Raw genomic sequence first — 72,089 nt, 5'->3', positions numbered from 1 at the left:
AAAATTTAGTTTCAATTACTTATTTTTTAAATCAGTGCTATATATATAGAAGGTTTAAAAAACCAAAAATTTTATTAGACATAAAACAAAAAACTCACAGCAATTACCTGTATCTACCTTTCTATACCTCAGATCCCTACTCCTTATAGAGGCTTTTGCTACTTTTCCTGATATTTAATTTTTATTTTGAAATAACATCCCTATGTTGTTTATTTACACCTTCACCCGTCCCTCCTTTCACCATCTTTTTTTTTTTAACTTAAGAAGATACCAGTTTTTTATTGGTCTTTTGTATTTACATTTGTTTTTGTCTATTTTCTGTTGCTATAACAGAATAGCAAGACTGGGTTATTTGAAAACAACAACAACACCCAACAACAATAAAGATGTTTATTTGCCTTATTAGTCTTGAGGGCTGGGAAGTCCAGGGGCATGACAATGACATCTGGTGAGAGCTTTCCTGTTGTGTTATCTCAGGGTGGGAAGTGGAAGGGCAAGAGTGCTTGCAGAAGAGACAAAGCTCCAGGGGCACTCCATAGCAAACTGCTCTCATTGTAGCTAATACACTGCTGCTTTAAAGAGGTTAATCCATTCACAAGGGCTTTGCCCCATGATTTGAACACCTTCTAATAGGCCCTACCATCGGACACCTGTGCAAGAGGAATGGGAGTTCCAATACATACACTGTTGAGCAACACATTCAAACCACAGCAACATTCTAATGACTATGTAAAGGTTATTAACTGTTGAACCATGAAGTACCTAAGGATCATATTTCCTTTCCCATACAAAAGTTTTCCCCTGAGGCAATAATTACCTTACATATTCTTTTGCTTACTTTTCTATGTAGGTCTGCTAATTTATCCACTAATTCTCTGCCAGAGGTATTAAGCTCCCTCATAATACTGAAACATATGAGATGATTTTTAAATTTCTTTTTCTATTTCTTCTTTGGAGATGTCCTTTCTGGATCCCAAAGTCTAGTCTATACTTACTGTTCAGCTGCCAGCCATGGTTCTGCTGTGGGATCTCCTTTTTCTTGAATTTCAGGTATTTGGATGTTATGGTTTATCACTTTATTTTGGTAGTATTTCTAATAGTAGTTTTCTGAGATACAGTTGTTTATCTCTTCTATACTTCTTTTGAATGATAATTTAGCTGGGTGTTGAATTCTGTTTTCACATTGATTAATGAATTTTCACTTTATCCCTTATATTCGGTGTAATATTCCAGCCCTGAGACGTGCCTTGGGTTGTCTGAACTAAAATATTTTAATCTGTACTTCTAGAGAGTGAATATTCTAGTTCTTTCCTGGGGTCAGGAAGGGCAGTTCTGTAGAGGTCTGAAATTGGAGAGAAGCTATGCTTTGTACATGTTATGTTCTCTCTTCAGCCCCACCTGCACCCTGTGTCAGAGATAACAGATATCTTCAGATTCTGAGTTCTTATGGGTCCTGCAGTATGTATTGCTAGATATTTCTAGTCTGCTAAGTCAGTAACCACTTGTTCTGTTTTTTGGCTTTTATAATTCTGTTGCCATTCTGAACTCTCTGTTCTTATATGCTTATGTCCTTTTAATGTTTTCATTATTTATAGGGGTTGGGGAGTGGAAAGAAGAGGTAGGTAGATACATGCATGCACCTTGTCAGGTTTACTTGGAAGTTCCTTGATCATGATTTTCATATCAACTTTTATAGGCAAGGTGGATTGTAAATAATTGATTTTTTCATGCTTAAAAATTTTGACTTTTCAGGGCTGGGGTTGTGGCTCAGTGGGGTAGAGCGCTCCCCTAACGCGTGTAAGGCCCTGGGTTTGATCCTCAGAACCACATAAACATAAATAAATAAAGGTATTGGGTCCAAGTACAACTAAAAAATAAATATTTTTAAAAAATCTTTGAGTTTTCTAACAGATTCAGGAATTTAATAATATAACCCTGGTAGATGTAAAAACAGATGCTTCACAAAATTTAATAACTTTAAGAGGTGTTTTGAGATTCCTAGAATATCCTATAATTGTTATTTTGAATTTTAATTCAGCTAACTAGTAAGATTGGCTTTTTTCATAATGTGCTTATTTGCCCTCTACTTTCTTTAATGTGTCACATGCACGGCCTTTGGATGACAACTTGTGTTTTCTTAGTCTCCTGATATTTGTGCTTTAGATACTTATCAATTCACAAAGGGATTGCTGGATATTTCTATACTAAAATAGCAAAACTTTAGTTAAATTCTCATCTAGGAAATAATCTGAATTTAGAAGATGATTTTATTTTTGGTCCACTACTTTCAGGGATGCTGGTTGAGTCTAAGAGGGAAAATATAAGTACACATAATATAATATTGTGAGTTGCCAGATAATGCAAGGCTGGGGTGAGTGGGAGTACTTAACTGACATCTCTGAACAAGAGGTCAGCATTTATGTTTTCGGTGCCTGCTTACAGAAGTAACTTATGATATTTTTATGAAGTTAAATTGAAGAAAAGTATTAAAACAAAACCAAAAAAGCAAAATTCTTTCAGTAAGGATTGTCTATTATTAGTCACTTAATATTTTTAGATTTATTTTACCCAGTGTCATTTCATATATAAATGAACAGTTAAACAACCTTTTTATTATAGAAATGTGCAAGAGTAGATAGTAGTGTTTTAGTCAGCTTTTTCAGAGCTGCTAACAAAAGACATGCCAAGAACACTTTTAGAGGAAGAAAGTTTAGTTGTTGCTTATAGCTTCAAAAGACTCAGTTCATAGATGGCCAACTCCATTGCTCTGGGCCAAAGGTAAGGCAGAACATCATGGTATAAAGATTTAGAGTAGGAAAGCAGCTCAGGACTTGGAACCAGAAAGCAGAGAAAGCTGGCTCCCCTCAACATGGACAAAATATAAACCCAAAGGCATGCCACCACTGACCTACCTCCTCCAGTCACACCCTACTGCCTATATTTACCACCCAGTTCATCCCTGTCAGGGTTAATGTATTGATTAGATGTAGGCTCTCATAACTCAATCATTTCACCCATGTATTTTCTTGCATTGTCTCACATGAGCTTTGGGGAGACACCTAATATTTAAACCATACCACAGAATATAATGAATCTCTATAGGCAATACCTACCTTCCACAATTATTAACATTTGGCACACACATTTTATTTAGTCCTCACTCTATTATCTATTCATCCCCACCTCGACTTTTCTTATAATGTATTTTGAAACATCTCAAACATCACATAATTTCACCCATAAATACCTCTAGATAGAAAGTTTTTTCTTTTGTTTTTAACATTACCACAATGCTATTATCAATTTCACTGTCATTAAAATAGCAATTCTTTAGTATCTAGTATCAATTTGTATTTAAGTTTTTCTTATTATCTCAAAGATTACATTTTATGTAGTAAGGTTTATTAATAAGGATCCAATGTCCACAAATTGCATTTAGTTATGTCATTTAGGTTTCTGTTAGTCTGTTAGGGTTTCTGTTAGTCTGTTAGGGTTTCTGCCTTCTCATGATGTCTTTTAACCTATTTCTTTATTTCCCATATTACTGGTAATTGGTAGATGGATCCAGAAACTTAGTTTATTCTGGTCCAGTTTTACTTATTATTATTTCCTTTTTACCAGAAGTACTTCATAGGAGGTACCAAGTAATTCTTGTTAAATTTCTTTGATGAAGCACATGTCTCATTGTCCTACCTTTAATAATGTGGAGCTTAATCAATTGGCTTTTGAAGTATCAACCTGACTTACCATTGCAAAGTTTCCTAAATAGTTTCATCATTGGTTACAAATTGTTTATTTACTTATTTATTTTAGCATTTGCAAAATGGTAACTTTCTATCATTCTTTTTGAATTTGTTGTCTAGAATTCTCCATGGAAGAACTTTTATTCACCTATTATTTGGTACCCAGAAATACAACTGGTATAGAAAATTCAGGATAATGCATTTTCTTTTACTAATTCTCAGAACCACGAATTGGTTAACCAACAACCTCCGTATATACTTTTTTTTTTTTAACCCATTTGGTGAGAAAGTTTTCATCCCATGTAAAATTCTCAGACTTCTGTCAATTGTAACTAATGTGCCACTCTGGTGGGGGATGATAATAATAGGTAAGGCTATGCATATTTGGGGGCAGGAGGGATATAGAAAAGCTTTGTACTTTCTGCTCAGTGTTAGAAATAATTTCAAAGACATAGGAGTGAGGGCTTGGCCCACTGTGGCCACTATAAAAGCAAATGAAAAAGAAAAAAAAATTTCTCAGGCAACATTTTAATGGCTATTTAATAGTAGAAATATATTATAATTTAGTTAACCATTCCCTTTTAGTTTGTTGATATTTTTGTTATTGTTGATATAGTTTATGTTATGGTTTGGATATGAGATATCCCCCCAAAAGTTCATGTGGCAATGCAGGAATGGTCAGAGGTGAAATGATTAGATTATGAGATCTGTAACCTAATCAATGAATTAATTCATTTGATAAATTAACAATTTGGATGGATTCCTAGATGGTCACTGTAGTTTAGTAGGGTGTGATGGGAGAAAGTAGGTTACTGGGGGAATGTCTTTGGGAATTATATTTTGTTTCTGGCTCCTTATCTTTCTGATTCCCAGATGCCATGAGTGGAGCAGATTTCCTCCGCAACAACCTCTGCTATGATGTTTTGCCTGGCCTCAGTTTCAGACAATGGAGTTGGCCAACCATGTAGTGAACCTCTGGAACCGTGAGTTTGAAATAAACTTTTCCTTCTCCACATTGTCCTTGTTGGGTATTTTGGTCACAGTGACATAAAACTAACACAATTTATATGTCTTAATTTATGGCCAAATATCTGACAATATCGTTAGGATAACTTCTAAAAAGAAGAATTAGAAAACCATATAATTTAAAGGTCTTTGGTATATCATGACAGGGTCAATATTATAATTTAGTATTAAGCCCTTCTTGAATTATATTTATTTTTGAGATAGAAAACTGAGCTGAAATTATTTTTCTTCCCTTAACATAATTATTATTGAATATCATTTCAACCATAACTGGCATGATACGATCTTGGAACTGAGAAAGCTGAGATAGCAGGAGGGCTCTTGATGAATAACTTGCCATAAAAAGAAGTAATAGGCTTCTCATCGTGACTTTTGGATAGAATATCCTCTGCCAAGAAGTACTATGAAATCATAGCCAGGAATCCCACTATCTCATGGTTTACTGGAACCACTCATAAAATCAGTAGAGACCACTGAGAAGGCAAAATACTATGCAAGAGAGTGCTCTAAGCAAAACTCAGAGTCATCTAGATATTTAAGAACTTTTACTTAAGAATCAAGCAGTTTGTTTTGTTTGCTTAATTCTTTTAGGCCAACTATATATTGAGATATAATTTGCATACCATAAAGATCAGCTATTATAAGTGTAGCATTCAAATGAATTTTAGAAAATTTATGCAGTTGTGAAACCATCACCAAAATTCAGTTTTAGAACACTTTCATTATTTATTTGTTTATTTTAAAACTTATAATAAATCTCAAGAATGGCCTTGGGTATAATGTAGCTATTAATAGATATCAACTTTGGGTTTTTCTGGACCAGATTATTATATAGAAAGGAATTTTGGAGGTACACATATGTTTTGATGATTCCCAGTAATTGTTCATAGACAGATATTGCTGGTGTAAGAGTTATCCTAGTTTCGTAAAGTAAAGTGGGTTCAGAAGTTTCCATCCTTTGAAACTGTGTATTTATAGCATAAGAACATCTTTTTCCTTAACTCTACTCCAAAGCAAAATTCATTGGAAATATCAATGGTATTCAAACACTTTACTTCTTGCTGAGGTTTATATATTAAATTGGGTTGGTCATGTACTTTATGTTTTTCCAGAAAGCAATGGACTTTGTCAAGATTTTATAAGTAATTAGTACCAAGTTATAAATAGTATACCATAATTTAAAAAATTTGTCCACAATTATATCTTCTTTACATTTCTAATTTTTCATTTATGTACCTTTAATTATATTTATAAGAAGTTAGTCTGTTACTATTTAAACAATTTTTAGAATTTATCATTAATTTTCTTTTTTTTCTTTCCATGTCTCTCTAGGGTATTTAATTTGATACTTAATTATTTAAAATTATTTTGTTAAATAAAATACACTGATAAATGACTGTGGCATCTTGGAAAATAGGTTTGATATGGTGGAGTCTCATTTTGTTGGTATTTACAAAGTTTCTATTTACAAAGTTTTGGGTTGTTTTCTGACCTAATTCTATTTTTAAAAAATAGGAGATTTTAAAACTTAAGCCAAAGGCTGTTACAGTATTCAAAAAACTTTGAGAGTTCTCTGGATATTCTCAAGAATTTTGTTTATGTAGCTTTCTTGCACATTAACAAAAATTCTGATAAAGTAGAAAATGACTTAAGAAAATAATGAACATCTATATTCTTCAAAAATACTATTAATAATATATATATATATATATATATATATATATATATATATATATATAAAGATATTTTTCTGTGTTCCCATAATCACATATATTTTGAAATGCATATATAGAATTATATGTATCTAATATTATATATATATTTTTTTCTGTAAGATATATCTATATTTTCTTTTAAAATATTTATGTATTCCAATATGTGGGCATATTATAATTTATTTAACCGTATCTTCCTTGATGAATATTTAGGTTAATTTAAGTATTTTGGTTTTATAAATAATAAAACTGTTAATATTTTTGGATATATATTTGTAATGTATCCATCTTAAGGATAAAAATGTGAGTTACTGTATATTAGTAGAGCTACATTCTGTTAGTAATTGATCTTGATATTTGCTTTCATATTTGTGCCATGATAATTATAAATTATTTAAGTAATTTCATGTTTAACTGCATTTATTGTTTATAACCAGTCTACATCTCCCCCATCCTACCCTCTTTTGTAATGAGGAAGCCATGAAGTTTCTATATTTCCTGATTTCCTTCTGTGTTATCTCCACATGTAAATGAGACCTTGACTGCTACAAGCTTTGCCTCTTAGAACTTTATAAATATCTCACTGTTGTCTTAAGATATTTAGTATTTCAGAGAACTCTGGGGCCAGAATGATTTTACTTTATTGTTATAAATCTGTTTCTTTCTACCATAAATATTTTAGAGGGCTTTATTTATTTTTGTAATAAAAATTGTCTGCAATGTCTTGTTGTTAGCCTTTTTTATCATTTTATAAAACAAGTATATCATTTATTTCTGAAGACTTGGTTCTTCATTTTAGTCAGTAAAGTTCTCTTTTATTATATTTTCAATTTTAATTGCTCTGATGGTTGAGGGTGCTTCATCAATAATACTAATTTATCCATTTATTGAACCACTACTCTCTGAGCTTTATAATTTCATTTTTATTTTCATCTTTACATTTTTTTTCTCTGCATTTTTGGAAAAAGCTTCTAAATTTTTACCTGCAGGTCACTGTTTTGATATCTTTTTTTGAATCAGCTTTACTAAAGATGAAATTCTGTTACAGCCTTCTATTTTAATTCAACCTTTTTCATTTTAATGTCTTAAATGATGATAAAGTGCTGTTTAAATCTAACCTCATTTGAACTCTGTTTTTTCTTTTATTATGTTTCCCCTTTTGAAATCTACTCCCATTTCTAAGGTTTCTTATCTTTTGCTATCCTATTGAAGATACTTAAAGGTTTACTTATTGTTTTTCTTTTCATGGGAAGGAAGAATTTCTCTAGCCAAAGAATGTTAAATAAGCCTCTACCTTTGCTTGTTTGTTTTCTGTTTACTCATTCTATTGATGTTTGCCAGTGAATGGGGCCTAGGACTTATGTCTCATACATTTATGTTTATTGGATTTTGGTAGATAAATAGTGGGGGAGAGATTAATGTTCATTAGTCCTAGATTATTTGATTGGTGCAGTTTTGCTACATTGAGATGGATTCTGTGCTATACACAATATCCATTGTCTGATATTTGGAACCAGGGGAGTAAATGAAAAACTAGGTTCCCCACGACTGCTATGTATCTATCGTCACCATCCCTTCTCTACACACACATACAACACACACACACACACACACACACAAACTTCTTACATTTCGGGAATCTCGTTATCCAAAGAAAAGAAAGTAAAGATGAGGTTGGGAATGGTATTAGATGACTCCCTCTGCCTCCAAGTTGATTTTGTCCTTGTGGTATTAATTACCTGGTCTTTTGATTGGTACTGATCTTGGACATTTGATATGTATAAAGCACAGTAAGGGATGAAAGAAAGCTCTGCCTCTATTCTTTCATGTTGGTAATTTTCTGTATTTCAAGTGACTGCTGATTATGATTTACAATTGATCTCCCTAGCTCTGGAAGGAAATAAAATTTTCTCTCTGTTTCTGGTGGTGGAAAGACTGTCAGTTATAGTTTTTGGTTTCATCCATTTTTGCTTTTCCTCTGTCTTCACAGGTATTTTAGCAAGCCATTGAGACACTGTGCAGCCAAGCGCCAACTTTTGAAGTTCTTCTTTGAATTCCCGTTTTAAGCATTGATATATAGGTCATGTCCTGGAGTCTCTTAATCATCTACCTAAATATCACTCTGATAAACTAAATACATATTTTTCTGGCTTAGCATATGGGGAGATGTCCTTCTCTATTCTGATGGCATAATTTTATTCTTATCCAGGACTAAGAATAAAGACTAAGTAAAATTGGTGGCTAATTATTGTCAGAAAGTGCATTTTTCATATCAACTGTACCAAAATTAGAATCACGATTTTTTGACAGTTATTTCTTATGATTCAGCTTAACCAGACTAAATCTATTCCATAGGTCAGTTCTTACAATCAGAGATATATTTTATAATGGCTTCATTTTTTCCAGACAACAACTTTTTTTTTAAGCTAATCTCACTCAAATTTATATTTGGCAGAAAACATGATATTTAATAAATACTCATTCAGCTATCTGCCTATACCTACCTTCAAATTCTTGTTAGCCTGTATTATCCCTACTGTGATACATGATGAGGAGTTGTGCTTAGTCATTGAGATATTCATTATGTTCAAATATTGATTATTCAAGAAAAGTTTAGTTTTGCAGATGTCCCAGTAGGAAATGGAATGATTGGCACTATCCCCAAGTGATATTACAAATAGTTCTCTCTGTCTTCTTCCCCTCTCCCTCCTTCTACTTTTCTTTTGATATTGTGTGAGAGAGTCGAACACAGGTAGAAGGGATATGATCAATGGGAATGTATTGGTTATCCATTGCTGCATACTATACTACCCCAACATTTATCTTTAAACAGCAACAAATTATTGAGCTTACACTTCTACAGGATGGCAGTTTGGATTAGGCTCAGCTAGGCAGTTTTTTGGGACTCCGTCAAGTGGGGCAATTTGTATGGGGACACCTGAATTGCTCGTTCTTAAAGAACAGCTGGGATGTCAAGCTTTTTCCCATGGGAACTTGGAGAGTTCCACAGGAGAAGAAAGTATCAAGGCCTCCTGAGACCTTGAGTGGAGCCGGCAGAATGTTGCTTCTATAGCATTCTATCGGCCAAAGTAACAGGGTGGTGAAATCAACTCTACCCCTTAATGAATTGCAAAGGGACAGGGACATAGGAATAGAGATTGTGGTTATTTTTGCAAGCTACCATGAAATTATATTTAATACAGAAATAGTTTGATAACTCAGTAAGGGTATTAGTTTCCCATGACAGATATAACATACTATCACAAACTCACTGACTTAAAACAATACACATTTATTCTTTTGTGGTTTTGGAAACTGTAAATCCCCAGTCATGGCCACTGGGCTGAATCAAAGTGTCAGCTGGGTTGCGTTCCTTTCATTGGCTCTAGGGAAGGATCTGTTTCTTTCCTGGCTCCTGGTTAGTTCTGACATTCCTTCATTTGTGTCTGCATCCCTCTAATCTCTGCCACCATCATGACATTACCTTCTCCTTTCATGTGCTCACTTCTCCCTCTTATTAAGATACATGTAATTGTATTTAAGGTCCATGTGGATAATCCAGGATAATTCTCTCATTCCAAAATCCATAATCACATCTGTGAAATACTTTTTTTTTCCATATAAGGTTAAATTTATGGGTACAGAATTCAGGATGTGGATAATTTTTGGAGAACTGTAGTAAGGGATGTACCTCTGATAAAGTGGCCTATGATTTAGCACTATTTATTTGTATACTTGGCTAAAAGGACAAAAATGATAAGTAAATTTGATCTAATTCACCTGCAGTTAAATAACAAATGTCACCTGTGACATCTGTAAATCTGGCATCAGTAGAATATGGGTCTTCTTTCAACCAAAGATAGAGAAAAATTATATTCCATATAAAATATAGCTTCTTCCCTGAACTTATTAAGCACATAAAGTAAAGAACTAAGCATTGTTATGCTAATCTAGGTTCTGGAGATACACCAGTGAATAAGAGTTTACATTTTAAGTTGTACTGTCCAATATGGTAGTTACTAGCTACATGAGACTATTTAGCATTTGAAATGTTGCTATTGAGCACCTGAAATGTGGCCCATTTTAATTGTAATGCATTGCCAGTGAAAATACACATTGGGTTTTGAATACTTAGAATAAAAAAGGCAATATGAAATCACTAAATTTTTATTGGTTTCATATGGAAATGATGTTTTAGATATGATATATTGAGTTAAATATAAAGTATCATTAAAATTAATTTTATTTGTTTCTTTTTACATTTCTTCATAATGCTAACAGAAAGTTAAAAATTACATATGTGGTTTTCATATCTGGTTCATACCATATTTCTGTTAGTACAGTTCTAGAACTTGGGAGGAGAGAATGAATGATATTCTAATAAACATACTGAGAATGAAATCTAGTGATACATTAGAGTATGAGAGCAGGCTTCTCTAGATTGGTTGGCCTTTAAGCGACTCATTTGACTCTGACCTGGAATTATGTACAAGCATCAGACATAACAAAAATTTTGGGGGAAAGTTTCCTAGGTAGAGACAACATGAAGTGTAAGACCCTAATGTGGAGAACAATTTTTGTGGGTTAGAAGCATAAACAGAAGCACAGGAAGCAAGAAAGATATCGGAATGGCTAACATTAGAAATGTTGAAGTGAGCCAACTCATTTTATGGTCAGTAGAGAGCTCAAAGTTGAATTTCCTTCTTTTGAACTTCTGTTAAAACTCTGAATGAGATGATTCATTTGAGAGAAAAAAATATAAAGGGAACTTTAATACTGTAACTATGAGAACTTGAGAAGTTATTTACTGGTTTACCTCAGTTTTCTCATTTGTAAAATGGGAATGTTAATTATTATACTACCCTCAGAGGGTTATCGTGAAGATTAAATGAGATAATGCATGCATACACATTCTAAGTGATAAGTGCTGGCTGATATTAGTCTATTCCATATCAAGGTAGAGCACAGGTACATATTACTCAAATTATATACATAAACACTCAAAGGAATATCATCAAATATGTTCTCAATTTTATCAAAGCTTGAGCTAAGAATGGGTTGTGTGATAATTCTACTTTTTCTACTAAACTATTTCTACTAGGTTAATAAATATTCCTTATAATATTCCATATAAATTTTTTTTCTGCTGTTTTACTACAAAGAAAATGTTATCTCCTGAATTACTTTATATCTTTTTCTTAGAGAGGTAAAAAATAAATTAAAAAGGTTAAAAAGAAAAAGAAGAAAAATGCAAAAAAGAAGAAAAAGACCTTTCATTTATTTTCTCCCTATTATAAAATCACATTGATTAATAGAATTTTCAGGGTTAAAATTTCTTCTTAGTTTTAGGTTAGTGTAGGTTTATGGGATTTATGATATAATTACTTTCCATAGGCCAAATATATTGTTATAGACCTTCCTTTCATTATTTAAAAGCTTATGACATATGTATTTTATTACATACTGCTTTAAATCATTTTTAAAAATAGTTTAAGTCTAAATTAAATAAAAAAATATAAAACATTGTTTCTATGAGAAAATGCATTCCAAGTTTCACAGAGCTAAGTTATAAAAGAGTTTTTGGAATGTAGCCCATTTATAAATTTGGGAATTTCTCATATATTTTGGGGAAGGGAAATTCTTAAATATCTTATTAAATGTTCTCCTTAGAGTATATATTTCCTAAAAAAGGAGCAAAAATTAGAACTCTGTGTTTTAGATGATACATGTTAAGCTTGAGAACAAAAACTGTTATGTATAGAAAGTATTCTTTCTTACAGATAATTTGGGACCATCTAACATTTTTTTTAAAAAACCTAAGGACATTTTTTTCTCAATTCATTCAATGCTTCTTGAAGACCTATTTTGAACTAGAGTTATAAACACAGAGATTAACTGAAGGGTGTATGAGATGAGGCACAAGTGCTCTGGATCCAGATAAAGAAGCCTTGTGGAACAAACATGCTGTGGAGTTAGAATTTCATCCTGAAGGCAATGGGGAGCCATCAAAGCATTTCAGACACAGAACTGACATGATCTGAATTTTCTTTTCAGAATGACCTTTGACAGCTGTTTGGCAGATGAATTTATAAGTGGTGTTGGGGAAAAGACGACAAGTGAGTAGGTGGGACTGTACATAGGGATACCAGATAAGAAACTTTTTGATGACAGGAGAAATATCTTAGCAGTAACAGCAAACATTGGAAAGATTGGAAAAATGCATTAAACATCTAAAATATTGAGAGAATTTGGCAGAATCACCTGGGGTGACATAGGTTTCCAACTTGGGCGATGGAGTAGATAATACTGGCATTCTTGGGGAGGAGTAGTAAATGATTTGAAAGTGTTGGGATTTCATACAATGCAGTTGTTTGGGGGCATGTTGAAATCCAGACACCTGTGGTCGGTTAAATTTTGGATTTATTGGTCTAAAGCTAAACAAAAGAGACAGACAACTGTGAGACACTTAATCACTGGTAATCATCAAAGGCTTAGGCATAGATGAGATTTCCTACAAGAGGGTGTACATAGCAAAGATTGTTGACAGGGGTCCTCGGGGAATAATATTATTCAGGAGAGAGAAGTATATGGAAGGAGATGGCCTGAGTGAGAATGAATAAATAGGAGGAAATCCAGAGACCTGAAAGGAGAGAGTTTTAAGGAGGGAGTAGGCTGTAATGTCAAATGTCACCAGGAGATTCAGTGACATAAGGAATAAAAATGATACTTTGGAATTTTAAGTTGGCATATGGTATCAGAAACTGGCAGGAACAAGTTTCACAGAATAGAGGGTGTGAAAACTGAGTCACAGTAATGAAAATTAGATGAGGGGTGAAGAATTGGAGATAAAGAGTGTAGACTTTGGACTCTGAAGGGAAGAAGAAAGAAGAGTAGTTTCAGGGGGACACAAAGAGGAGACAGAATTGTTTTAACATTAAGTGTGATGACTATAATTTTACTTTGAGTAAACCTGAAAGTGAAGAGTGGATATTGGATGAAACAAGTTTCTGATATGGGAGGGAAGATGGGATCTGGAGCGGTGCGTCTCCTGGGTGTCAGGAGTGGTACCTTTCCATTGTAATTCTGTTGAAACTTTAGACATCGGCACAACAATAGGGTAACTTATATGTGTCCTTCATCAATTAGTAATCTTCATTTATAACCAAGAGGAGTTTTCAGAAATGAATAATTTTCATTACACTCTTAAAAAGAATCTCTATAGTCATGGCCCTTCATAAAGTCTCCAGAGTTCCATTTTTCCTTTACTTGTTCTTCAGAATTTATGACTCATTGAGACTTGTTCTCCATTAATTCAGCCAAAATTAAGCTCCGAGTCAGGGATATGATGATTAACTCAACCAAGTGCTTGCCCTTGAGATCCTGTAGCTGTACACAGGGCCCAACTAGGAGTTAATCTCAAGGTCCTTGTCACTGCTGCTGCTAATAGCAACCATACAGTTGTATACTGGCAATATCGACATGAACTTGGTCCATTGGTCCATTCAGTGTGATGGGTGATAAAAAAAAATCAACTTTTCTTTGCATAGAAGATACTTTATAGAAGTATCATGAAACAGTCCTGTAGAGTTACTGTCATGAAAATAAAATGTATGGGTACTATTGTGACAATCAGCTTTCTGTTGCTGTGACAAAATATGCAAGAAAATCAACTTAAAGGGTGAAAAAGTTTGTTTTGAGGGTTTGCCCCATGGTCACTTGGCCCATGGTTGCTTTGGGCCTGTGGTGGCAAATCATATCATGGCAGAAACACCTGGCAGAAGAATCCTGTTCATTTCTTGATGGCTGAGAAGTAAAGACAGAGACAGAAAGGAACTGGGGTTCAATATCCCTCCCATTCAAGGGAATGCCCCCAATGACCTAAAACTAGGTTCTATATTCAGGGGACACTTCCAAACCATAGCAACTACTAAAACAAACCAGTTCTTCATCAAAACGGTGCTTTTAAGGCTGTTTCTTTTATGCCTTCCGACCTTTATTATTTTTCCACTATTGAGTATCTTGAGGATAAGAAGCTTGTCTAACACTGTTTTTTAAAGATATATTATACTTGGAAAAAGCACAGTGTTTAGAATTTACAACACCTGGGGTCCATCAATGATGAGACGTATAATGTACTAGTGGAAAACATGTCATATATTATCTTCTAGAAGATGAAGATAACAACTGTCCTGGTACACTGTGGATTTTTAAAATTTATATATTATGTTTTTTAAGAAATGAAGTAATGAGAAGATTTTAACTTCAAAGTTCCATGCAGATGGTTTGGGAGGTCCCAGAATTTTATTGTATTTGGTTGTTCTTGCCTGAAGTTTTTCATTTCAGGAAGACAGTAAGTTCTCAATCTTGCTTAAACAAATTTGAGCTGGGTCTCTATCCTTTGCAACAGAAAGAACCTGACATATGCAGTGTTTTTTTTTTTTTTTTTTTTTTTTTAGAATTCAGACACCTGTCTCACTGAAGGCTTGGTCTGAATCAGATGAAATGCCTCGATGCGGCACAATAAAGCTAACTCATAGAATTCCTTCTGGGTTCAGATCCTGGTGCTTGTCCAAGGATTGTCTCTCATAGATACAACTGAACCCTCATAATACTGAACCCTCATAATACCGAGAGTGGAAACTGAAAGCAAAGTTGTAGTCATGTTCCGTGTGCCTGTGTCACACTGAGCCTCAGACTAGAGAAGTGTCAGATCTTCTAACTCCTATAGAACACTGTGGGATCTTTTTATTGGTAGAAAGAGACACCATGTTAATAATTCAAGGTTATTATTTAATGAAATACATGTATACATCAAATAGTAGATGTTAGGAATTCTGGTTAGTTTAGGGGAGCAGAAAAGAAGTCTGTGCAAAATGAAATCAGACTTCCTAGTAGTTGATTAGCAGTTATGACCTTGTTCATGGTCAGCTGAGAAGGAATCATCCACCAGTGATGGATCACTTAAGAAACTAAATACCTTTGCTAGCCAGGTTACTCTTTCAGTGGGCATTAATGATTGACAGTACATGTAGAATGATCCCAGTTATACATTACTCTGTAATTAAAGTTCTCTTTTGAGCTCTCTTGACTCTGTGACTTGACACACATTACTCAACTTTTCCTTGTCTAAATTTTGGTAATAATATCAACAGACTTGATATTTTGAAAGAGCCTAGAGCCTAGATACAAAGTCATTTGGCATTAGCTCTTTTGTTAAATACTTGGAAAAACATACCCACGCAGATACTTAATGAATAACAGCACTTGCCCTGACCTTATTGGTCCCATAGTAAGGCTTTAGGCACTTATATATGTCAAATAACATATACTTTAATCAATCTATTCTTACCAATTTTACTTTCTGTTTTTGGACAGCTTCATCTCTTTCCATGTTACTGAATTAAGAAAACATAAATATTTATAAAGAAAATATAATTTCTTCCACAAAAACTGGTTTCTATGGAGTTAAAGGATAATTATGCATGGATATGTCAGGACTTGCCTACTGTTTTTCATCAGACATGCCTGATTTTTTTATGCCTTGCTTAGTTCCACGATTTATGTAATAGTATTTATTAAGCAGCTACCACCTTAGATAGCTGTATGCTTTATCCTTCTGAGGTCTAAAGTCATATTCACCTGCATGAAGGATGGGCGGGGTTCATCAGAGAGTGGAGCTGTTTTGATCATCTTGCTTTGTTTGAGGAAGTACAGCAGGAGAGGTTAAGAAAGAGCAAAAGCTCTGGAATGCTACTGAGCAGGATCCAGATATAAGCTCTGCTTCATTCTGACTTTGAACCTGGGTAAGTCACTTCAACCCTTTAAGCCTCCATTTCTTCATTTGTAAGGTGAGGATTGATTGAACCTACTTGTTGTAGGATTAAGTAAGTATTAACGTAAACAGATTAGTGGCATGCCTTCTACACATGCCTTCTATCACAAATAACTACCTGGTTATCATGTATGATTCAGAGACAGAGGAAAGAAAACGCAATCAGCCTTTCCACAATATACTAGTCAGGTTTGGTCTCTGAATTAAATCAGTGATCTGCAAACTACAAAACAAATTTGTACGCATGTGTGTGCGGGTGCACATACACACGCTGGTTTCTGAAGGGGAAATTGGACAACGCCTGGAGATTTCTTTGACTATTCCAACTCTTGGTATGGAGAGATCACTGTTGGCATCTAGTGGGTAGAAGTGGTGGGGTGTGTATTTCTGAACATTGTACCCTTTCACAGGCAATCCCTACTTTCCCCACCCCACCCTTCATTGAGGAATTATCTGGTTTAAAAATGTGAGTAGTACTGAGGTTAAGAAACCCTAAAACAAATGGGAAGGAATCCTTATAAGGATGAGTCACAAATAAATCCTAATCAAGAAACCTGTTTATCAACAAATATGTTGCCCTTCTACTCCGAGGTGTAACGTCATTACCTTGCAGCTGTGGATCCGTTTGTAGGTTCCATAGCATTGTCATATACATTAATTGTTTAATTCTGACACAAACCCTAAGAAAGCCAACTGGATTGGAATAATCACTCCACTCCCCCCACCCCCACCCACCTTTTATTTTGCAGTTGAGGAATTAGGCCGAGAGGTTGACTTTCTCACAGAAACACAGATGGTAATTAAACCCAGATGTTCTGAGCCCCAAATACAGTGCTTCTGCCACTCTCACATGCCCAGCACTGCATTTCTTTGTGGAATGTGGGAGACATTTTAGATGTGGTTCCTCCTCTCAGATTCTTCTTCAGTTGTTAAAGATTCACATCCATGAACCTATTTATACCTCTAGGGCAATAAGAGGTACATTCCTCCCCTTCCCCAACATGACAGAAAATTGCAACACAGTTAACCTGAAACCAAAGAATTTTCTTTCTCCTAAACCTCAGAGGTCTCTTTTTTTTTCAACATAAATGTAGTAACTAGTCTGCAAAACAAGGGTGCTACCCTTTCTTTACAATCTGTACTTTTGTAGCATATGCCATCGTGTTCCTTTTTCCCCACCAGTCCTCCTACAGAGCCCAGATGGCGCCTGGCCTGCTCTTGCAAACTTCTGATTGCCTCTGCTTCTTTTGCATGCCCAGCCTTCTCCTGAGCACTTGAGTGTGAGTAACTTGAGGTTTACTGATATGACGTCTAACTTGAGGCCCAGATGTTAAAATATTCTAAAACGCAACCAGTTTAGACATGTTAACTTTGTTCTTCTCAGATCAGAGGCTATCAGCATGTCAGCACCTGCAGATGATTTCAGGAAGTTTTAGAAAGCAGTGATTTTTTAAAAAATTTGGATTTCATGAAATTTAATTTGGAAAAAAAAAAGACAGAAAATGCCTAGTCATTGCATAGCTGCCTGATATCTCTAAAGAACAATGTACCTTCCTCTTTGCACATGCTGTGTTTATGCTGTCAAATTAGTTTGATATTATTTTGACAAATGAATAAAACTGATTCAAGCTGACATTCAGTCACAAAGAAGTTTTAATACCTAAGCTATTAAAAAAGCAGCCCAAACACTAGGTAATAATCCTTTCCACAGAGGAAATAAACAGACTCATGATTAATTTAGTGCATACTTATTTTCAAAAAGTTATCAAAAGACTTTTAGAAAACTTTATTCATCAGGAGTTCATTGATAATCATAGTAAAATTTGCCCTCGAATTTCTTATTCTGAAACATGTAACCAGTATCAGCACACACATTATCCAGTTTTATGTTAGTATATATTTTTTTAACAAATAATATAAAATTCAAGATTACTTGTACCCGAATAGTGAAGTTTTTGTTTGTTTGTTCCTATGTTTATTTTACTTTGAAAAATATACCTAATGAAAATCATTGCAAGTTCAATGGTGCTTCACAGACAGATGACTTGGAAAGATTCAGACCTACGCTGGCTTCTTCCTGCCTAAGGACATGGAGGGAAGTGGAGTGTAAAACAGAATCCTTCTTGATTTATTTTTACTTGGGTGGCTTTGGAAGTTACTCAAAACTTATGTGCTCCATAAAAGACAGAACTGAAAGTAGTACAAGATGCAGCTTAAGCAGAAACTACCAACTAGAAATATTTTCCAGAGTCCACCCCCGCCCTGTGTGGTGGGCTGTTAAGTTACCCTCCAAACTGATCACATAAGTTATGCCAATGCAGGAAGGATGCATTTTTTTTCCCTAAGCATCTTTCTCTATATAATTCCCCTGTTCAAAGCGCTTCATAGATTCTCCTTGCTTTAAAGAATTTAATCCTTAATATGTATACAGAGACCCTTATGGATTAGGTTTCTGACAAGTTCTTTTGCCTTCTCTGACACCAGTCAAACAGGCCAACACGTGCAGGGAACTGCCAGCAGTTGTTTCCTGTGGAGTGACTGCTCTGTCCTAGGACAGGGCTTGGTGTGACTTGCCATTGGTAGAGTTTGAAGAGGGAAGCTGGTGAGGGAGGGACATAGGATAGGTTTGTAGAGATCAACTTTAGAAGCTTCATGTGCCCGTTTAAGGACTCAGAATTGATAGAGTCCCTGAAACTTTACAAACTGATTTTTACAGAATGAATTGCTTTGGAAGTCCTTGTTTTTAAAGTGGTAAAGGAGGCCACTTTCTAACATTAAGCATTTGAGTTGGAAAAAAAAATGGCATACCAACATAAAGAAATCTATAATTTTCCCTTATAACTTCCTTGTGGGCATCAGTTCATTGACCGAATGGTTTATTGAGAGTTTAAGAAGAGACAAGTTTATGACATGAACAAAGACAGCTTTTTACGTCCCCCATGACATATGCAATCCTTTGGTGGACGATTAGGCAAGAAAATGAAAAGAAAATTGTAAATTATACATTAAGAAAGACACAAAAGGTGCTGAAATAGAAATGGAAAAGGAAAATTCTCACTTTTGATAAATGGCAGGCAGAGGTCTGATTGCCGTACTGGTATTTAAACCATGTCCCCAGAGATAAGAAGTAACCAACCATTCCAAAGAGAAAAGATGAGCATTCCAGGAAGAGGGAATGGCTAGAAGAGGGTTAGATAAAATTGCAGAGCTGAGAGGTCAGTGTGGCTGGATTCTATGGGGTGAGGAGGAGAAACGCATGAAATGAAATTGCAAAGGCAAAAGCCGGAACCTTCAGGGAATTGTAAATTCTGCTAAAGATCTTGAATCTTTTTCTCATTTTCTCTTGGAGGACAGGATGCTGTGTATTTACAGCATGGCTACATAGATTTTTTTTTTTTTTCATGAGTTATCTAACACACACACACACACACACAATTCTTTGAGTATAATTCTTAAAAAAATACTTAGATTGAAAATGCTTGTGATAATTTTTCTATGAAAGATATTCTAAAATTGTTACAAATTTAAAAAGAGTCATTTAATTTTTTTGGCTTACTGGGCAAAAAGGGAAAAATATACACCATTTTAAAGTATCTTTTAAGCAAAACATAACATCTTAATCTTCCAGCTGTTCAATAGTTGTTGAGTCTATAAAAGGTTATTTTGACTTGCAGAAAAGAATTTGTGAGAAGGTTTTAGTTAAGCAATCTTAAAATGACATCTCTTTCCTTGGAGCCACCAATCATCCATTTTATCCTTCAGTGTATGTCATGCTCCATGGAGAAAACAATTCAGTTGAGCTGTATCCTAAGTCAGAGAGGTTGATATCACTTACAGGCCAGCTTCTTAGGTAAGGTTTCATTCCCTTTGGTGCAGGAAGATGTTTGTTCTCTTGATGCAGCCTGGAACATTGTGATTTGGACTGTGGCAGGGTGCTAAATACACATTGTAGGTAAAAATGTAGGTCCAAAAAGGGTAACTTGAGAAATAGTGTAAAAGTGTTATTTCCTTAAATATCACTCCACCATTTAGAAACATTGGCTGACTGTTCTATTAACTGAGTTAACACATACAGTGTAATAATTCCAATATTAAATAGTAATTGGAGCAAGACTGAAGGTGTTTTGAAAACCCAAACCCTGTTTGGATAAATTGAGATACTCATTTACTCAAGTCCTGAGTATAAAGTATAAAGAGAAAAAGAACATGGACTCTGGGTGACCACTGAACTGAATAAACATCATCTGCCATCAGGTTTAAAGTTATGTTCGTGTCCAGCTAAATTTACAACCAAGCCATTAAATCAAATGAAAAAAAAAACATTGATGCTCTTTTATTCTGAACTTTCAGAATCCTTTTTATTTCTTTTTCATTCAAAAATGATTTGTCTTGTATACCAACATAACTTTATTTGATTGTCATTCCCTATTAGCCACATTCCTTTTTAACAATGCAGTGAAATTATAATGAAGAGTGGAGTTATTACAAGCTGTCCTGTATGTGAGTTATACAATATGCTGAGTGGGTCCTGATGAAGCCACACTTATCTAATTATAATGAGGCCAACTCCTTGAAGAGCACATGTTTGTGTCTCATATAACTAATTAATGAAGACTGAAATAATTGATGGTGAATGTAACAGAAGGATACCGGGAGATACTGAAGTTTATCTCCTTTTCCACCATTGGTTCTTTATCTATGGTACTAATATTAATTAATTTGTCAAAATAATAGTTTTGCTTTCTATTCAAATGCAATAAACTGTATGAGATTAAAAGAACTTCCAGTAAGTTACAAACGGTGGTTTATTATAGAAAATTGAAATGAATACCAAATAGTCATTTTTCAATTACTTTCTTAAATTTTCAGATCATAGTAGTCTGTTTTCATAAGTCATAAAATGGTATGTGAGTCCAAGCTCAGTTTATTCATTTAAAAAAGACCAAAACTTTAACTTTTTAAAGTTATATCATCTTTTTGAAGCTTTTTCCTTAAACATGACAACTAAGGGCCGCACTGATTGATCCTTCCAGAAGTGAAACAAGCCTCATTTCCATGATTTGAAATCCAAGTAAATTTTTAAAGTTTGCTTCTATAGCAATGCAATGGCACCAGTTGACTGACACCTGTGGAACTGAAGTGAGTAAAGGGATTTTTAATAAAATTGAGTAGGGGAGAAAGATAAAAATAAGAAAAATATTATAAGACAGGAAGAGTTTCATGAGTGATGAGCCTACCTATAGTAAATAGGAAAGCTGAGCTGGCTGAGAAGAAAGAGGGAAAGGTGACCCCATAATCACAAAGAAGTTTTATAAGAAAGATATTACAGTGTGCTTTGAAAGCAATGAGAGATCAGTAACAAGGAACACCAGTCCCCAGGTTTCACGGGTCAGGTGTTCTGGGTGAAATGAGCCTTTTCTCCTTCACATTTAACATCTTTTCTTTCTTAGTTTTGTTTCTTGATATTATAACCACATCTCCCTTCCCCAGTCCCACATAGAACAATTAGAATTAACAAATAACAGCTAATTGAAAACATAGAAGTTTTGGGTAAAGATTCCATCCTTGCACTAAACAGTCCAAGTATCTTTCCTCAAATTGTTTTGCATAATGTCAAGTTAAGTATAATTTATATTTTAAATTATTATATTAACTTGGGTTTTCCAGATTTGTGCCTAATGCTTTAGAAAAATCTCATTGAATTTATGAGGATACACATTCCAAACATGTCTCCATGTTCCCTTTCTGGTAGGGTACATTTTTCTCATTTTGAGCTACCATGTGTTTTTCACTTGGAGGAAAATGAAATGTGCTATAGACGACATCAATCTTTTTAGTCTTTTGTCTCTTTTTTTGATGGTTGAAGAGAGAGCTATATGAGTTTCTCTGTCTTTTACTTTCAGTACAGATAATGCATCGGCTTTTCTGAAGGGTCTGACTTCCACTTTTCATGAATACTTGAGAATAGAAGTTAAGGTTTTACATCAGTTCTTTATTGAGATTTGTGGGGCTGTATCAATACCTGCTTTGTTGGAAGGGAGGGATAAATTCATCTACTAAACTCTTATCAGAGTGGCTATGGCTATGGGGAAGACAATTGCTACTGAATACTCAATGTTTAAACAGAAACACTTTAACCAATGTTAGGTATAAATTTAAAAGTTTGAACACTATATAATTCTTATAGAGAAACTAATTTGTAAATAGTGCATTTTTAACTTAAATTTTCAGTTTTTTAATAGAAGAATGTGATAGAAAAGTTGCAAAGTTACAAGGTGTTTTGAATTTATTTTCCTTATTAACAAAATAAAAATAAAAACAAAGAACAGCAGTAAAAACTTTACCTTACTACTTAGTTCAAAATCTGAGACTTAGATAACAAGCTTCATGAAGAACTTTCAATTCTTTGTTGCTCACAAATGAACCTCAATATAATTACATGGGCAATTAAAAAATTTACACATTCATGCTAAGTGTGAATTACATGATTTCTAGAACTAAGCAAAATGAACACAAGTTACAGTGTACAATGTCATGGTGAGTAAATGGCCTGTTAATTTTTTTTTCCCAGATCAGTTTACATAGTGTAACTATACCTTTATTTTATCTACCTTTAAACTCAACTCACCCAACGGTAAAGGATCTGAACTAGTAATACAGTCTAGATAACAGATAAGATGGGATCACGTGGGACAAATGGAGTCTTTGTTCTCTTTTTTTTTTTTAAAAAAAAAACACCTTTGAGACAGGCACTGGCACTCAAAGACATTTTGCTCATCACAAGCCTAACGCAGAGTTTATAGCCCATTGATGACAAAAATAAATTCTTTCAAACAGAAATATTTTCTCTTATAGGATAAAGACAATTTTATTTGTGGACAGAGTGCCCATGGAGGGATCTTATAATCACATCAACCAATTTCAGATTCATCAAACACATACAATATCTAAGTCTAATTAATGGAAGATGGGACGACATGAACATCTGTTACAGTGACATGATAAGAAGATGATGCTTTGTGCCTTCAGTCCAGGTGCTTTACAAGCATTAAGCTTCTCAGTACCTTTGTGATCTAGGTAAGCAATTCTCTGTGTTCTGCCTTCCCTTTGTATCTAAGACGGCTGCTGATTATTTTTGAATGTGTGATGATAACTATGAATTTAAAATGTCTAATTAAGTTTTCTCATTAGGGACCATATCTAGTTCTGTGTTTTACATGCTATCTTAATGAGGACGAGGACCACATGTCTTCATAATATTGCTTCTATTCTATCTGTTAATGTGACCTCATCCACAAAGCAAATGCTCAGAGGTGGCTTTCTTAGTATGAACATGCATGAGGATGGCTTCAGTGTCCTCTTCTGACCTGCTGAAAGTGGGGGTGGGGGGTGAGGGATTTCAACATAATAGGTCAAACCAGGTGGCTTTGCCTGTTTTTATGGCTGCCTGTCACTGGAGTTAACAGTCAGGGAGGAGCTGGTGAGGACCAATGGATATGCAGACAGAGTAGCTATTAATCTATATATATAGGATTGTCAGCTATATGAGGAGAAAATATTGCAGGGCAGCAAAAGGATGCTTTGTTTGGATGTATAAATAGCCAGTAAGGCTTTTAACTCAAAGGGAAGATAGAATATGCAGTCTGTATAATTTTATGTGGTATTGTGGAACTCACAGAAACACTGAGACTAAGTGGACAACAGGCATCAGGTAAAACATCTGAGTGACTACATATTCTGCAGCCTGATTGAGTTGACCTAATATTTCTATTTCTTATTCATATAGTACATTCTTAGCTAAATTAAAATTTAATTTCAATAGAACATTTGTTGCTATTCCCTGTGATACCACTGCAAAAATGACTGCTGCTGAATGATACTTTTATGCTGCCTTTTTGACTTTTAGAGAGGCAGGGCACACAGAAAGTAGGAGAAAAATATCAATTCTCTTTTCTCTGTAAAACTGATATTTGATACAATTTTTAGTGTGTTTCTTAATATATCCAATGTTTTTGGTCACATAATTCACTTATTTTAGAATTTGGTATCAAAAAGTGGTTTTCTCAAGGTCTTCATACAAAAACTGTGCCTCCTATCATAGTTACTTTGTTGCCTTGACTCTCAGGAAGTTCAAAGATAAATTATGATGATACAGTCTTTATATAATGAAGTAATTTGCTCTTCTATTTATATAAAAGCAGTAAAATCAGGCAGAATTATACTTGGGTCATGTTAACTGTTGTGTTCATGGACATAGACTTATTGACTATATAACTCTTAGGCTAGTAAGGCTTAGAATGTCTGTTGGTTCTAGGAAATTGACAATTTTTTGGCACCAGTGTTATTAACCTCTATTTAGAGAAAAATGTAATGAAAATTGGAATTATGGTCCCCTTGTTCACTATTAGCAGGTAGCACAGAATGCTCTGAAGCAAAGAAACTTGGATTCAGTTAGACTGACATGAATTTGAATCATAGCTCTTCTACTTCTTATCTGTTTGATTTGGGGCATATTGCTAGCATTCTTGAATTTCAGTATTCTGTCTGTGAAATGTGTAGTGCTTTTAAAATGGTGCCTAGCACAAAATGTAAGCATTCCGTAAACATTGACTACTATTGCTAATGATAATTATTCATAAAAACTTAAACTAGATAAAATTGTTCAAAATTTGAAAGCAGGTGTTTCTAAATGATTTTGTATCATGCAAAAGAAATATTTTAAAGATCATTTCTTATTGGTGTATTATCACTGCACGTAATAGTGGGCTTTGTTGTTATGTATTCATACATACACATAACATAATGCAAAATAGATATTAATGAACTAATGTACATTTTATCTTTGGATAAAATGTTTTACAAACATTCCTCTATGTGCATTAAAATTATAAAAAAAGTCTTAATAGCTTTTATTGTCCAACATGAAAGTCTAAAATATGCATAAGATTTCACTCAAAATATAATTACATTTTTATTTAAGAATGCTTAAACTGTGATCAGTGTTTTCATAGGATTAAATTTTTTTTCATGTCAGACAGGTTATGTGCTGATGTTGTAACAAGTTTAGAGGGAGGCACATCACACACAGTAGCGTGAACACCCAATCATCACGCTTATGAACTGAAGGGTCAGGATGATATCTTAATAATCAAAATTGGTCAGAGTCAAATGATTAATGAGTTATGATTAAATAATTTCCTAAGGTGCTATAGTTCTAAATATCCAGAAATTATAGCACTAATTTTTATAGTCTACATGTCTATGGGTAGGACTATGTATCAGTTCACAAATACATTGTCTTCTAAAATTTCGCTTATAAGTCACATTTAATTTCTTAAAACTCAAAATGAATTTTCTTACAACAAATATAAATGCTGCCTTGTTTTTCTTTATCCCCTTTTCCAAAGCCAATTTAATCCATAATAATAAAGCTGAAGTTTTGTGTTTTCAAGAGAATATAGAAAACAATGCTCTTGCAACACTTCTTTTATTCTAAAGCTAATAAAATATACTTAAGCATACAGAATATTTGTTAAGTATTTTAATTAAATATTTTCCCAATATGCAACCTATAATCAGGAAATATTGAAAAAGGAATAATTATAAAATTTATTTTGAATGAGTTTAATTATATGTGGGCAAGGAGGCCAGAGTGAACTTCAGGGCAGATCTCAGTGGAGTTTTCTGGGTCCTTTCTATGATTATGGAGGTTCAATTCAATAAATACAATTTTCAACGGAACCTTCCTCATTGAGACTTTTTGCTGAATATTGCAGTGAACACAAAACTGAATAAAAGACCATCTCTGTGGGGCTAGGCAGATAGCTCCAAGCACTCTCTACCATTGAGCTATCCCCTAGCCCCACAGAGGTCTTCTTTGCTGGCTCATATTCCCTAAAGGCCTCTCTCTTCATTAGTCAGTACAAAGAGAATCTGAGAGAAACCTAGTTTATTAGGCACTCAACTCAGTTCTTAGGTAATGTCCATGTGCTTCTCAGATTCCACTTTTGGGAATGGGGAGAGTGATTAATTCTCACAACAATGAGCTGGTCTGGGTTTGAATCCAAGCACGGCCACTCCTATCATATGTCCCCTTAATCTTTCTAAACTTCAGTTTCTTCATATGTCACAAGGAATAGCAATAGCTCACAGGATTGTGATGAGAAATAAATGAAATAATGGATATAGAGCACTTCTCATGGTGCTCAGCACTTGGTAATTGCTCAATAAATTACATCTGTGATTATTATTAGTTTTAAAGATATCATGGTACAGGTGCTAAGAGTGATCCTTGAGGGTCAGGCAGATGATGAACTGTCATGTCATATAGCTAATTCAGACTCCAAATGCCCAGCATATAGGAACAGGTGGGACGATGGACTTGAAATTACCATAGTGGAGGAGGTGAGAAGGTGAGAAGGCAAGAGGAAGTTCTGATGGCCAGGAGGGAAACTCTTGGCCAAGGCTTTGTCTTGTGAATTGTGTACTTCTAATTTGGACACTAAACGTAAGACAAAAATACACCCTGACTATTGTTTGTCAAAGATAATTTTTTTTTAACATTATGCAAAGATCAAATTTGAAATTTGGGCAAAGTGGAATTTCAGATCTTTTCACTCAGTGGAAACAATTATGAAAATTCAATGCAGAAATAATGGAATGTAACAGCATGTGAAAGCAAAATTTCAACTTATTTCTTGGAATTTATGGGCAGAAGTGAGAATCCCCTAAACAATAGCACATGTTAACATGGCTATAATCGATTTTTTTGAAAAATAGAAAGGGTCCCTTGAGACTCATTTATTTGAATTATATTCTGCTTTGCTAGGAATTCTCAGAACTGGGCTGATTAAGTCCATAATATGTTTACGCCTATGATTGAAGCTCATAGGTTTTGGTGCTATTCAGCCACTATTTTTAGCCAAAACCAAATGGTGGGTCTGATATTTGATATAAGATTTTCAAGACAGGGGAGAGAAGTTAAGTAATTTCCATTAGTGAATTAATGTTTTTTTTTTTTTTTTTGCTAAGTATAAAGGGACCTTCATGAAAATATATCTCCAGAAACATGGATCCTCAAAATGAAGGGCTGTCACCATGGAATTTCCATTGCCTAGTGGACCTGTATAAAAGTAGCCCAAGAAGGAGGCCAGTCATTTTCCTTTTTGCTTTTGATCCACTCCAAAAATTACTGGAAAGATTAAATAATATGCAGTCAAGTTCATTGTGTTGGCAAAGGCAAGATTTTATTGATCATCTGATACAGACATGTACTAAATAATTTAAAGATCTTTCTCATATCATCTATTTATTTTTGACAAAATTAAATTAATACAGAAGCAATATTATCATTATTTAAGGAGATCAATTCTAAAACATTTTTGGTATAAAAGCTGATGCAAATATGCTCTGGGTAGTACATCTTGAACTTATAATGACCTTTGTCCTACAGAAAACAGCAATGCCTAATCTATTCTTGGATTTTTTATTATGCAGTAGACAGGACAATGTTAGTATAAAACACATTGTTAAAACTGGACAGAAACAGTCTGAATAAACTGTTGTAAACCTTCAATAAAATGAAGAGGTAACAATTTCTACAAAAGGATTGCTCCATTCTGGGCCAAAATTATAGTTCTGCAAGGGTATAAGAAGTTCACCAGATGGGAGGCCACTTGAATTTGCAACCATATATATCTTTTTTCTTCTGAAAGAAAGAGGCATTTGTTTCCTGACATGTTATCAGGAAAATTGTTCATTTTTATTCTTCATCTGTCACTCAAAGTTGTCACTACATTTAGTGGCTATTTATTCTGCACATCATTTCTACCTCTAATAGTGCTGTCAGCCTGTCTGGTATTCATATGCCAGCAACACATTTCTTTATACTTCAAACACAACTTCTGGAAAACTTCCTCCTTCTGTTATAAATCCCAACTGAGTCATTGCAAAAAGTTCTAGTCTGCTCTCCCTTGTCTCTCTTCCTCATTTTTAATCAAAATGGGAACTAGTGATATTTTCCTTGATGAGCAGGGCCTTGTTTTCAATTTTTCCTTGAGTTGGAGTGTTTGATTCAAGTTTATCTCTCCATGCATTTCCACAGAGCCTTCTTTGTAAAATGACACCAATTCAAATTTGAGTGGTGGGAATAAAGAGGTAAATTGATCTGTAACTCTTATATCATAAATATTTCAATGAACTGAGCTCAATAGGAAGTATTGAGAAATAGTGAAATCAATTGTTATTACTCATTTTTTTTTCATATTTGTCTCAGAGCTCAGAAGCTAATGTCCACAATGAAGTCTGAATAACAAACTGGGAATTCCATCTAATGCATGATTTAATGAAAAGATTTTTCAAAGTAAGACAAAACAAAAACCCCAAATCAAACCAAACCCAAACAAAAACCTGAATACTCTAGTTCTTTCTTTACCAGTAATGTACTGCACAACTGTAAATAGGCTATTTAGGCTCTCTGGTCCAGTAATTCTTTTGGCAATAAAATGAAAACCAAAGTTATTATATACAGCAAAATTATTTACTCAGATTATTCTAGAAAAAATTGTATTATGCTTTCTCAGTTTAAAAGCAATTAATACTGGGAAAAGATAAAGATGAAAACAGAATTGTTTGAAGCAATATTATCAATAATATTCTGAAATGAATTATCTAAGTGATCTTAAAAGAAAAAATTCCAGATGGTTTCAGAATTCCAAAAGGCATTTTAGTGTTGGATCTTATCTCGTTGGGATAGAAAGGTTTCATCATATACTATGGTTCAAAATATTTTCTAGTTTATGGTTGGTGAATATAGTCATAGAGAAGTCAGTAGGGCCAAAGAAGCTAAAAATCTATCTATAGAAAGAAATAATCTCCCAAAGAATTGTATTCCTCCTCACATAAGTGATGATTGAATTATACGATACTGGAAAGATGGGTGAGAAGACTTAGGATCCAAATCCTCCTCCTTTTACTAAAAAGTCCCCCTCAGGGTCAATTCTCTACATGTAAAATGAAAGGATTAGGCCAGATGATCTCTAAACTCTTCTCCAACTCAAATGTCTTATCAGTTTGTAAACTAATTAATATTGCATACAAACATGAGAAAGTTTAAAATATATAATTCAAAAAAGTTGAGACAAACATTTTGAATGGAGAGAAGGCACAGGTTGTAGCACTATGCATTTAGCTAAAAAAGACAAGATATGCAAATGGTACCACTCTGAATCTTAAAAATGAAATCTGTATCCTGTGCATTGGATGATACACTAACACCTGAAAATATGAAGCAATGCTAGTAATTTGACCTTAGGAAAACTCCGTTCTTTCTGAACCAGTTTCTCCCCCTTGGCAATACTGACATTTTGGGATGGCTATTTCTCTGTTGTGGGGGGCTCTGCTGTATATTTCTTGATGTTTACCAGTTTCCCCTGACTGTATCCACTAGATGCCAGCATCAGCCCTGCTCCCCAAGTTGTGACAACTAAAAATGTCACCAGACATTTGTCTCCAGTTGAGGGTCACTTCTTTAAAATGAAATAGTGTTCTCTGGCTTCCTGTCTTAACCTATGCCAAAGGTACCAGAGTTGTGATACTCAGATGTGTTTGAAACAGGTACCCAGAGCCCTCTGTGTCATTTAGATTTTAAATGTTCTCTCTCTCTCTCTCTCTCTCTCTCTCTCTCTCTCTCTCTCTCTCTCTCACAAACACACACACACAAACAAACAAAAAAATTTGGATTAGAATGTGAGGTAATAGATGTTCATTAGCTTGATTTAATCACTTCACAATGTATATACATTTCAAAAATTGTACTCATAAACATGGAATTTTCATTTATCAATTAAAATTAAGTAAATGAAAATTTAAGGAAAGACTATGAGGAGATCTTGAGGAGTCCCAAGGTTCAGCCCAAGGGCTTAGCTGAAATTTTGTACATGAGCAGCAAGAAGTCCCATCTTGAGAGAGACAGTAAAGTGGAACGGAAACTATATGGAAATAATACCTGCTATAATAAGAGCTTTGAATGATATTGAAGATTATTCAAAATGCCATTTTTCTCCTGGGGTGGGGGTCAAGGTTATGATTTTACAGTTTTTCCTATTCACTCCCATCAAGAGACCAGTATGAAAACTTAAAAGTCTGGCCAGTTGAACACCCAACAATTTCAGAGATGCCAAGTTACTCTGTGACTAAACTCTCAGGTTGTGCAGCAGCTACATCACTGTAGGATGTTGACAATCTACCTTCCCTGCCAAATGACTACCAAAGAGAGCAATGCCAGAATTATCCAGTGCAAGAAACCATATAGGAACCTGGACAGGGCATGGATATTAGAGTCCTACAAGTTTTAGGTTTGAATCCTGACTCCATCATGTACTATTTATGAGATCCTGAGATTTCTCATCTGCAAAATGGGAATAAGTTGCCTTGGAAGGAATAAATGATAGGCTGGATATATTAGGAAAAATCAAATATACAATATTTGTTAAGTTCTTAGTAGAATATCTGGAATTTAGTAAGGACTCAATAAATATAAACAACATTGCTCATTAAGGAACAATGTAGAGACTTCTCTTTTAGAGTTTTAAATATATATGTATGTAATCCCCTTTCATATATAAGCATGTGCTATGAGTGTACAAATGGATACTTTTTTAAAAAATAAAATGATACAATATGAGGAGGAAAGTTTTTGCTATGCCTAGAGAATAGAAAGAAGTCAACAGTGCGTTTTGATGTGAATAAAAGATCAGAGAAAGAATGTGAAGGTTCTAGGTTCCTGGAAAGGGTCATGGAGAGATGAATTCAAGGCAAAGCATGTGCATTTCTTGTGGGCCTGTGCCATAATGCAGAGTTCTGTGCTGTCCAGTCCCTTGGGAGGGGGTGGCATTTCTTGATAAGGGCTCTCTGAATTTGGATATCCCTGGGGGCTCTGGCTTCTCTATATTGTTTCCTTTTCTTCCTTGACTTCAAGGGAAATAGGAAGGAGGATCTTGAGCAATTCAAACTCATCCTGCTGATTCCAACCCCAGAAAGACAGCAAAGATATCTGTCTGTCTGTCTGCCTATCTATCTATCTTGTTTCAGTGTCATTCTCTCCCCACAGCCTTCTTATAGGAAGAGGTGGATACTCAAACAGTACTTTCAACCCCCAAACAGAGGATCCTATGAACATATGTAGTTTAACCCAAGGCTATTCATCAAAATGGAGTCTGACCTATGAGACTGCGAGTGTCTAGGAGAGGAGAACCCAAATTTGAAGGTCAGACAAATTCCTGTGTTTTAGGGGGTTGGATGGGGTAACTAGTTAATCAAACCCAATGTGATCATCTTAACTTCTTGGTTCTTCAACCAAGATGTCAGTCTGTGGATCTTGGTTTATTAGGAGGCACAATGTCTTCCATCAGAGGCAGGTCTAGCTGCTGTTTTAAGACACTCTTTGTCTTGGAAATTCTGCAGTGACCCCTGGTTTCCCTGGGTGTTGGCATCTTTTTTTGCCTTTGTGTCCTTGACTCATATCCTGTCCTGATTTTTGTGGTTTCTTTGACTTATTTATTTATTTTTTTTGTAGCAGGGGTGAGCCCAGGGGTGCTTAACCACTGAGATACCTCCCCAACCCTTTTTATATATTTTATTTAGAGACAGGGTCTTTCTGAGTTGCTTAGGGTCTTGCTAAGTTGCTGAAGCTGGCTTTGAACTCACAATCCTCCTGCCTCACCTCTTGAGCCTCTGGGATTACAGGCATGTGTGACTGCACCTGGCTCTTTGATTTTTTCCCCCTTCATATCCTTTTATCTGCTTTTTTTTACTTCTGCTTTGGGGTTTCTGTTCAATGTGTTCCTATAATTCGGTTTCATCTTCTTCAGTTCATTTTCTGCCAAGTTTATACTTCTTCATTTCATAATCCACTGTTGGTAAAGGTTCAGTGGAACAAGAGAGAGTCTGTGAGACATCAGCAGGGACTGTCCAGTGTTCTACAAAAGGGGATAAGAGAGATGAGCATCCTATATTGAATGCATTCTTCTAAACGTCCTTATACTGTTATAACTTAGCCAGATGCATGAACTAGCAGTGTATGTCAGCTCACTGGGGGCAGACCTTGTGATGAAGGAAACACTGGAAAGGAAGAAAAGCTCAATTAGATAGAATTATATGGTTCTGAATGGAAGAAATCTTTCCTTCAGTCCTCCTCATCTCCGTTTACCTCCTCACTCTCAGGATAATACCAGAGTTCGCAGGCGCTCAACCTGCACATGGGATGGGCTCTTCATCTGTTTTTTTTTTTTTTTTTTTTTTTTTACCCAGAGGTCATTCTGCCATTTGATGTTTACTAAATATGGCATCTTGTTATCACAGAGGATACTTTCCAGAGACCAAGTGTGACAGCAAAAGCCAATTCTGGTCTCGGTTCACCCGTGCTTTGGAAAGAACACATCCTTTTAACGGTTTACTTCTATCTATTCCTGGTTTAAGTAAATGTTCTCTGACTTCCTTAAGATGTTTTTGGCTTAGAAATGCAATTACATAGATATATTTCGTGATCGCATATTAAAGACAATATAATTTCATGTTGGCTTTCTGTTCTGAGTTGTTCTCCTTTATCTCTTTCTCCTCAGTGTCTAGTAGGTCAGGTTCATGTCATGCTGGCTAAAATCTTATTTCTAAATGAAATACATCATTCTCACTACCTAAAATTCTGCTTAAAATGAAAAACTTGGATTGATTTTAAGGACTAATACCAGGCAAGTTGTTAAATTCAGAGCGTATCTTATGGGTAACTGACAGCCATTAAGTCAGGATTTCAAAAACTGTCTAATAGCATGGGAAATGCTTAATATGAAATAAAAAAAAGCAAGATGCAAAGCCATATAGATAATATAATTCCAAGTAGTGAAAAAATAAAAAGAAAAAAGAAAACATATGAAAAGTATTGGAAGGAAAGCAGCAAATGTTATGAATTTATATCTGGTATAATTTTATTGCTGGTTTTAAATATTTTCCTTTGTGTGGTTCTATGCTTTCCAATTTTTCTTTTAGAAATGTATATTACATCATAATAAAAATTATAATTTTTTTTTGCTTAAACAGACCTCACTTATGATATATTTTCAAGTTACTTCTAGTTACAATTTCTCCAGAAACTTCTTCTCTTTACATTTATTGCCTTTTATATCTTTTATATACTAGGCATTTATATCTGGACAGCTCTCATCAGTAATGTATTTAATACTTCCTTGTTACTTATGTGTACAATTTTGTGTTTTTGTAATAAATAATACTGCATATAGTGCTGCTTGGTATATGGTAAGCGGAAGTGTTATTATTATTATTATTTTTAATCTTGGTGACCTAGAAGCAGAACTTCTAGCAAGGGGCAGCCTTCACCATAAGCTGGTAGCCAGACATCAAATTTAAATACAGTGTGGAAAGGGAAGGAGTGGCTTTGGAATACTTCATGTGAGCACGTTCACATTCTCTCTATAACCCACCTGAGAGGAAGACATTAAACCCTTTTCTGAGATGAAGAAATGAGGGCTCAGTGAGGCCATAGGACTTTCCATAGGGCACATAGCCAGTAAGTACTACCTCCTTTTTCTTCCCCACCTACCCCTTTACTTTAATTGGTTGTAAACAAATTAACCTGGCAATATGCATACACTCTGAGAGAAATCACACAACTGAAAATTTGTTTGAAAATGCATGATTGAACTGTGGGTGCTTGTGCATTTTAGAATATTTACTAATTCAAATCACAGTGACATTTTGTCTATGTTGTATGTAGGTTCCTTGCTTTATGTGCATGACTGTTTTTATTTCTTATTAACTCACTACTGTTACCAGTACACAGTGGCTTCCATCCAGATTCTCAGTAAGTGTGCTTATGTATCTATCAAATCTCACGATTTTATATTACTTGAATACTACTGCTTTGGATGCAGAGATGGCTTGGTGCATTTCATTATGTTAGCATTATATGTAGATTGATAAGTGCTAATGAGAAAACAAAGATATCTAGACAAAACAACTAATGTGGGAGCTATAGCCATAATCTCATGTGCATCTTTATAAAATTGAAAAAATAAATTGGCCTATTTTTCAGTTAATTTTCAGTAAGAAGGTTGGAAGATGAAGGTATTATTAATGATACCGATATCAATACTTCCTAGTAGAGGACTCTCTTAAGTTAGTGATATTTTCTGAAGTGTTAAGATTATAGTAATACTCATTGAGTTCCATGTATATTGCTCAAATAAAGACACTTTGGTAAGGCCAACAAGGAAAGCTATACTATTTAAATCACCCGTGACAAGTATACATGATAGTTATTAAATTCCAAGTGTATTGTTGGAAGAGAATTTTGATAAGTAACAAAATGATTATAATTGAAACACCACCAACAAACTCCTGGGTATGCTTTCCATATACCTCTAATTATGTCCCTGGTGTTCTGTTGGTTATTACATGGAATACAAACATGAAAAAGATCACAGTTCCTAGTGTCAAGGATCTTAGTCTGGTAAGTTATTTGTGTAACAACAAGGAAGCAAATAAACCAAATGAAAATGGGGAAAGGAGATGGTACCACGTGCTCTGAGTATAGAATGAGTCACTCTAAGGATATCAAGGAGTCCTGTCAAGTCCCCCAGAGGCAAAAAATCCGGCTAGATGGTGGTGAAAGTGGTTTTCCTAACATTTCACTGCCCTTTCAAAATGACGTGTACCGTTTAAAAGCAATGAGCCCTGTAGTTCGGATCCAGGCCAGTGTTGTATGCAAATAGAAATTCTAGAATATCTCAAGTAATTTACTTGTATTTCTCAAATATCACAAAGGGGATACATAGCTCGCAGGAAATTTTCTCAAAAATTCCCCTTTTCTCTTTCCCATGAGCTGCCTTCACACCCCACAGCTGTCCTCACTCCTCGCCTCTTCCTGAGCCATTTCTTCAGCCCCCAGTTTGGCCTGTTCATCCTTTCCTCTCCCCATCCTGTCCTGCTCTGCACCATAGTTGGCTTGCTATGCTTTGTTAAGCTCCTCTCCTCTTCCTTTTTGCAAGTGCTGGTTTTCTCTGTGGGTTCTCTGACGGATCTCCTCTACTCCTAATGTTAAAAGCATTTCTTTCTTTTGACATATTTTTTTTTCTTCTCAGAAGACAGAGGAGGGGAAGATTCTGTATGAAGCTAGAACCATCTTTAGCAAGTTGGAAAGACTCCTAAATGAGTAGTTTTTGTGTTTTTAGAGATATGAGAATCTTTTTTAAAAATCTACAAAATCTGAGGTCCTGATCATTTTTCCTTTAATCTTTTTGCTATGTAATTCTTTGGTGTGCAAAAGCAAAAACTTATACATTTTTGCATGTCTGTTGTTTTACACTTCACTGTAGCTGTGATTCACTCAGCAAATAACCTTCAACTCTAAAAGTGCAGGTCATGATCATATATATTTAGGAAGTCATTCAAATGGAAGATTAAAAGACAAGAATTCCTATTGTAAATTTCCTCTTTCCTTAATCCATTCTATTATTGTCAAGTATTGTAAGTTTTGGTACTTTGGGTTTTCACGGTCTCATATGGAAAAAAGTGTTTTTTTTCATATTAATATTTATGACCTGGTATAAATGTTGTGACACAATCAATAACCACCATGAAAGAAATTATTTACCAAGACATAATATTTCTCAAATTGCTCCACTGAGTTAATAGCTATGACCATCAACACATGTATTATAGGAATGAATCTGATCAAGTGTGTTTCTGGATTCTGAGCTGAGAGAGAAAGTTTTGACTTGCTAAGTTGCTCTGATTCTATGCTGTATAAATGGTTACACATATGATTACATACACAGAAATAAATGTAGCTTAATGAGGACATGGAATATTGAATAAAAATTAACGAATATGTAAAAGTCTCATCCACCTTCTTTTCCACCAAATTCATCTCCAAACCAGAAATGCTAATAAGCTGAATGCTAGTAGATGTGAGCTTTCCCTACTAATGAAATGCTAATGAACTGACAGCTCAACCAAACCCCAGCACACAGTAGTTTCTCAAATTTTCATTGAATGAAAAAATGAAACCCTCAAATCAGAGCACAGAATGATGCAAAGTAGGAAGGACCTCAGGGTGTCCCGTTCATTTATAAACTGCGTATCTGGTCCCTGCATAATCACAGAGCGGCTGAAGATGATTCATCTGAAAGACCTATTTAAGGAAGGAAGTGAAAGTCATAGGCTAAAAAATGACCCATAATCAGGTGCTGACAGTTGTGTGTTGAAAGATTCTATGTAAAGCCAAACTTTCCAACCACAAAAAGGGACCTGTTTTGTTCAACATTTTGGAGTGAAGAAATTAAGGGGAAAGCTGAGCTAACATGAAAGGCTTAGAAACAGTTTTAACTTTCATGCTTGACACAGAAAAATAAAAGGAATCTACTGAATAGATTAAACAAATAAATGTCCAATCATGCATTTAATTTGAATTCCCATGAAAATTTGCAGAATTTCTAAGAAGATGCCAAAGTTTATTTTTGATACAAGATAGGCCATGTCATCTGCCAAAAACTGAACAGCCCCATAAAATTCAGCGCAGGTATTTGACCACTTAGGGGCAGAATGCTCAGATTATTAGTGCCCCTGCTGCTTCCTTATAAATTCACATATGCATTTATTTTCTCATGCACTTACTATTAATTTTTTGACTCAATATATAGTTAGTTACTTATTCACGCTGGGCATTGTGCTAAGTATGGAATATATAAAAAAAATGTCTTCTGCTGGGTGAGGCAGCACATAATTGTAGTCCCAGCAATTTGGGATGCTGAGGCAAGAGAATCACAAATTTGAGGCCGGCCTTGTCTATTGAGTGAGACCCTATCATAAAATAAAATAAAATAAGATTAAAAGGACTGGAGATGTGGCTTAGTGATAGAGTGCCCCTGGGTTTAATCCCAGTACCACAAAAAGAAAAAAAAATGTGTCTCTCCCTTTTAGGGAATTTACAGTTTAAGTTTAGTTTGTGAGACAAGAAAATGGACTTTGTATAATGCTGAAAGTGCTGTGACAAAAATAAACCCAGATGCTAACTCCTACTGGGAAATTTAAGAAGGTTTCCAGGAAGGATTAATTCATGAACTGAGCTTTGAAAAATAATGGGTTTAACCAGATGCAGGAGAGGCAGTAGAACATGGTTGCTAAGTGCATAGATTCTACAGCCAGGTTGTCTGGGCTCACTCAGGTCCTGGGTTTGCCAGTGACTATGGATGACCCTGAGCACATTACCCACCCTCTCTATCCCTTGATTTTCTCCACTAGTGGGGATGGTAATAGTATCTACTACTCACCCTTCCTAGGGTTGTAGGGATGAATAAACATGTTAATATTTCCTAGTTAGAACTGTACCTGTCTCACATAAGTATAATGCCAATGTGTGGTGAGTAAATAAAGGGGAGGGGGCAAGAGTGACAGGTGACAGATAACAGCTGGTGCAGTGGCCTGAAAGGGCATACATGCTACATTTAGAAAAGAATAGAGTAGGTAGGTATATGTCTTGTGGCTGAGAAATACTGAAAGATAAATCTGCAGAGATTTGAAGGCTTTGGTGAAGAATGTGGTTCTTATCCTAGACACCATGAAGAGAGCCAGTGATAAGATTAGATTTGCATTTTAAACAGGTCAATCTGGCAGCACTCTGAAGGCAGGGAGGCAAATTAGGACAGTGTTTTCCCAAAGTACCTGATAAAAAGGCTCATCTGGGGTGCTGTTGAAAGACCCCTTCCAGTAGCCTCTGACACAAGAAGACTTGCACCACATCAATAATCGTTGTTTTAGCAAGCATCTCAGATTATTCCTGCCTTGAGAAAGCTTTCGCAAACACCAAGTTAGATGGTGATTATAAGCATTAAGATGAAAATGAATGAGAACTTAAAAATAATAGAAATGACGTGGATGGAGGGAAGGGGGCCAATTTGAAAAGGATGAAACAACAGGACATTGTGACCGATGGGGTGGAGCCAAGATGACACTTGGATTTTTTGGCTTGGGTGACTGGCAGAAAGAGGAAGAATGTGAAAGGAACAAGGTCTGGGAGTGAGATTAGTGAGATCAGATTCTGGCAGATTGACTCTGAAGTGTCATTGGGAAGAAAACACAGTCAGAGGTTGCGTAGGCATGGCTGAAGTACAGGAAAGAGATTTGGAGTGGAGACATAAAATTAGAAGTCATCAACATATAAGTAGAAACTGAAGCCTGGAAAACCGGCAACATTTAATCAGTGGGTAGGGGAACACAATCTTATTTTATTTGTTTTTAAAATTTATTCACTCAACCATCCGTTTAACAAACAAGATTTTAAGTGCATATATTGAGTCAGGCACAATGCTACACACTTTTTCCATAAAGGAAACTGTGAAGAAATATCTAAGAAAAAATCAAGACTCCAAATGAGATGATGAATAAAAGTGAAAAATTTTCCTAGGATTTAGCAAGAAATAAGCTCATTGGTAACATAGGAAATAATAGAGTAAATTCTTCTGAGTGATGGATAAGGACATTGAATTTGAGATGTGCCTTGAGGCATGAATGGGAAGTGAGGAAATGAAGGTAATGAAGGAGAAGGAGGGATAGATGTGGGATGCTGAAATTGTTACTAGAAATCCCATCCTTCTGCCTGCCCCTGTGCAATGTTTGTTTGCTGTTACTCTCGTCAAGAGGGAAAGTCTTTTTCTTAACCCTTTAGTCTGGACTTTCTCACGTGACTTATGGGCATTAACAAACAGAATCTTGAAAGGTGGTTGTGTATTAGGGTTTGCACACTTTTGTTGTTCTTGGGAACCCTGTGATTTCAACACAAACCTGGACTAATTGGCAGGAGTCTTCCAGCCAGCCATCCTCTCACCCTGCCAGCAGCCACAAAAACTGATCACCAGTACCAACCACCAGACTTTGAACCAGACATTCAATCAGCTCCTGGTCAATCTACCCACTGACCAAAGCCTCCGAGGAGCTTAGCCAATTCTAGCAGAAGAACTGCCCAGCAAAACCCAGCACAAATTATTGATTGACAGAAAAGCGACTATGGTTTTAAGTTTTATTGTTTTGGAAAAGATTCATGATATAGAAAATATTAGCTGATATAATAAAACATTGAGTGTCGTGGATTTCAAGTCCTGGGGTTTATATATTTGTCTCTAAAACTTTGGGTTGGATTAGGGATTAGAAAAGCTATAGCTATTTTTAGTCTGGTCTTTTTTTTTTTTCCCCTCATCCGAATACCCTGCTCCATATGGAAATAATAAAACCATAGCATCTCAAAGTGGAATGGTTGGGACATTATTGATTCATGTCAGAATACAGAAAAATCTTAAAATAATTATGCTGAGTGAAAGAAACCAAGCCAAACAAATAAATAGAGTCCATTCTTTATACTTCCCTTTATATGAAATTAAAGGAAACGTTCACTCATCTATATTGACAGAAAACGGATTAACATTTTTCTGGGGATGGGGTGAGGGAAGAAGGAGTAAACTAACAAAGGGCATGAAGAAATTTTTATGGATGATAGATATATTCATTACCTTAATTGTAGTGAGGGATTTATGGGGGCATACTATGTAGAAACTCATAAAATTGTACATTTTAAAGGTGTGCAGTTTTAATACATTAATTATACTTCAATAAAAGTGTTAAAGAGGAAAAAAAGAACAAATAAAACTTTGCAATTGCATTCTTATTTTTTTTTAAGGTTTGTTTTTTTGGTACAGGGATAGAACCAAGGGGGTGCTTAACCACTGAGCCATATCTCTAGCCTATATATATATATATATAAAAAATTTATATATATATATATAAAATTTAGAGACAGGGTCTCACTGAGTTGCTTAGGGCATTGTTAAATTGCTGAGGCTGGTTTTGAACTCGCAATCCTCCTGCCTCAGAATTTCAACCAGGAGGGATTACAGGTGTGCTCTACTGAGTCTGGCTTGCAATTGGATTCTTATAAGTGAGAAATCAGAATAATGGTTCCCCAAGGATGTGCATACCTTAATCTCCAGAACTGGAAGTGTAAATATGTGAAATTTTGTCAGACTGTAAATGTTGCCTTAGTTGGCAAAGAACTTTGCAGATATAATTAAAGGCGTGGACTTTGAGATCAGAAAATCGTTTTGAATTGACCGGGTAGGCCCAATTTAACCACGTGAATACTTAAACAGAAAAGACCCTTCCTGGTTGAGTTAGAGAGATGAAATAGAAGAAGAAGGAGAGATCTGTAGGAATCAACCTATCATTGCTGGCTTTGCAGGTGGAGAAAGGGGACCAAGAGTCAAGGAATGGGGATGCCTCTTGGTGCTGGGTCTCAGTTTACAGGAAGCATGAAAATGGAGACTTTAGTTTTACCCTTAGAAAGATAAATTGTGCAAATAACTCAAATAAGCAAGAAATGGATTCTTCTTTGCAATCTCCAGAAAGAAATGGTGTCTGCAGACACCTCAATGAAAACCACATTGGTTTGTTAAGTTATTGAGCTATGAAATACTAAATTTTTGTTTTATGCTGCTAAGTTTGTGGTACTTGATTATGGCAGGAATAGAAAAACAAATACAGAAAGATTTCTGTGGGCAAAAAGTAGAAATTATTGGTTAAGGTAGCTGTTTAAATAAACCACATTTCCTAGCCATAAATCACAAATAATCTAGTTACTTATATTTTGCCTCCATTTACTAAGTACTTCTTTCTTACCAAAGTTAGGTTTTCTCACTTTTTAAAACAGTGGTGTGGCCACTTAGGTAAGCTGTCATTGGCTGGTTGTTGGGAGCCTTAGTTCTTTTAACTTCCTAGCCTGAACCATACACTGGTGACATTTTATTAAATGATCCCATCAAACACAACGTTGTAGAGTATGCTTTTGTTCTGCTTTTTTTTTTTTTTTCTTTCAGACTTTGAAAGTCAACAGACTCCAAGGAAAAGCATTGTACATTTTTGGGGACTCAAAAATCTTTTCAGGTTTTAGAACCTGAAAACAAACTATTTGGATTGAAATATTAGCTCTACTCTCCCTACACCTGATAAGTGGCTTAGTCTTCGGTGCACTCATTTTCTCATCTGTACAATGGGAACAAGAGCGGAGCACTGAAAATAAGGACTAATATGGATCTATCTCTGTAAAGTACTTTTGGCAATGATTGCTATATTACAAGCACCCTGTGAATGTTCGGTTGTTAATTGTTAGGATGTTTTTGCTGAAGGGGAAACTTAAGTTTGTTTTTTTGTGTGTGTCAGTCCTGCTAAGAAGATGCAGTTCACTTCCTCTGGCTTTTTTGCCCTAAAAGTTCCTGTTTCTGCTGAGCCAGAAGTAGGAAGAGAAAGTGACACAGTGATGTTTGCTGAGCGAAGTGGAATTCTGTCCAATGGACTTCTTTCTCTTCCGTGGAAGGAGATGTTGCCAGATGAAGGGTTTTTCTTTTCACTCTCCCCACCTTTCCTTTATCTGAGCAGGACAATCATCTCAAAGATTCCTAAAGTTCTGCTGTCTCTCAAAACAAAACAGGACGTCCCAACCCAATTTAAACAGAACCATTTACAACATTTACAATTCTATTACATATCAGCTTTCCCGTGTGGCATTTATTTAAGGAAAGGCTCTCTCGGATATGAGGGAGTTGGTTTTAGAAAATTAAATCAGACAGACTAAAATGATGATCTGATTCACTAGAAGATAGAAGATACATTATGTGATAGAAGAGTTATTTTGGGAGAATTTATTTTCATGACTTGGAGTGCACAGAGGAGAAAACATATGGACGGTTTTGCTAATTTAGTACCACGTTTGCTTCAGGCTCTGTATGCAGTTTCTGCAGACCAGCATGGCAATTCTTTGGTCTCCATTTTTGAATGGAGTGCTGCAGGAGATGCCGACTGACACACAAAGGAGTCAACTGAAAATAAAGTAGCAGAGTTAATGTAGGTAGTTTTGCTCACTGTGATTACAAGATGGCCTGGCCTTCCAGATACGCAGGCTGTACATTGAGGCGGAAGTACATGCCAGTTCTAAGAGCTGCGTGGGCAGCCTCCCGAGTGGGTCTTTGGATTTGAAAATGTTGTTAGTTGCCATAGTAATTGTCACAATTATGTGGTTTGTTCAGCCTTTGTTATACTGAACACCCTTAAAAACACCCAGTAAACAGTAGGGTTTTACTTTTTATTTTCTTGTACATACTTACAAAATAAAAACAGTAATGCATGACAAGATATTAAATGCAATTAAACAACAAAAATTATCACTTGCATATCTTTATGTAAAGCATGATCATTTCCTAATAGTTTTTTTAATAAAGATTTTTTTTTCTTAGTAGAAAAATCATCAGGAAGTAATTATTTTTCTCTTTTTTTCCCCAAACAAGGAGACCTAGAAACCAAGGTTACAAAGTTTCAAAAAATGAACAGGAAAGTCCCCTCTCCTTATGAATATGTTGTGTCAGCAATGGTGTTGCTCAAGTTCAGACTATATAATGTAAACTGAATCAGAAGTACGTTATTTCTACGCCCTTTGCAAGGTGGTACTTTGGCCACCGACAACAGTCTCTGTTCACTATTTCCAGGGCTAAGTTTTGCAGGTGGTTTTCAAAATACTAAGAAGCATCATTTGGCTAAACAAAATATTTGTATTACAATTGTTATAAAAACTTGAATGCTTATAGTTAAATCTTTACAACTCTACTTTCTTTTCTTTTTTTGGTACTAGGGATTGAACTCAAGGGTGCTTCACCAGTTAGCAACATCCCCAGTCCTTTTAGTTTTTTTAAGTATTGAGACAGGGTCTCACTAAGTTGCTTAAGACCTTGCTAAGTTATTTTTATATATATAGATAGTCATATATATATACCTCTGAATATTGACTCTGAATCTAATGTAGAGATATAATAATAAAAAAGTAAGAATGCCTTCTTCTTTGGGTTATTTTCTTATTTTTATCAGAAGAGGATAGTGCTGGCTCTGATCTTGACTGAGCTGTATGACATGGGAGCTGAAATGGCTCCATTGAGTGGCAGATTCACGACAGAAGGGGAATGTAGTGGTACTGGTTCATCTGGAATCAAGATAACTATGCATGTGGGTATGGGGACAAGTAGAAACTAACCACCTCTTAACCCATTGCAGTCAAATACTCTGAAAGAATTTGGGATAAATGAGCGATAAGTGAAATTTCTTTCATTTAATATTCTAGACTTAGAAATTAATTAAAAATAGATAGCATATCTAAACCCTAGAATCTTTGTACAACTGTGTATTTTACACCCTTTGATATTTATGGCCAGTATTTGTGAACTAAGTGAACTTTTATTTATTATTAAAAGCATGTTGATTATGAAAATTAAAACAAAGAAATGTCATTATATATCTACTAGAATGGCCAAAATTCAGAATTTTGGCAACACTAAATACTGTCAAGAGAGTGGAGCAAGAGAGCTTCTTATTCATTGGTAACTGTACAATGGTAATGTGAAATGGTACGGCCCCTTGGGAAAGCAGTGTGGCAGTGTCTTTTAAAATTAAACCTATCCTATGTATGCCAAGGTACCATAAAGTGTGATCTAGATCATTGGAATTTACCTAGTTGTGTTCTTTGGTATTTATCCAAAGAAGTTAAAAATTTATATCCACACAAGAACTTGCACACAAAGGTTTATAGCAGATTTTTTTCCTAACTGCTCAAACTTGGAAGCAACCAAATGTTTTCCACTAGGGGAATTAATAAACTGTGGTATATCAAGAAAATGGGATATTATTCAGTGCTATAAAAAAATATGAGCTATCAAGCCAAGAAAAGACAAGGAGGAAAAAACATATGTCATTAACTGAAAGAAGCCAATCTGAAATACTGTCTGATCCCAAGTATATCACAATCTGTAAAAGACAAAATGATAGAGATGGTAAGAAGATCAGTAGTTGTCAGGGGATAGTAGGGGAAGAGAGATGAACAGGGAAAGCACAGAGGATGTTTGGGGCAGTGAAAATAATCTGTATAATACTATAATGGTCGATATATGCCATTCTGTATCTGTCCAAACCCATGTAAGGTAAAATACCAAGAGTGAACCCTAAAGGAAACCCTCATGTAAGTATGAACTTTGGGTGATAATGATGTATCAATACAGGTTCAGCAATTTTAACAAATGTAGGGAGATGTTGATCATAGAGAAGGCTATCCATATGTGGGGGCAGGGGATAAACAGGAAATCTCTATACCTTCTTCCCTTCCCAACTGTACTGTGAATCTCAAACTGCTCTAAAAAATAAAAACAAAAACTTTGATCATAACAATTCTTTCAATTAAAAAAAATGACCAGAAACTACACTCTTTTTTTTTTTTTTTAAAGAAAGAGGAAGAGAGAGAGGGAGAGAGAGAGAGTTTTAGTATTTATTTTTCAGTATTTGGTGGACACAACATCTTTGTTTGTATGTGGTGCTGAGGATTGAACCCAGGCTGCACGCATGCCAGGCGAGCGCGCTACCGCTTGAGCCACATCCCCAGCCCCCAAAACTACACTCTTGATGAAGTATTTTGAATGAAACCATTTATAGTTTCAAAGTCATCAGTTTTGTTGTTTGACTCTGTTATGCAATTTCCTGCTGGAAATGTTGAGGATTATGTAAATGTTAAATTTTTATCAAATAAAAGGAAATAATGCATAGTGAGCTGAAGACTCAATTAATGCCTTCAAATTTTACTAGATAACGTTGCTTAAATGATAGCTATAATTATGGTAAATGAAAAAAGCAATAAATCAGTATTAGCTTCATGCCAAGTTGTTCTTTTTTATTTAAATTTTTAAATTTTAATTTTTAATAAGTATGGCATTTTTTTTTTTTTTTTTTTTGGTACCAGGGATTGAACTCAGGGGCACTTGGCCACTAAGCTACATCCCCAGCCCTATGTTTGTATCTTATTTAGAGACAGGGTCTCACTGAGTTGCTTAGTGCCTCACTTTCGCTGAGGATGGCTTTGAATTTGTGATTCTCCTGCCTTAGCCTCTCAAGCTGTTGGGACTAGAGGCATGTGCCACTGTGCCCTGCAGGTAAGACATGCTTGTGGGTCAAAAACATTTGAAATTATATGGTGAAGTGTCATTTATATACGTTTCTTACATTAGCTCAGCCCTTAGTTCAGCCTGATAGGTAACAGCTATTAATTCCTTGAGTATTCTTCTAGAATATTTTTCCACATATGAAAGCAAGTGTAGATATATTATTTTTCTCCTTTTTAATAAATAAGTGACACATTGTTTACTCTTTACTTTTTTTCTTAATAAACTATTGTACACTGCTCTATTTTCATGTAGTTACACTGGTTTTATTTAATATACCTTGAAAACTACTAGATTTCAGTACTTGGGGAGGCTCTGAATTCAGTTTTAAATAATTATGTATAATGACATTATATGGATATACTACTATTTATTTACCTAGTTACATATTGGTAGACATTAGGATATTTCCAAATTTTTCATTGCAGTGAATAATCCTGTACATACACTATTTCACAAATTCCTGATATATGGTTTCCTAACAGTGAAAATATTTGTTAGACTGAAAGGGGAGCATTTCTAGTTTTCATAGACACTAGTACATTTCTTAATTTATACTCCTATCAGAATGCATGAGAAAATGCCTTTCCCTCCAGAGTCTTATCAATAGAGTATGTTAGATAACTTTGGATTTTTGCCAACTGAGAGAAAATGGTCTTTCATCTGCAGTTTTAATTTACGTTTCTCTTTTTTAATGAGTAAAGTTAACTATATAGTTGTTTATTAATAGAAAATTTTATTTGCTTTTTCTATGTTTCAAAAGGTTATGATTTTGTCAACTTACATTTTAGGAAGCACAGCTCTTTGTGATAAGAGCTGTAAATATTTCCCTTAGTTGTCTTTTTAGAAGTTTGTTTATGATGCTTCTTTCCATAAAAAATTTATTTTTCTGTAACAAAAAGTACCAATGAAATAATTTCTGACTTGGGGATTTTGAGTCATGAAAGGTTAGCTAGTTCTTGTTAACTCCAAATTTGTAAAGAAAAAATTTTCAAGTTTTCTTCTGATTATTCAATTATTGTGTTGTTAAAAAAAAACTTTGGTACATATAGAATTTATCATGGCATATGAGGTAAGGCATGAATATTACTTTACTTATCCCTATAACATTTATTGACTACTTCTTTTTCCCAGTGATTTGAGATGGTATCCTTTTTATGCATTCAATTTCTGTATGTATCTGGGTGTACTTACTTCTGGGCATTCTGTTTTGCTAGTAGACCAGTATGATACTCTAAATTATTTAAGCTTTTAAAAATGCCTTAATGTGTTTTAGTGCTGGTCCCACTTCTATGTTTATTCTTTTTACTAAATTTAACATCAGGTGATGTAGCTTAAAACTGTTGAGTTTTCAGTGAGATTTTGTTAAATTTACAAATTAATTTTCATAATAATATGGTCCTTTTATTTTTAGAAAGCTATTTTTTTGCCTTCAGTGGTGTTTTAAGTTTCATTTTTAATAGGTCTCACATTTTCTTAATATATTTTTGTTACTGTTATATGTGAAATCTTTTCTTCCATTAAATCTTCCAAAAGATTGTTTGAGTATATGTAAACTACTGTTTTTTGTATGATGATTTTGTACTTGATAATATAATTGAGCTATCCTACTGTTTGTAGTAGCTGTTAATAAAATATCTTCAATCTTCTAATCTTCCATTACTATGTCATCCACCATTAGTGGTATTTTAATTCATCTCATCCATTTTTTATACTTATAGTTTCTTTCTACTGGGTAATTTTTAGACTAATAACTCTATCACAGTGTCAATAGTGGTGGTCTTACTGGGTACTAGGCGGCACAGTTAAGAGGTTCTCATGAAGGTCAAGAAGGTATGATGGCTTTGAATTAAAACAGACACATATTATCATGCTAAGATGCCTTGTTCTAGTTTTATATTGTTAATTTTTTTCTGTATTTTGTGTTTGTTATATCAAGAAAGGCTGATAAATTTTGTCCAATTTTTAGTGTCTATGGAGAGATGCTTTGGATCTGTCAATACAATGAGCTGCATTAATAGAGTTTCTAGAACTGAACCCTCATTACCTCATTTGATAATGTTGTTTTATTTTTTTAAATGAGCTTTTGGATTCAGTTTGCTAATATATTATTTAGAATATTTATATAGTCATTAATACTGTGGTTATTGTGACTAAAGAATGTTGTTTATATGATTCTGTAATTAGATTTTATTAAGTTTTCTGTTTCCTATCATTTTGAAAAAAATGATATACTCTATTTTTCAGGCAGCAGAATTTATAATATTTTAATAACTTATATTATATCAATTATGCAATTTGTGATATTTCTAAATCTTTGGCTTTTGTTTATTTAATGAGTCATGCACTTGAGAGGTGAACTGAGGTCTCCCAAAATGTGTGTGTGTATGTGTGTGTGTTTTAGTTTCCTTTGTCTCCTGTAATTTTTGCTCAGTGTATCTTATGGTTATTTTATTTGTTATATAGCCATATTAAGTATTATATCTTCATTGGGGATTATATGCTTTGGCATTATTAAATTCTATTCTTTGTTTCATTTAATGCTTTTTTCCTGCATTCCACATTGTCTGATATAAATATTGTGACTTTCATTTTATGTGTGTGTGTGTGTGTATGTACAAATATATATAATCATCCATTCATTTTCAGGCCTTAGAATCACTTTATCTTCGGATTTTCCTTGTATTTGGCATAGAGTTGGGTTTTACTTTGTGATTCAGTCTGTAAATGCTTTCCTTAATATTGATGAATCAAAGCAATTTACATTTATTGATAATGATCAAAGTGATGTTCATTTTATTAATTTATATCATATTTCTGATTTATAACTCTTTTAAAAAGTCAGTTACAATATGGTATGTTTGCTTATTGTTTTCAGTGTGAAGTTTTTGCTGATATTTAGTGAGGCTTAGATTTTTCTTTTAGTATTTTCATAACTCTATCTTAATATAATACCATTAGTCCTAATCTTTGGATACTAGTATCTATTAGTTGTCTCTTATGAACAATGATGAAGGCTGTTTCTTTACTATTGCTTCCTTTTCTCTCTCCAGAGATTTAGTGAATTACCTTTCTTTCTTTCCCTCCATTCATCCCTCCTTCCCTCCCTTCCTTTCTCTTCCTTTCCCTCCCTCCCTCCCTCCTTCCCTCCCTTCCTTTCTTTCTTTTTTTTTGTACCAGAGATTGAACTAGGGGTGCTTAAATTAGATACATTCCCAGTCCTTTTTATTTTTCATTTTGAGATAGAGTCTCCTTAAATTGCTGAGTCTGGCCTCAAACTTTTCCATCTTCTGCCTCAGCTGCCTGTGTTTCTGGGATTACAGGCATGTACCACCATGCCCGGTTCAATTACCTTTCTTCTTTTTTTTTTTTTTTCTTACGAAAGAGAGAGAAAGAAAGAGCTAGAGAGAGAGAGAGAGAGAGAGAGAGAGAGAGAGAGAGAGAGAATTTTTTAATATTTATTTTTTAGTTTTCAGTGGACACAACATCCTTATTTTACTTTTAAGTGGTGCTGAGGATAGAACCCAGTGCCCCGTGCATACCAGGTGAGCACGCTACCACTTGAGACACATCCCCAGCCCACCTTTCTTAATGTCTTTTTTTTTTTTTTTTTTTTTTTGGTAGAATTGTATATGGTTATCTGCCAGTTCAAAATAGTAGCATTTGATTCTTGGCTCTTGAAGGTGGAATTTCACCATTCTAATCACATCCTTTTCTTTTCCTCTCATCCTAACAAAAATATACAAGTTTAAAATAAAGAAAGGATTAAACAGCCAGGAAAAAAATTATTACTTAATAAGGAAGGATATATCAGAATCACTAAGCACTTATCAATAAGAAAAACAATGGAGCAATGCCTGTGGAATACTCCACAAAGAAAGAGAGCCACACTGTCACACAGAAATAAAAAGTACAGATGATCTTAAATATGGGCGAATTCTTAGAATATTGTCCTCATGGACACTACTAGAAGGAAACTACTAGAAGAAAATTTTCAAACAATCAAGAGATAAACTAAGAAAATTGCAGCAAAAGGACTCACGGTTTTCACTAAATGAGTCTAACTGCACAATTATGAGCAACACACATTGAAGCTTATGGTGAAGAAATATAATGTAAACAGTATATACCTGACAATAAAAAGAGAACTCAACTTTAAATAACCATTCCTGGCACAGCTTGTCCTTGTGATATAGAGATTCAAATCCATATTTCAATAAATTTTTCTTAAATTGTAACTTTATGTATTTGTTAAAATTTGTATTTTGGCGGTGGGGGGAGAGGTTATTTCTTCTCTGCAAATACTGGATCTCTTGGTCAGTCTTTCATTCCTCCCATTTCCTCTCTGATACTTCTACCACTGAGTTATAACCCTAGTCCCAAAAGTTTATGTTCAATTCTATCATGATTTTTAAACCTACTTTTTCCCTGATCAGTTGTGTGGTCAGTTGTGCGGGAGGGTGGCACCAGGGAACAGAGTGAGAGAAGATGAGTTTGAAGAGTGAGGCAGCAGCTAGAATGTGTAAGTCTTAGGCTACAGCAAAGAATTTGAAATTTCTTCCATGTCGGATAAGAAGCCAGTGAAGGATTTTTTTTCCTTCAGTTTTAGGGATCAAATCCAGGATCTTGTGCAGGCTAGGCAAGTGCTCTACTACTGAGTTATATCCCCATGCACATTGGACAATTTTAAAAGCACATATGGCATAACCTGATATATTAGTAGGATCACATGACTTCTGTGCAGAGAATAGATTGTAGGGAGATGAAAGTAGGAGAAGGGAGACCTCTTAGGAGGCTTCCAAGGTCATTCCTGTGGCTTCACCAGAGTGGTTGTGGGAGGGTTGGTGAGACATGGTCACAGAACAAGTCCTCTTTTCTATCTTATATGATGTACTTCAGCAAACTAACCTATGTACATTTCAACACGTCTGTGTATTGATTCACAAGTAGCTCTTCAACGGAAATGCCCTGCTTAGGTGGAATTTACTCATTTAGTTAACATTTCTTTATGAGTTAGGGTCAGCACAGCTCCAGGAAATAACAATACAGTGATGAAAAAAAACACAGATGTGGATCCCACCCTTACAGAAACTGTATTGTGGCCGGTGAAAATAACAATAAAATAATAAACATAGCTAATGCTCAGTGAGCAAGTATATATTCTAGGTAACTCTTTTCACATGATACCCCCTGGATTTACCACAACTCTAGTTACATTAGTAATATTTATCACCTTTATCTTCTAGGTGAAGATAACATAGATAAGAGGGATTATGTATGTTGCCCAACTGCATAATCAGTAAGTGGTGGGACAGATTATAGCCAAGAATTAGTAAATGAGCAAATAGATCATCAATATGAAGAAACATGGTATGGAAAAAGTATGGTAATCAGGGGAACCTCTCTGAACAGGTATATTTGAGTGATTTGTGCATTTGTAGCAACCACCCACATCAGGGCTGGGGTAAAAGTATGCTTTAATAGATCTAATAATAAGTATGAAGATTTGAGACCAAAAAGAGTGATGTGAAGAACCAAAAGGAGGTCAGTGGAGTTGGAGCATGGGCAGGAGGGAGAATGGTAGAAATGAAACTGGAGATCCAGCAATGCACGACAAAGACACAGTGGAATAAGAGAGGGCAGTTAGGAGGTTATTGCAAGAAGCCACTTAGGGAATCATGGCTTAGAATAGATAGGGGCAGTGGTGACATCCAGAAGTGGATGGATTTGAAATATCTTCTGGAGGTCAATCAATAGTACTTCTAATGAACTTGACAAGAGGTTAAAAAGAAGTACTCAAAGATAATTCATAATGCAAATGTATAAGACTATCTGAACGTAAGCCTGTTCTATGACTTTGAGTTTAGCCTTAGTCATTTGGATTAATATGATGGGAAAGAAGTTGGAATCTAGTGGGGGTTAACAAGGGCATTAACATTTTTTAAACAGTTATGGGACAGACATTTCACAGATGGCTTCTCTTTTATTGTCATAGCACTCCTCATTCATTCAACAAATATTTGAATGCCCAAAAAATCCCAGCTACTGAAGGTGCAGGAAAAACACAAAAAGCTCAGATCGCTGCTCTCATGAAGTTTACCAACTGGTGAGAGATTTCATTTCTTATTACGCTGTAATACCTAGATATGATTTTACTGCATTTTTCAGTTGAGTCCTGAGACTTAGAATGCATAAGTAACTTGCTCAATGTCAGATAAAAGGTTAGGGCCTAGATTCTAACGTTTCTATTGATTTTCATTACTTCATGTTGAAATGCAATATTCAGATATGGACCTAGTTAACTATCCATGTAAATTGATGTAGATAATCCCTTGGAAATAGACTTTTTTTTCTGTTATTTCTATTAGACAGCTTCTCCCACCCTTTGTTCATTCCTATGTCGTTTAAATTAATATTTAATTTTGGCCTTTGCAATTACAGGATGCTGATAACAACATTCTCAATCAGGACTGAAGAAGTGTGTCTAACACTCTGGAAAACACACCTCCCAACTGCCAAAGTGCCTGAATTTTATGGAAAACAGAGAGATTTTCTTTGCTGTCAAGTTTTCTGCCTCTCACTTCCTCCCACAGCTGTGTGTTTGAATATTCAGCAGCAGGGTTGGAGGGAGGAGTCAATTATTTTTGGTGGGCGACTCTACCTGCACTTTTCCCTTGGTGGTGGAAGCAAAACAAGTGTCAGTAAAAAACAGAGATTACTGAGATGTTTGAGTTCTGAAGCTTCCAATAGAAAATACATTTATAATGAATTATCTTAAATTAAATTTTAATGGCCTCTAAATTGTATATAAAGTACTAGCACAGAAGTAGTCTCCTGTGTGGATAAACATCATTAGTGTGTAAGTAGGAAAACTTCTTTGGCTTCTGTTTCCCTCCGGGTTTTCTAACAGCTTCATGGATCCTTTTTCTATCTAATGTGAATGCCAATATGCTTTTCTTTTTTGACTTTCCCTGTGAGCCTCCTGTGTTAATAGCTGGCTTTTGACTTGTCGTTAAAAAAAAAAAAAAAAAGAAAAAAAAAGTGCTAGTTCTCTGCTGAGGTGAAACCTTACCTGCCACCTGCACATGCTCTTCTGGAAATGCCTCGTGATCCTTCAACTCCCAGGAAATCCTTGGAGGAACGAAAAGGACAGGCCCACCTCCACAGCAGAGCAAGTTCCTGGCTTAGTCACATCAGTGGGATGAACGCTCACACGGTGTACTGACAGGTCTGGGTAAACCCAAGTGCTCCTGCAAATAGGCACCAGGGCTGCTTGGAAACCTGGCATTACCCTCAAAGGTGTGGGATTTTGGCTCCCCAGCTTGTTCTTCTGCTTGGAGTGGAAGCTTACCACCATCCAACCAAACTTTCTGCATTAAGTGGGGGAGTGCAAGAGGGGTGGGGGAGAACATGGAGACCTCCTTAACCACCTGGATTCGGAAAGGGCCATTACAGGAACATGGCCCTGTGGTCAGCTCACTGCTACCTCCCACGCTCATCTAAATGGCCACACCCTGAGTGGCCTGGTCCAGAGCAGCTGTGTGGACTGCTTGTGTGGTCATACCAACCCTCAGGAAGAAACAGCCTGCCAAACCCCAGGAAACTTGGAGTTTACGTCAACTTCATGCTTTCCCATTAGACTCTGGGAAGAAAGAGGGTGCAGACAGACATGTGCTCATGGCCGCTGGCATAACTCTGGTTCAAACATTTTCTGTTTTTGACAACCAACTGCTTTTTTATGAAGATATTTTTAATTTTAAATTTATTTGAACCCCAAGACAAAATAGGGTATGAATAAAAAATGAATAAAATCAACAGCTTTCCATTGAAGTCTACATATCACATTGTTTATTTTAGCCAAATACATTAATATCCTTTGTTTTACATCTATGTTTTTTGGAGGGTGTTCTATAATCACCAGGCACCTGTTTTCAAGTTGGAAGTGGGCAATTTGGGGATTGGGGCTAAGGGCATGGTTTTTGGTGTCAAGACAGATTTTTGTGTTTAAAACTTGCTCTGTCTTTTACCGTATCATCTTGAATGAGTTACTGAATTTCTCTCAGCCTCAGTTTCCTTTTCCAGAGAATGGATGTAACTAATAAAAGTGCTTCTCACATTGGATTGTTGAGAAGAATAACTGAGATCATGTGTTTGGAATACTTAGCATGATGCCAGGCACATAAAGTTCTGTAAGTAAATGCAGCTGGTGATGCTGTTAGTGGGGCTGATGATGTCCTGCCATGCTGGGTCCCCCCGCCCCCAACTTGAATAGAGTGGAAACCGTTGAGAGAGCAAAATCTAGTCAGTGATTGGGCATAAAAGATTTTAGCCACTAGGCCAATTTAAAGAGAGAAAAAGTAGATCAAGAAATATATAATGTCCTTCATAGATGTATTTATAATGCAGCAAATGGATTTTAGCCAAGACTTGATAAATGTTCAAGGTATTTTTGGGTGAAATACTCAAAGGTATGAAAATAACTGCACATGTCAGGACAATATTAAATTGAACAACTGTGCATATTTATGTGTTTTACTTCACTTATGTTGCAAATTTCTTTTTCTTGCAGCTCGTTTTGACTGAAGACTCCAAGAAAAGATATGCTACATGTAAATACATGGTCCTCACACATGGGCGGAATAGCATAATACTATAATATGATGGCAATTGTAGGATGATTTTAATGTCAATGAAAGGAATGTCTTCTCACTATTGCCCTGATGAACACTATTTGGAACTCAAGAGGAATTTATAGAATAATAATTTCTATATTGATAAGCGGAAAATCTACTTAGTGCTTGAGAACTTAAAGGTGTGGGAATTTATTGCATCTTATGATACCAAATTGACTACCTCCAAAACTTTTTTTTTTTAAAGAGAGAGTGAGAGAGGGAGAGAGAAAGAATTTTGTTAATATTTATTTTTTAGTTATCGGCGGACACAACATCTTTGTATGTGGTGCTGAGGATCGAACCCGGGCCGCACGCATGCCAGGCAAGCGCGCTACCGCTTGAGCCACATCCCAGCCCCCTCCAAAACTTTTTTTAAAAAATATTTTTAGTTGTACATGGATACAATACCTTTATTTATTTATTTATTTATTATGTGTTGCTTAGAATTGAACCCAGAGCCTCACACATGCCAGGCAAGCTCTCTACCACTGCGTCACAACCCCAGTCCCCAAAACATTTTCTAGAAAAAAATACTCCTCATATTTTTTAGTGTTTTTATAAATAATTTTGAATCCATTATGAGCCTTTAGGATTAGAAACACAGGGAAAAAAAAAAGGCTTGACAACTTGTCCTTCGGGACTAGCTTTTTTGGAAAAGGAATTTGCGAGAGTTGATAAAATTCTCCCTCCTTGGTTGAAATTCATGTCTCGCTAGTTGTACAATACTATATTGGTTTCTCTGCTCCTTAAGAAACCATGTCTCAGTTCTTGGTGTTATATTGATATAAATCCATTCTGCCTTTGGCATGTTGCCAACCAGTTTGACACAACTACACATTTGAGTGAAATCATGGCAGGAACATAGGGAGAAGTTATAATTGTCTCATGTACACTGGTGGGCATTTCAGATGGTCTCCTAACTTTTGATTAGTCAAGTATTACTGACCCAGTCAGGAATTCTTCATCGGCCACTTTTCACATTATTACTTACAGAGAGTTGACATCTTATGCTAGCATATTTAAGATCAACTTTGCCATTAGTCTTTCCAAAAAATGAAAATATCCTTTCATTTAAAGAACACTTGAAGATGGGAACTACCAATCCACAGATCCAAGGAGCTAGGGATCTGCCTTTATTGAGGATAAAATACTTGTTAGCATGTTTGTTGAGCAGGCTGCATCTATGCCACTCTAGTCCCAGTCTACCACAAGAAAAAAATCATGCTTGGAAAACAAAGATGTTTGTAAGGCAATGGGCCAAAATGCCTTCAAAGTATTGAGGGTAGAAGAATACCCAGAGCAAATTAAGTATGCTGAGATTTTTATACAGAAAACATTAGATTAAATTTTTAAGATAGCTTAAAAGAGGATATAAATTACATATATGAATAAGTAGGATTACACGATTCTCCATACTTTCATAACTTTCCTATAGTTTACTATAACATGGTTTGCTTTATAATTAGTCATGTTTACATGCCTATGTCATTTGTTAGACAGCATTTTAAAATTCAAGAGAGTGGAACGTGTTCTCCCTTGAGTTTGCTTCCTGTCTATGGATCAGCATAGTGTCTGCAGCTTTCATGGTGCTCAGTAAGGGCTTGTTGGCTGTGTGGGACGTGAGGATCTGGGCTTTGGCCTTGGTGGAAGTTACATATTTTAGATCAGCGTTTGTACAATTTTACAAATTATCAAATATTTACAAGCTCTCTCTCTTCCTCATCAGACCTTTCTCCCTCACTCCTCTCTCCACACATTAGGGCATTTTGAACCATCAGACCAAATGTGTTTACCCTGCACCCCATTGGCCATTATTTTAGTGGAGCAGACTCCCAAGATTTAGGGCAAGGGGCACAATGTAGGACTTGTATAAAATAAACTACAAAACAACAATTGAGAAGTACAGGCCAAGAGAAAAGGGAGAACCATCTTTTCTGTGGATGGATAGATGAAGCACATAGTAGAAGAAATTGGAGAGGCATAGAAGAAGAGTAGTCTGCAAACCCAGAGTTAAAGACACAAGTGGACACGCACACACACACACACACACACACATACACACCAGCACTCTACCCCAGGGCTGACTCTGAGTATTTTCCTTGACTTGGCCTCTTCATATTTTTTATTCTCTTGCCCAGCCTTTAGAAATAGAGATATCTGACTTATACTTTCTTTTCAGAAATATTTTTCAAAATTATTTTTTGAAAAAGGCACTGCAAATTTCTATAACCTTCTCCGAGGCAATCACATGCTTTACAAATAAAGTGCTTATTCATAGAAGTAAGTTTAGATGCCAAATAAACAACCATCAGCTGTCAGATGAATTGCTTTTATATTATTATTATTATTTTTGCTTTTATATTCTTTAGAGTTTCCTCTAACCCCAGGTATTTTCTCTGACTCTTTTCCCTTACATTTTCTTTTTTTTCTTTCTTTTTTTTTTAAATGAAGGAACGGAGGGTGGTAGGATACCTGAATACCTGTTTAAATAAGAAAAAGTTTTCCCTTGTTTTGTATATTTACAAGTAATACATCTTTTTGAAAAGCTATTTATTTAATTATAAAAGGGCTCATGGATATCTATGAAATGTAAATCTTTCATAAATGAATAAACAATGACACGTGGTTGTTCTGACCAGGAGTATCTATCATATGTAATGGAAAAAAGAAATAGGTCCCTATGTGACTTTTTTTTTTTTTTTTTTTTTTGGTGGTGCTGGGGATTGAACCCAGGGCATTGTGCATGCTAGGCAAGCACTCTACCAACTGAACTATATTCTCAGCTCTCTCTATGTGACCTTAAGAATTTATCACTAAATATTTATTCATAGAAAATGTTAAGATTCATTTTAGAAATTTTATTTTGATCAATTTAATAACTAGTTAATTTTTGTTGTTTTATTTATTTTTAAAATTGTTCTTTTTTGTTATATATTACAGTAGAATGTATTTTGACAAATCACACATACATGGAGTATAACTTCCCATTCTTGTGGTTGTACATGTTGTGGAGTTACACTGATCATGTTTTCATATATGAGTAGAAGAGAATTATGTCTGATTCATTCTGTTGTCTTTCCTATTCACATTTCCCCTTCCTTCCCTTTATTCCCCCACGTCCAATCTGGTGAACCTCTAACAGCACCCCCTGCCAACAGTACCCATCCATTGTGAGTCAACATCTACATATCAGAAAGAACATTTAGTCTTTTAATTTTTTGGGATTGAATTATTTCACTTAGCGTAACATTTCTTCAGTTCCATCCATTTACTGGCAAATGCCATCATTTCATCCTTCTTTAAGGCTGAGTAATATTCCATTGTGTATATGTTTCTATATCCATTCATCTGTTGAAGGGTACCTAGTTTGGTTCCATAGTTTAGTTATTGTGAATTGAGCTGCTACAAACAATTGATGTGGCTGTGTCACTGTAGTATGCTGATTTTAAGTCCTTTGGGTATAAATCTAGGAGTGGGATGACTGGGTCAAGTGGTGGCTTCATTCCAAGTTTTCTTAGGAATCTCTGTACTGCTATCCATAGCTTTCACCTCTTTTGTTTAGATTGATTCCCGAATATTTTCTTTTCCTTGAGGCTATTGTGAATGGGATAGTTTTCCTCATTTCTCTTTTAGTTGATTCATCACTGATATATAGGAACACAATTGATTTTTGGGTTTTAACCTTATATACTGCTACTTTGCTGAATTCATTTATGAGTTCTAAAAGTTTTCTGGTGGGTTTTTTTTTGCGGGGGGTCTTTTAAATAGAATCATGTCATTAGTAAGAAGGGATATTTGCCTTCTTCTTTTCCTATTCGAATTCCTTTATTTCTTTCTTCTGTCTAATGGCTCTTGCTAGAGTTTCTCTGATTATGTTGAATAGAAGTAGTGAAAGAGGGCATCCCTGTCTTGTTCCACTTTTTGGTGGGAATGCTTCCAATTTTTCTTTATTTAGAATGATGTTGGACTTGGATTTAGCATATATACCCTTTACAATGTTGAGGTATGTTTCTACTATCCCTAGTTTTTCTAGTGTTTTGAACAAGAATGGATGCTATATTTGGTGAAATGGTTTTTCTGCATCTAGTGATATAATTATGTGATTCTTGTCTTTAAGTCTATTGATGTGATAAATTACGTCTATTGATTTCCAAATGTTGAACCAACCTTGCATCCCTGGGATGAACCCCACTTGATCATGGTGTACTATCTTTTTAATATGTTTTTGTATACAATTTGTCAGTATTTTATGAAGAGTTTTTGCATCTATGCTCATCAGGGACGTTGGTCTGACATTTTCTTTCCTTGAGGTGTCGTTTTCTGGTTTTGGTATCAGGGTGATACTAGAATGAGTTTGGAGGGTTCCTTCCTTTTCTATTTCATGGAATAATTTGAGGAGGATTGGTGTTATTTCTTTGAAGGTCTGGTAGAACTCAGCTGGTTATGTCTTTTTCTTTTTTGGAGGGCTTTTGACAGGTCTTCAATTTCATTGCTTGAAATTTTCCTTGTCCTCTTGATTCAATCTGGGTAGGTCATATGTCTCTAGAAAGTTGCCAATATCGTTAGAATTATCTATTTTATTACAGCATAAATTTTCAAAGAAGGTTCTGATTATCATTTGTGTTTTAGTAGTGTCTGTTGTGATATTTCTGTTTTCATTGTGAATTTTAGTAATTTGAGTTTTTGCTCTCTTTCTCTTTGTTAGTTTGGTTAAGGGTTTATCAATTTTATTTATTTATTTTTAAAGAACAACCTTTTTGTTTTGTTGATTTTCCTGCCTCCTATTGCTTTTGGTATTGATTTTTTTCTTCTTTTTCCAGGGCTTTGAGATGTAATATTAGGTTATTTATTTGTTGACTTTCCATTCTTTTAATGAATGAGCTCAATGCAATGAACTTTCCTTCATAGTGTCCCAGAGATTTAATATATATATCACTATACTCATTTACCTCTATGTATTGTTTTCATTTCATCCCTGATTTCTTCTGCTATCCATTTGTCATTCAGTAGTGTATTATTTAGTCTCCAGGTGTTAGAGTAGTTTTCATTTTTTATTTTATCATTGATTTCTAGTTTCATTCCATTATGATCTGATATGGTGTAATGTACTATTTTTTTTTAATATTTGCTAAGAGTTGCTTTGTGGCCTAAGATACAGTGTATTTTAGAAAAGGATTCATATGCTTCTGAGGAGAAAGTATATTCAAAGTGTATTCAGTCACTGATGAATGAAACATTCTATATGTCTATTAAATCTAAAATTATTAATAGTATTTTTTAGTTTTATAGTTTCTTTATTTATTTTTTGTTTGGAAGATCTAACCAGTGGTGAGAAGTTTGTGTTAAAATCATTCAGTGTTATGGTCTATTTTCTTCTTGAAATTGAGAGGGATTTGTTTGATGCATGTAAATTCTCCACTGTCTGGGGCATAAATATTTACAATTATTTATGTCTTATTGATGTGTAATTCCCTTAAGCAGTATGAAATGTCCTTCTTTGTCCCTTCTGAATGACTTTGGCTTGATGTCTACTTTATCTGATATGTAGAAATCCTTAATCGTTAACAAAATTCATGTGAATAATACATTTGGTGAATCTCTTGGAGACAGCATATTGTTGAGTCTAGTATTTTAATCCAACCTGCTAGTCTATGTCTTTTGATTGATGAGTTTAGGTCATTTACATTCAATGTTATTATTGAGGTATGATTTTTATTCCCTGTCATTTTAATTAATTTCTGGTTTTTAATTTGAATAAGTTTCTCAAATGATTCATTGTTCTTTTAGTGTAGTTCCTCACTTTGCTGGTTTTCATGAAATATTTTATTGAGATGTTTTGTAGTGCAGATTTTCTAGTCCTGAATTCTTTTAATTTTTGTTTACAATGCAAGTTTCTTTTCATCATCAATTCTGAAGCTTAATTTTGCTGGGTAAGGTATTCTTAGCTCCATCCATTTTCTTTCAGAGCTTGGTATATATTATTTCAAGACCTCCTAGCTTTAAGGGTCTGGGTTGAGAGATGAGCTGAGATTTGGATTGGTTGTCCTCTAAGTGTTACCAGTCAGTTTTCTCTATTCTTGTTCTGTATGCATTTTCATAATAATGTATCTTGGTGTGGGTCTGTTGTGATTTTGTATATTTGGGGTCCTATAAGCCTCCTGTATTTGATTTTCCATTTCATTATTTAGGTTTGGAAAATTTTCTGATATTATTTAATTGAAAAGATTGTGCATTCCTTTGGTTTGTATCTCTGCACCTTCATCTATCCTGATAAATCTTAAATTTGGTCTTTTCAGTTTATCCCATATTTCCTGGAAGTTCTATTCACAGTCTCTTAACATCTTTTTTCCATGGTCAATTTTGTTTTCAAAATTATATATTTTGTTTTCATTGCCTGAAACTGTCTTCCAAGTGTTCTAGTCTGTTTGTAATGTTTTTATTTGATTTAAATTTTTTAATTTAATTGATTTAATTTTTTATTGATTCCTTCATTTGGAAGATTTCTGCTTTTTTCTTTTTCCAGAATCTCTATCTTTTTATTGAGTGATCTTTTACTTCCTGTATTTTCTCTCAATTAACACCTTGTTCTTTATTTTGCAAATCAGTTTAACTATGTACATTCTAAACTCCCTCTCTGACATTTCTTTTACTGTGGAATTGATGAATTCTATTATTGGAGTATCTAGGCTTGTTTGGGATGATTTGTTCCCCTTCTTTTTAATGTTGTTTCTGTGTCTACCCATCTAACAGTATGGATCTGAGGCAGTAGAGTCTCTATCCTGTGGATTTATAGTGTCCCTGAAGGTTTCCAGTACCTCACTTGCTGTGAAGCAGCCTGTGTGCTTTATTGCTTTCATGCCGTAGAGTAGCCAGAAAAGTGACTTCTTTATTCCACCATCTTGAATACCACCTCAATTTTTGTTGTTTTAAACACAAATATTGTATTGGAATAAAAAGGAGCATGTAATCACACATATATGTAGTATATATGTAGTAGATGCTGTAATATTAACAATAATGAAGCTATTAGCATATATTGATCTTTCCTAGATTGCCACATAATCTCCATTTTAAATGCTTAATGATTATTTTCAAATAAATCAGATACTTTACAACTTTAATTTAAAGTGATCCTACTACCATTCTCAGGACTGAAAAAATAGTTTATTAACTTCCTTTTTGGACATGTGGTGAAAGAGAAGCAAGTTATTATACATATTATGTAGAAATGGCGGAAATCTCCACTGTAGTACGGTGAACCATAGTTTGTAGTTGATTATGATTAAAAAAACAAAAACAAAAACAAAAAAACTTGAGTGAGGGACTTTACCCAGAACACTTTCTCTGAGTTCTAAAGCCGTGACGGTCAGAATGAATCCCAGGGAGTCAGTCAGCTTTCAACTTGACTTCCTCTCACTACATCAGCATCTTTTTTACTGATCAGTTAATTCATGTTTATAACCTTGGTGAGAGGGCACTGAATTTCCTCAAACCCTCACACACTTACACACACAGAAATATACACACAGAACAAGGTTGATCCATCCAAATATTTATTAATCCAGTATCCTTCAATTTAGAGTCTAGAAGTTAAGTGTGAAAAGTACTGCATTATTATAAGATTGTATTAAGTGTTTTTTCTTTTTTTTTTTTGGTACCAGGGATTGAATTCAGGGGCACTCAACCACTGAGCCATATCCCAGCCCTATTTTTTTGTATTTTATTTAGAGACAGGGTCTCACTGAGTTGTTTAGTGCCTCCTCATTGCTGAGGCTGGCTTTGAACTCACGATCCTTCTGTCACAGCCTCCTCAATTGCTGGGATTACAGGAATACACCAATGGGCCCAGCGTACTAAATGTTTTTAAAGCAAAAATGGTGGCTTTTATAATTTGGGAAGAACTTATGAACAAGAATATTTAAATAAAAAATTTCAGATCTTCTTCAGTCAATCAGAAATACACAAATGTGCCAGGACATATCATTTTTGCAAGCTTTTAATTTTTTTAACTCCAATTCAATTTTTCGATTTATAAGATAAAGCTACAAACAGCCATAGTAGCAGTATCAAAAACTGCCATTTTTTTTGGGGGGGGGGGCTTGCTACATTCCAGGGCCTCCTGGCACAAATACTATGTAATTTTCACAATATGCCTGTAAATTTGGTGTTATTAATCTGATTTTATAGATGGAGTCTTGGATCCAAAAAGGAGCAGAACTGAATTTGAACTGAGTTCGACTTCATTCTAAGCCTGTGTTGTGGTTTCAGAATTGTGGCTCTAAAATAGCACACATGGTCGTGCCCCATTTACTGGAATATTTGTGTTTTAGCCGAGTTTGTTATAAAGTGCATTTTTCTAAAAGAAATTCCACTTTGCCAAGGGCTCATGTTATATGCCTGAGAGTGTTTACCAGGACACAAGTTTTTATAAGAGTTGAGACTGTGTCTGTTTTTTTTTCACTGCTGAAGAGTACCTGGCAGATGGGGGTGTTCAATGAATATTTGTTGAATGAATTAACTGTGGGGAAAATTATCTTGTAGACATAAAAGAAGCATAAGAGTTTGCAAAAAAAAAATTAGTGTGAATTTTAAGTTGAAGAACGAGATTCTAGTAAAACTAATATTATTCAAGTAGAGTCACATGTTCAAAATAGCAGTAAAATTGTTTACTATATTCAAAATAAGGACAAGAGTATTTCTGAAATTCAAGTTAATATATCAGATATGATAAATTATTACAGTATGATTTTCTCCCATTGTAAAGATAGTCAAGCCTTAAAATTTGGTTATTTAAGTTTTTATCAGCTTCATTTGGGGGGGGGATATATATAATTTAACATTCAGAATAAGTTTCTTTACTTTTTTTTTTTTACATTTTTTTTAATTGGTTGTTCAAAACATTACAAAGCTCATGACATATCATCTTCCATACATTTGATTCAAGTGGGTTATGATAAAAAATGGGAGTTTCTTTACTTTTTGCCACCATTGAAACTTGCTGACTTCTTCTTTACTCTGGAAACATTTTGTAGCCATCTGGAACCCTCTTGGTAATCAGTCACTCTGAATTCCATCCCTTTGTAGGTGGGCCACTTTCTTCTTCTGTAAGCATTTTAAATTCAGGGAAAATATAGTGTTCATCGTTGGATATTTAGAATTTGAGTAGAGACTCAAGAAGTTCTTGTAGGAAGAAAAGAAAGATAGGAAGAAAGAAGAAGAGTGATAAAGGAGGAGGAAGGAGGATAGAGAGAAAGGGAAATCAGAGAAACAAAAAAGGAAGAGAGGGTAAGAAAGTTCTTGGATGTGAAGAGATAAAACTCATAGGTCAACAATGTTGAATCCTTGCTTCAAAATAAGAATCTATGGCAGGATCTACCAAGAACTTCAAATGTCATATAATTGCCCAGCATCCAGCAGGGATAGTCTATTAATCATTGCTGCTTTTGACAGAGGCTTTTGTCTTTACTGATCCTTCAAATAGCATTTATTGAGCCTAGGGAAGGGCTCATCACTTCCTGACATGTAATTGCAACCCACAAACTGCGGGATTAGTGGAATCCTCCAGATGACTCTTGCCAGAGGAACACATCTATTAATTTGTAGTGACATAGTCCAGATTCCCCACGTTCTGGGAGAAAATAGTAAACTTTTGGCTAGTTTGAAGTTCTGTTACATTAATTTTGACTTGGTTTCACATACTCCTATTACATGTGGTTTGGTAATGATTTGTTCACATGTATCTTAAGTGCTCTTATCTTGCCAAACGTTGGCTCCTGTGTTTCTTGTCTTTCTCATGCAAGGAAATAAAAGGAGAATTTTCAGGAATATAAACAGAACACAGGTTCTGTGACAACCAGTTGTAATGTTCACAAAAAGAATCTATTTCTCAAAGTCAATCAGGAAGGAATCCTTTGTTGAACACAAGGGTGAGCTGCCCGAGGCTCTTGAATAAGAATAATCTTCAGGATTATAGTGTGTTGGCCAAGGACTTGCTTAACTATGTCATTCAGGAAGGGAGAGATTTATTTATGATGACTTTCCAAACAGCTGATTAAAATACTTAACACTAATTTACCTTTTAACTAAAGATAAAATAATTGAATGGGGAATTTATGACGATCTCCAGTTTAGATAAAACAGATGATCAGTATTCTTATTCCTACTTTCTGGACGAAAACAAATAAACAAGAAATTATTAGGGTTTCTTGCTCTAAAAATCTAAGTGCTACATAAATTTTATATCATCTGTTTATTCCAGAGTCATTTATTGAGTACCTACTGTTCACTGAGGCTTCAGGGGTAAAAAGAAGGCTACAAACAGCCATAATAACAGTATCAACAGCCACAATAGCAGTATTATTATCCCTAAAGGATAGGGGTAATAAAAATTCTGTAAAATTTTCTGATGTTCCTGTGAGTATGATCACGTTTTTGAAAAGTTCTGCCCAAGGGTGCTTGGGTTTTTCTAATGGAGTGCAAACCTGCCTTATTTCCTGTTTTTCTTTATGTTGAGCCTTTATACATTTTTTACCACTTACAGGTATTTCAAGCAGTTGTCTTTTCTGAAACTTTAATTCATTCTGTCAAGGATCACGTGACATTCCTGAATTAACTAAGGAGTAAGATGTGGTGGGAAAAGTGGGGTTTGAAATCAAATGGATACCAGTTTAAATTCTGGCTCTTTCACTCATTAATCTCTTAGGAGAATTCCATAACTCCTATGAGCCTCAGTTTTCTCATCTGTAAAATAGGCCTCTTTTCTTTTCGTTCTCATGGGGTTAATGGAAGAATTACAATGAATGAAGATGCAAAGTACATAGATAATTCTTGCCATGGATGAGTTATTCAGAAAATGGCTCTCTCCTTCTGGTTCCTCCCTAAATTAGGGAAGTGAAGTAGGGGAAAGGTGATATTCAGGGCTTGTGAGAAGCATAGCAGTTGTTCTCTAATGAAGCTGATCATTAAAAATCCTTTGGAAATGGGCCTGGGCCTCCAGCTCATATTCTGTTCTAAGATGGAGCTCAAGTTCAGATTCTTATTAGGAAGATTGTAATAGCGACTGGAAATCCATGGTTTATAACATTCTAGATTTTTAATGTTAAGATGGACTTCTGAATGAAAGAGTGATGCCAAAGGCCATGATGGTAAGAGGAGACTCTCAGACGTCATATTTCTGGGATAAATGCTTGGGTCGAAGCAAAACAAACATATGTGACTGTCTTATGAATGTGGAAGAGATAGTCCTTTTTGGGCATCTCATGCCCTTACCTGGGAGACTCATCTCATCAGACTCACCTGGCATGTGCAGGGTTAGGATGTGACAGAGGCCTAAAAGGTGAATTCCTGCTACTTTGGATAAAGAAGCTCTTAATTTTACAGGTGATGGAAATTTTGCAGAGGGGAATTGCTACGGTTTGAATGTTTGTGTCTCCTCCAAAATTCATAGTGTACCTTAATCCTCAGTGTAACAGTATTAAGAGGCAAAGTAAGGACATCTGGAAGTGGTTAGGCCATGAGGACTCCTCCTTGATGGATGAGATTAGTGCCTTCTAGAAAGGGATGGAGAACATTAGGTAGGCCCTTTTTGCTCTTTTGTCCTGCTATGTGAAGATAAAGCACTTAAAGGGTCAACTTAGAAGCAGAGAGCAGCTCTCCTCAAACAGTGTACCAGCTGGTGCCCTGATCTTGGATTTTCTACCCTCCAGAACTGTGAGAAATAAATCTGTGTTCTTGGTAAAGTAGCCAGTTTCAGGTATTTTGTTACAGTAGCACAAATGACTAAGGTAGGAATAAAGACAGGAAAAACCACTGAAATACTTGACCACAGTATGAGGAAAGACCAGCAGGTTTCAGTGAGTACCGAGTAATTTGCCATTTAAAGCGCATGGTAGAGATCGCCACAGTTCCTACCCTGAGCTATGGGGAAGTAAAGAGGGGGATGGAAAGGAGGATGTCCTTAGCTCCTTTGCATTTACATGTACTCTGTTAATATCACTTCACTTAATGGCTTCCCTCCATTGCTGTCTTCCCCTGGAGTACTGCTGAAATCAAACAGAGCATACCCACACATTTTTGGCATCTTTTCCCTTCAGGCCCTGGAAGAGGATACTATCCCCACATGTGCTCAGAGGAACGGATGTTCATAGATATTAAGTGAAAGGAGTTTCTACCATCAACCAAGTTTAGGAAGTAGCAGGTCAACAAAGGTAAAGGTAAAATTTTTAGTTATTTAATAAGTTAGGGCTATGGTAGGGACTCTCCCAAAACAAAGAAAAAGCAACATGGTTCACTTCGTGTGCATGCCAACTCTGCTATAAATCTGTCGTGACTCTGTTGTAACTCTGTTATGGGTGACACTGCCACAACTTTGTTGCAACTCTGTAGCATAAGAATACCCAAAAGAAATGTGTATTACCTTATACGGGAGACAAAGAGCTTGCAAGAGGTATATAAGGTGACACCTTTCTGTGTTCAGGGCTCGGTGTTTGTATAAAAATCCACCATGTTTGTGCTGGCACAAAATGAAAACTGCTTCCCATTGAATCCCCTGGTTCCCTGTCTCTGTGCGTGAATCCTACAATAGTGCCTATTGTAAATCTGCAAGAGACAGATATGTTTGAAGTATTTCCCTCCACATTTCTGATTACAGTTTCTCTATTAAAGATTATGTCTGGGTGAGGTGGCACATGCCTGAAATTCCAGCAATTTGGGAAGTTGAGGCAGGAGGATCACAAGTTCAAAGTCAGCCTCAGCAATTTAGTGAGACCCTGTCTCAAAATAAAAAAAGGAGTGGGGATGTGGCTCAGTGGTTAAACGTCCCTGGGCTCAATCCCCAATACCCAAAAGCAAAAACAAAAAAATAAAGATTATGATTTTTTTTTTCAGTGCTGGAGATTGAGCCCAGATCTTCCCATATGTAAAGCACCCGGCTTTAATCTTGAGCTACATCCCAGATCCTCTCTTGGTATTTAGGCGACAGAAAACCAGTTCTAACAGGCATAAGCCATAAAGAGAACTTACTAGCATATAGATCCCTGAAGCCCAAGCATGGTTGAATCCAGAGTCTTGAAATGATGTCGCCAGTGTTTGTCTCTCTCCATCTCTTGGCTTAGCTTTCCTCTGAACGGTTGGCTTCATTTTCACAGTCTTTCTCTATGTGGTGGTCCTTGGCAGCTCCGGGCTTATATCATATTTACCACATAAATTTCACTTTGAAAAAACTACAGTAGAGAATGAAACTTATCTTAAATGAATCATTTTTTTTTTTAAAAAATTCAGAGGTATTTAAATCTTAAGCAATGAAGTTAAAATAAAAATATAAAGTATAATTTCTGAATACCCTATTTTTATATAAAAGCCTTCTTGGAGACAATCTATGGTACTGGTATATGCTGGTTTAAGATACCATGAAATTGCCTAATGGAAGCTCTTGTTTGAAATACTAACCTGTTTGGGAACTTGATTAGCTTACCCATTCCCTAACATTACCCTTACTCCAAATTAGTGCTTTATAATTATGTCTTTTCTTGAATCCAAAGTCATTAGGAGCTACTTTGAGTTAATGAAATAGGTTATCAGCTCATTGACACGAACATATGACTTTATATACCCCATTCTATTTAAAATGGAATCTTAAAAAAAAAAAAAAAGAATCTTAGGGCTATTGCTCTCCATAACTTCTGGCTCTGAATCTATTTTAATTGATTTTTATTAGAAAACTACAGAAAATATATCTAGTCAAAATTTTTATTAGTTTTCAACTGGTCATAGATTTATGGCTAGACTCCAGATATATTTGACTGTGAGTCACAGGATTCTTCATTAGTGTCTTAAATTGGTTCTAAATCATCACCATCACCACAGTGGTGGGAACTGCTGAGCCGTCAACATGAAAGATGCTTCGCTTTAATCGGTCAACTAGTAATCATTTTCATTTCAAATGCATAATGGTATGACTTTATTTTTACATATGGGATATTTTGGGGGATTTTGATTTTTCTAACCTAAGGAAATTATTCTGTCAAACTAGAAATTGAATTCCCTGGAGAATGCTCATTTATTTTCTACATGTTTACTGTGTTCTTATGGCCAGCTAGAAAGAACACACAGTAAAAGCAAAATCATTAGGGACTTTTATAATTGGAATCTGAAACAATTCTGTCAATCCATTCCATGATACTACTTGGCATTATTGATGACGGTATCTTGAGAGATTTTAAAGTTTTTCAGCAGTTTCTGAATCATTGAAAGGAAACCACTCTATGCTTCACTGTGAAAGAACAACAATATTAGTTCTTTCATTGTTTGAAAACTACTTATCTACATGAAACACATATGTGTACCTTTGAATTATTTGACCCAACAGAACATTCGGCAAGATGAATAAGACAAACTTCTTTGGGGCTGGGGCTATAGCTCAGTGGTAGAGCACTTGCCTCACACATGTGAGGCTCTGGGTTCAATCCTCAGCACTACATAAAAATATGTAAATAAATAAAATAAAGGTATTGTGTACATCTACATTAAAAAATCAATTATTAGAAAAAAGATGTATTTCTTTGTCTCAAACCTTATAAATAAAAATGCTTCAGCTTTCTTCCACATCAAAAAACCACTTTTAGGTCATAGATGACATTAATTGCCAAGTGTGTTATTCAGATTATTTAGTCCTTGCAATGATTATATGAAAAAGGTAGCATTTTTTTTAACCCCACTTTTTTCAGAGGAGGAAACTGAAGCATAAGGAGGTCAGGTGTCTAATTTTACCCACTTATACATATCAGGCAATCCAGCCCTGGAACCAGTGATATTAAACACTGTCATGATTGAGTATTTTACCTTTGAGCAGATCACTTGACAGTATTATCTAAGGCATAGGAACCATGGGAACTGAATATTCATTTTCTTTGAAGGAGATTCCTGTGAGAAAACACACACACACACACACACACACACACCACAGGATTGCCTGATGGTTCAGCACAGTTTGGTTACCACATGGCTTTTGTTTTCTTGACTTGAGTTAAAAAGACTTTAACAAAGCTCCCATAAATAAGAGACCAAGTAAATAAAAATCTCATATTTGTACTGTTACACTAATAAGCTTAATAACAATAATCCACAAACATCTGCAATCATAAAATAAAAACTTCATTACCATTTCAATGCAGTCACTACAAATCCTCAGGTTAGCCAGTACACCAGCTGTGTCCTGGAGCTTTACAACACAAAACAGCAATTCATTCCAAATTACCACTCTCTGTTAGTGACTCTTGCTCCCTGGCTCCCGTCCCAAACACTCCTGCTGTTCAGGTCTATTGTTTCTCCTCACTAGAAGCCTTTTATTTCCTGGGAAAGCTTGAAGAATTGTCTTATGAAAAAAAAACTAGGCTAATCTTTCAGCTTCCGGTTTTCCGACAATTTGTCCTCAACCATTCTGGACATATTTAGTGTTTCCTTCTCCTCATCCAATGTCACTTAGTAAACAATTCTGGAAAATGTTTAGAATGCTTTACCCACAGAATGAAACTGAAGGAGTTAACAGAGCTTATGCTATTTTCCAACTTTGTAAAATGAACTAGTTCTAGATTCAGATAATGAGCTTCCGTTTCCCTCTAGTAGCTGTGGAGTTGACAAAACTCCCTCTCCATCTTCCCTGCCATGGGCCTCCAAATTATCAAATTCCATATCGAATTACAGAGAGCTTCCCTCTGAGAGTTTATGGCCTTGGAACAGCAGGTTAAAAACCAGACTGGTGGAAAATGAAGGATGGTCTTTGAGCCACATGTAACACATATACCAGTTTATAGAAACTTTATACTGCTTACAAGATCCTACTTAATAGGCAGTTTATTTTTATGCCACAAAATACTTATCTATTCTCTTTCATCTGGAACTTAAACTCTTTGCAGTCCTGAACACAATTGAACAGAGGGAATGAGAGTATATTTGATCTTAGCCCTACTGATGATAGATAAGATTTCAGGAAAATATTAACTCTTTCAGTGCAGAAACAGCAAATAAATTGGTTTCTTCGGAGGATGGGAAAACCCAAATCTGAGACCTGTCAAAATGGAAGCCATTTAAATATTCCTACTATTTACAATTTCTAATATTAGAAAAGTACTTTTTCTATATTATCTTCTGTTACGTTGTCATTGCTCATTACAGGTGTTCAGGTGACCTCAAATTATTTTCTCAGTTATAGTTACTGTGGGGATCTATTTATAAAAGCCTGTTCAGGTCTTCATCTGAGAGACTTTTATGGAGCAGGTGGACAACCAATCAGAGTTGGGAGCTCATTTTGGTGACCCCTTGAAATATGGCAGCTGGCTGAACCTGAGGTTAACCCTGAGAGCATGCACCACAGACATCTTGACCCTTTGAGGATATCTCTGTGTTGACATTGCCAATGAAAGAGGACAGCTCTGTCTGCTAGTATAGGATGGAACTCTGCTTAGATGAAATGTGGCAGACAATCATGACACTACACATCCTCTCCCAGCAGTCTCTTATACGAAGTGTTGTTATTATAAGACCAATTTGCAAAAGCAAGTGGGAAGAAGTTAGAAGATCTATCTGTGGGATTGCATTATGGAGATAACTAGTGGGGAAAACTGCTAACAAACAGGTTAACAGGATCATTTTCATAGATTTGAGTTCATTAATCTTTTCAAGGGCTGCTTTTAAATTTACAAAAGTTTTCTATCAAGAGGAATAGGCATTGTGATATGAGGAATGTCAACTAGACACTTTGTAAAGCTGACGGAATTTAAACACAAAAGCAAGGGGGAGCTAACCTGTTTTGGGGCTTCTCTCTCTACCAGTTCTTTAATGTAATCTTCCGTTGGTGGCTAACAGTGATGTTTAACATGTTTCAAGATAGAAAAATAAGTGACACCTGTTTAAATAGCTCACCTACAGATCCACACATCCATAGGTTGTGGACTGTTTTGGCCATTTTTGTTTCTAAATATAGATTCAGGATGGATGTAGGCCTTCTTTGGCATGGTTAGAGTTATCCCAGAATGCCTACTGGATCAACCTGTGGCACCTGAATGCCTGTTTTTAGGAGATCCCAACCAGGAGGTTGTAGTCATTTTGCAGACATCTCTAAGGCCCCTATTAGTTCTTAGATGATAGATTTCCATTATGAACATGAATTCTTAGAAACAAGATTTAATGTAAAGAACTGAAAGCATCTATTATGAAGGCACCAAGTGGGATCTTGTTTTACCAACCCAAAGTATTATATTGTAACATAGCACTTCAAATTTACCATTCTCACAAAGATGGATTCAAAACGCATCACACTTAAAAGGAAATGAAAAATTTTACTGATGTTGAACACCATCAGTCGGATGTCCGAACGTTTATCAGTGCTAGAGTATGACATGAGAGATTCTGAATAGGGTATTTGATATATTCAACTTTTTACAGGGTATGGCATTCAGTACCATATGTAGACACATGATAGAAATAGTGGGTAGTTGGATAACTCTTGCTGAGATAGTATAAATTAATAAATTAATTATTTTTAACTATCTCAGTTAATTCAACTATCTTAAAGAAAACAGACTTCAATTAAAGTCTGCTACAGAATACACATGCACACACACAGATACCACATTTTTGTTTAGAAAATGTTTTTATATTTGAAATATATTAAAATCCCCCAGAGACAGGGTAATATTCTAGGGAGACTATATGATAAAACAAACAAATAAAATCTATATTACTTATAAATGCACATTTTAATTCAGAGGCAAGACACCCTTAGACATAAAAGTAAAGGAGACAACAGAACCTTTTTAAAATAAGCAACTAATGTTGATATTTTATGCAACACAGGATTAGATTAAAATGTCTTTATTTTGGAGTAGCATCTAACAGGCCTTTTTATAGTTTGATATTTGTTTCATCCTTTATTTTCCTATTCTTCACATGCTATCTTGACTTCATAAAATAGGTGATAAAGACTCTCTTAACACTTTATGTCCTTCTTATCCTCCTCCTTTTCC

General features: G+C 35.2%; 1 long non-coding RNA gene and 1 other non-coding gene across 2 annotated transcripts; one reads left to right on the top strand and one right to left on the bottom strand.

Moving 5' to 3' along the window:
* The first annotated feature begins 16,055 nt into the window (after window positions 1–16,055).
* Window positions 16,056–53,227, top strand: LOC124075786 (uncharacterized). The gene is made up of 4 exons (XR_006846166.2): window positions 16,056–16,287; window positions 23,172–23,393; window positions 51,393–51,503; window positions 51,839–53,227. It is a non-coding gene; the product is annotated as an uncharacterized LOC124075786 (long non-coding RNA).
* On the bottom strand, window positions 25,345–25,445 carry LOC124075797 (small nucleolar RNA U13). Its single transcript, XR_006846172.1, has one exon. It is a non-coding gene; the product is annotated as a small nucleolar RNA U13 (small nucleolar RNA).
* Window positions 53,228–72,089: the final 18,862 nt, after the last annotated feature.

Source organism: Marmota monax, unplaced genomic scaffold, assembly GCF_021218885.2.
Source record: "Marmota monax isolate L192 unplaced genomic scaffold, Marmota_monax_Labrador192_F-V1.1 WCK01_AAM20220418_F8-fsc00036, whole genome shotgun sequence".
NCBI classification, from domain to species: domain Eukaryota; kingdom Metazoa; phylum Chordata; class Mammalia; order Rodentia; family Sciuridae; genus Marmota; species Marmota monax.
Note: the sequence above shows the minus strand (reverse complement) of the source record. Positions and strands in the feature narration are given on the sequence as shown.